Source organism: Rhodamnia argentea, chromosome 3 (genome assembly GCF_020921035.1).
Source record: "Rhodamnia argentea isolate NSW1041297 chromosome 3, ASM2092103v1, whole genome shotgun sequence".
Taxonomy (NCBI): Eukaryota; Viridiplantae; Streptophyta; class Magnoliopsida; order Myrtales; family Myrtaceae; genus Rhodamnia; species Rhodamnia argentea.
In genome coordinates, this window is record NC_063152.1 from 19,156,911 (window position 1) to 19,228,999 (window position 72,089).

Here is a 72,089-nt window from a genome sequence, read left to right on the forward strand (position 1 = left end):
AAAAAGGATTATAAAATACACAGTGACAAATCCTAATCTAGGATCGTAGTATCCTAAGACGTCAGACTTTATATTATATGGCTATTCGGATGCTGACCTTGCAGTTTGTGAGTTAGACAGGAAAAGTACTTTAGGTACAACCCAACTTCTAGATCAATGCTAGTGTCTTGGTTCTCTACTAAACAAAACACCGTGGTGCTATCAACTACGTAAGCCGAGTATGTGGCATTAGGAAGTTACTGTGCTTAAATCCTATGGTTGAAGCAACAATTGAAGAACTCTGGTGTTGAAGCTTCCAACGTGAAAATCAAGTGTGACAACACCGGTGTCATCAACCTTCCAAAGAATCCAGTCACGCACCGACGAGCTAAGCATATTTAAATTAAACATCATTTTATTCGTGATCATGTGCATAATGGTAATATTGATATTCAATTTGTTGATTGAAAGCATCAATTAGCTGACATATTCACAAAACCACTTGAGAAAAATAATTTTGAATATATCGGATAAGAATTGGGTATCACTACTATGTCTGTTAGAGTTGTTCTCTAGATAGGTGAAGTTTGCTTCTTAGCAAATTGCAACATCTGAAAGAAGTAAGGAGATACCAAGTTTCATTTGAAGAAGCTTGATAACTATAAGGACTTCAGAACTAAAAGCATCATCTGAGTGAATACAATAAAGGCTTGATCATTCAAATTTTTAGCGCGTAAGTAATTATTTTTAGCAACAAATAAGGTACGCACCACATCGTTCCTTTTAAATATTCTGCAAAATATTATGACTGATGTGGTTGCCTTATTTACCTTGATTGCCTTGATTGAATATCGGGTTTCCAAAATTAATTCATCATATCTTTTCAAAATATTTTATTTAAGGAATTTGTATCTCAAAATCCCCTAATTTTCAAAGGCAGATTCCAATTTTAGCAATGACAAAATCCTTGCACTAAACTGTCGTCTCTTCTTAAAACACTTCCACTAAAAGGAATCTCTTACTCTTATCACTCGTAGTACTCTCAAATCCATCTTCTCAATAGCACTTTTGCGATTTCACTCTAAAACCCTAAATCACCCAAATCCTCTCCACAATACTCCCATAATCGAAATGGCACCGAAGAATCCGTCAACAACGAAGACACCATCGATTGGTTCCCATCGGTCCGGCCGATCGGAATCGCGAGCCCTAGAGTCTCGAGTGACACCCCGACTCACTATGACCTCACGTAATCGCCCGGGAAAGATAGTGTAGATGAAAGAGTTGAACAAGCACAAAGAATGGTTGCTGGAATGAGGATCGGAGGTCCCCCTAAGGTGGTGGAGAAAACTAAGAAGAACCACCAAGGCTGCATTATAAACATAGTAATCCGAACCCCCGAACGTAATGCTAGTCTTCTTGCTGATAAAAGAATCAAATTAGCTAGGGGTCCGTCGAATGTGATTAAGGGAATGAAGTTGCAAGAAAGATTTGATCATGATATTCTGGAGTTTGTGCATAGAAATGGATTTTTTGATGAAGGGGAATTCTATAAATTTAGTGAGATACTGACTTAGGATGAGATTAGGCAAGCCACTAAGGTGGGAAATGAGTTCCAGAAGGCTAGGTCTTTTGAGAAAGGAAAGGAGAAGGTTGATGAACCTTCAAGAATAGAGGAACAAGAGGTTGTTAGAGCGGAAGGAGAATATCTTGAGAAAGAAACAAACACTATATCTGCTAGTGAGCATCTAAGGGATGATGATGATGAAGCAACCTATGCTCACTTTTAGCCAACTATGATGAAGTTTTTGGCTGAGAAAGGAAAGGCAGATAAAATGTTCGGATATGAGGAACATCGTAAGTACTATGATTCTCCCGATTGCCGAACTTCTATGCCTAATGCATCAGTTGACTTTGATTTCTTCGAAAAGAATGGTTTGCGGATCCTCTACCCTCTTACCGGACTTGAGTTGCAAACATTTTGCTCTTTCAATGCTCCATGCTATCCCGAACTGATTGCGTATTTCTACTCCAACTTTTCATTGATTTCTAGAGATGCCATTCAGTTCTCTTTCCATGAGCAAAACATCATTCCGAGTCTGCAGGACCTTGCAGAAATTCTAAACACCGATCCGTCCACTTTCACCAAAATCCCTATTTCTGATGAAGTTATCCAAATCTGTCTAGGGCAAGCAAGCCTCACGTTGAGCGTTACCACTTCCCTTTGAGAACCATCATTTTGCATAAGGTGGTCATAAATTGCCTTAGGCCGAAAGGATCTTCCAAAACTAATGTTTCTCGTTTTGAAGCCAAAATTATCCGGGCTATCCTAAATGTCAAACCCTTTTCTCTTCCACATCTCATCTTCTTACACATGCGCGTAAGGCTTAGGAAGAACAAGGGACAGTTGCATTATGGATCACTGATCACCAGGACTTTTGAATATTTAGGAATAGTGATCCCACCACAACCGAGATGTGACATTCTGAAATCCGACCCTTTTGAAGTAATGAAATGTCATCGATGTATTTCAGTAAATCTCACTTAGAATTGATCACTCTTGAGTTAACTAAACGAAGAGGAATGACTAATCGGGAAATGGGTACGTGGACCTAAGAACTTGACCATGGATTGACGCTTTGGCCATAAGGGTTGTCGAGGGAAGGTTTAGAACTATTATAGGCCGATCTAAGAACGATTAAGGAACAAATTGCTAGCGTTATATAATTGGATCGCGGGTGATTCCGTTTGACCACAGTATAATTTGTGAACATTCCTAAACCGTTTCATGACGATCGCGTCCTTCGTAACTAATGATCGACCCTCGCAATCACATGACAACCAAGGTCGCCATAGCTTGAGTATGATACGAATCATAAGGTCGATACGTGAACTCCTAAAGAGCCGCCCGTTAGTTTGAGATAAACTGAGTTGCAATCGATTGGGATTAACCATTAAATTGGACTTCGAACTTAGGCATCGGACTTTTAAGGATCACAATATGAATATTTTGGATGTTGCCTCACCAAAGTCAATTAAGTTTACGGTTCGTCCCAAAATGATTAGAAAAGTGAGATATAGATGGAATTAGAAATTACTCTTTAACCCTTGGATTAGAGCTCATTCCTCAAGTTAGATTAAGGGCAAAGTAGTCTTTAGACTTGAGTTGGATTTACAAGATTGCCCCTCTTGTTGTTATTTGCAAGAAGCCAAAAGTTTGAATTATTGATGTGACTCCCTAGACAACTCTCCTTAAAACCCTCAACCACCTAGTCTACTAAGCCCCCTTAAGTCAAAAGCTTAGTCTAAGACAACCCATCACCTCAATCTCTCACTCTTTCTCTTGGCTTTGGGAACAAGCTCTTAAGAAGCAAGAGCTCATTTTCACTCTCCCTCTCCCCTTTCTCACCACCATCTCCTTCTTGTTGCCTTGTCCGTTGGTCACCGGGATGCCTCACCGCCACTACCATCGACCACCCTCCTCCGCAAGAGCACCGTGAGCCTTGAACCGCCGTTCGCGAGCCGTTGAGAGCCCGCAAAGCTAAGCCAAAATAGCTGCTGCCCTACACTGAAACTGTGGACTTGTAGGGTTGTTCTAAGGAGTTTCTTGAGTGGTTTCAAGATAAGAAACTCCATATACCTCACTTAGCATGTTAGACAACTTGTGGAAGAAGTTTGGATTGGAGTAAGAGGATTTAAGTGGCTGACTTCAAGCGTTTTCCTTGGACTGAATCAGCCCTCAAATCTGTTCCAGATCTGGTCGTGAAGTCTTGCCGCCCCTTGGTTGGCTTTTCAAGCTTGAATCTTGTGATAAGTTACTCTTAAACTTAGTTTAGGACTTTAGGTTACTAATGGATGGTTTAGAATTGGATTGGTAGGATTTTAGGATAGTTTTTGTATGAAGCATGTGTGAAACCCGAGAGACCCATTAATCCCGTTTTTCAGCGCGCGTCGAAATTGAAATGGCTCGTTCGAGGTCGTCTGGAGTCCGAATTGAGCCCCGTTTCCTCCCACACGACCATAAGATCATGAGGAACATGATTTTGAGTTTGGATTGCTCAAAAAGAAATTAGAAAGATGTCAGTTTTTCTGAAAGTAGGTCTGGATGTAGAAATCAGTAGGTGGATACCGTCGAGGATGCATGGACGTGGCTAAATTGACTTGCTTGCCCTATATGTGTTTGGTCTTGAGGTGCCCTTGTGGATTGATTACTTATGGTTATTATGTTTGGCTATGGTTTGCCAATGTGAATTGAGCATTTGGAATTGACTAGCTAAGTACCTTGTATTCGGTCATGAGGGATTAAAATGATCGATTGGCTGAATTGATAAATTGCTCCTAGTATGTTTGACCTTATGATGTGGAACATGAATGAATTGATGTGTTTGGGGCATAGTGGACTAACCATGAGATGTTCTTTGTGATTGTGCAATTCATGTTTGCTCGAACAAGTGCTATGGTTAGCTGGCATGGCTTATGTTGTTTAGGTCATGATTGACCTTGAATTCAAGTTTGGCTAAGCAAACGAATTGATTATATATATGTGATCACATAATACCCTGAAGCGTGATACGCGGGGAATTGAATTTATCTTGGGGCGTTAAACACGAGATAATGACTTAATGCGTGTTTACGCGAGTCTTAATATTTATAACGACTTGATGCGTGTTTACGCGAGTCTTAATATTTATAATGACTTGATGCGTGATTACGCGAGTCTTAATGCTTAAAATGGTCTCAAGCGTTATGACGCGGGCACTTGGCAATCCGATATCAATGATTGGTAGGTGATTGAGATATACAATAAGAAACACCCTTTATGGTCTTGTGATTTGTGAAATGTCCAAGTATGAAGCTCGACCTTAAAACTGTAAAGCATGACTTGAATTGCGAACTTCTATCTTATGTTTGTAGTGTGCTTTTGTCGTTTTGCTTGCCGAGCAATTGTCCCTTTGAGTAGAATTACATGTTTTAGGAATTGTCTAGAGGTACTACCGGCCTAGTCTAGGTTTAGGAATAACTTGCTGAGATTTATTCTCACCCCGTCGTGGGATAACAATTTTCGGGTCCCAAATGATGAAGTTCCATGATCACCATGGATTGGCTTTTGAAGATGCCCTTTTGAAGTAGTTGAATCGTTAACTTTATCTGATCGTACTTCTTTTTGTAGTCTTAGAGAGCTGCTTTTATATTTGGGGTTGTGTTCGCCCGTATAGCTTTGTGAGGTTAAACTTCATCTACCTTGTTTTATTAAAAGAAGTTGTATTTCGAGAATTATCCAAGAGTAACTTTTGAAGTCAATTTGACATTTTTAAGAAATGTATGGAGTAAGTTTTAAATCTCTCTTTTACATCCCGAGTCATTGTATTTAATTTTGTTATATGGAGTGTAGTTCTCGCTTCCGCATGTGCTTATCATTTCATGCTTAAGTTCGTTGCCGTTGGATCCCTAGGAAGTTTATAAACTTACGGCCCGTGCGGGGTGTTGGCGTGCTCGTAAGGTTCGGGGCATGACATGAGATCATTGAAAATACCTCAAGGAAGTACTGGTGAAAAAATGATAAGCAAGATGGGCTACATATTTGACAACGGATAAAGGAAAGACAGAAAGAAGAAGGTGATTTTGATAGATCTCCCGGAAATAGCAACAGGGGTACAAGTCACTCAAAGCTTGATTGCTGAAAAATTTGCAGAAGCCTCACCGATAGAACCTTCCTCAGAATCCACTAGAAAGAGGAGGATAAAAATGTTGGCTCACAAGTCTACCAAACCTTGACCAAAGAAGATAAAACTTGCTAAAAGGTTGCTCGAAAGGATCGAGAAAGAGCAAACATCTAATAGCTCTTTGATGGAGCAGCAGGAAAAGGAGAGAGAGAGAGAGAGAGAGAGAGAGAGAGAGAGAGAGAGAGAGAGATTAGCAAGAGAACATGTGGAACCCGTTAAGGATGTCCAAGAAAAGATTGCTGAACCTCTTGAGGTTCAAGAAACCGGAGAAGAGGTGGCGAATAATGAAGAGATGGCAAACCCGTTGATACATAATCGGGAAGAGGAAATATAACAGGTCAATATTTATGAATTCATTCTGAGTGAAGGGGTTGCACCTAGGGAAGCAATATCTGAGGGGGAGGGCACCGCAATGGAAGTTGATACCGCTGGCACAGAAGGTTACTCAAGCAAAACTATCTTAGATGCTCCACAAGATACATTAGATTCATCGTCTAAAAAAACGTGCTAAGACTCGTGGGGAGTCATCAAATGTAGGCACTCAAACCGATGATGACTTGAGTGGAGCCACTAACTTAGAGCTTCTCGGGGAATTGATATAGAAGCAGAGAGAGATGGATGAGAAACCGACTGATATTTGGACTTCTCTATATTTGGACATTGAGGGACTAAAGGTCAGAATAGATTCTAAGGCTGAACAAAGAAAGGAAGATTTTGCAGGCCTCTCAGAGTTTCGGTTGGGCCTTTTGGACAACGTGATCTTGAATTTGAACAAGGATTTAGACCGGAAACTTAGCCAGCTATCCAAATTCGTCCTAGTATAACTTCCTATTAACTAAGCTCCAACAACTTCTACTCCAGCCCCCATCAACATCTATTCCAATTCCAACCCCCAAAGACTAAAAAGACTTTCTCTTTTAGATCAATGTTTTTAAATCTTTTGGTGTTTAGATTTGTATTTGATCGTTTCTTGTTCTTGATATTGAAGTTAATTGCTATGGTTGAAATTCTTGAGCTATTATTGAATATTTATATGGATTTTGTGCTATGATATATTTGCTATCGCCCTTTTGTGCTGATGACGAAAAGGAGGAGAAGATCTATTAACTATTAGGAGACGATCCATAAACTATTACAGGAACAAACGAGGATGATAGTCTTATCGAATTTTCTGTGAGTCTTAAATTTTATAGTGTGAACCACGGGTTCCTAAGTTCATCCAAATCGAACAAACTATGTGATCTGAGAATCACACTTTATATATATATATATGATGAACAGGTTCAGCACTATACAAGTGAACAGCTTTAGCATTGAACATATAAACAAATGAATAGGCTATGTTCAAGCCATCATCCGAGCATGTTGATTAAGTTGAACAGGTTATATGCTCTAAGAACAAGTTCTTAGAGTAATACGTAATAAGTCGTTCTGAGCATCGTAGTACAAGATTTTCCAAAATTACAAGTATTGTGCTTTGAGATACTACACTGCTCAAGTTCATAAATAGTTCACGAAATCTTGTTCTCTGGCTATGAAAAATTTTCTATTTACATGCTTTCGTAATATAAATGCTCTATACTTGTGTGTGTACACAATTTCAAATCACTTTGATACAGGTTTTACAAGTTTTGAGATCGTTCGTGATATCATGAATTCAAATTTTGAATTTTAGAACTCTTTCTTGTTAAAGTACAAAGAATGATCTAATGAACTATCACTTAGCAAGACATTACTTGAGTAACAAAATTATATGTTACTAGCCTCTTTTTATTCAACATTTGATATTACTATGGATGGTTTTGTTTTTATCAAAAAAGGGGAGATTGTTGAGAAAAACTCCTAAATGATTTTGAAGTTGACAAAACAATCCATGCACTCTTGGTTTTGGCATAATGCTGTGAAATGCTTGTTTTGCGGATTGTCCTATGGTGCGGGGATGCATGGGATTGAATCTATCAAAAGATGGCTCGGATGTGATTTTGAGGGACTTAGATACTGTGTGGAGCTCGGACGTTGGAATGATGCTTAAACTCTAAGAAAAGTGTTTTACATGCGGTAACCGTAACTTCAAGAGAAATTCATAAGATGATTTAATTGATATATTATATCATCACAACGGCTAGTAATCGAGTTGGATCGTTCTTGAAGATCCTCGGAGATGAAGATTAATCAAGGATGCGAATTTAAGGAGACAAGCGTAACTTTCCTATTGAAGAAATCCATTTATGGAAATCCATGATCATAATTGTATAGGCGATTTAATCCAACGGGAAAGATTTTCCTTTGGCAATTCTCAACGGTTACGAAATCTTCTTTTAGATACGGTTTCGTCCAAATGGGTAGTTTTGGAGAGCGATCCTCTAGAGGCCTTGCAACGGATAGTTAGAAGTGGAGGAGTATAGAAGACATCTCAAGGTCGAAGAGACAAAAAGTTAGCGTAAAGAGGGAATAGTATTCTAAATTTCAAGATCGAGAGAGCTTCAATTCTTATTTTCTCCTTGATCTATTCACTGTAATTGTAAGAGGTGTACACAAGAATGTGTGGAGTCCCGCGTCTCAAGGGAGATCACTAAGCTGTAACCTCCGAGCGGTTCACTAGTGGAATCCAGCCGATTGGCTGTCCGCATGAAGAAGTAGACGTAGGCTTGAACAAAGGCGAACCACTATAAACCCTCTATGCAGTTTTCTCTATCCCTTGCTCATACTTGCTCATATACTTATACCGAGATAGTCAAACCGCACATCCAACACATATTGTACTATTGTGTGTGATCATCATATGAGGATCAAGCTGCAAGCTTATTAGTTTTAATTCTGCATTGATTCTAAAAAAATAGAGTGTAATCACCTATTCATCTCCCTCTAGGTGATAACGCTAACCACAACGGAAGAAAGGCCGATGCTCTCGCTCATCGAGATGGTCCGTCTCTGTTACTTCTTGTGCAAAAATCATCTGTCTCTATTGCTTTGAATTTGCTATGTTCTGATTCTTGTCGTGATTCTCCTGATTTGGTGATCTCGATCATTTCGTCCATTTGGCTCAGAGTCACTAATTGTTTGTTAATGCTGTTTTTTGATATTAGAATACACATTCATTGGATAAAATGAACACTGTATTCTTTATTGATTTTTATGGGATAAAATGAACATTGTATTCGTTATTGATTCCATTTTTATTAGTACTAGTACCGTAAGGAGACGGTGACGAATGCCTCGTTCAAAATAAGGGCAATTTCAGCTCAAATTAAAATTGCCGTGAAACTCAATAATCAACGAACCTAATCGCATGTTCCTAGCATTTAATTATTATTTTTTATAGAAAAGGGAAGCTTGCGCAACTTCTTTCGACAGAATAAGCGATTTGCTATCCAATCTGAGGAAAAAAAAAAGAATATTAGCTTAAAATCCAGCTTAAAATGAAAACCTTGTCTCGAGACCCAAAAATGCCCAAACATGTGCGTCGTTTTTGAGCGAAACGGCGAGTCCTTGTTCTTCATGCCCTAACCAACACTTTAGGAACGACCCTCTCAAATGCTCAAAAGGCCAAAAACCCTTGTTCACTATCACCAGTCCACTTCGACATGAACACAACCCTCGCTCCACAACCCCTCAGTCTTGCTGGAATTAACCCTTCGCTATTCCTCCCAACCTTGTCGGTGCAGCCCCTCCTCCGCATCTCTTCCTTTCATTCTTCTTCTTCTTTCTCTCTAAGGGACGTGCGTTCCAGATAGCATTGTTTTCTATTCGATTTTCTCGATAAAGTGAAGACTTATGTGTTGGAGTTCCCTTCCGTCAATGCTCTGTTTGTCTGCTCCGGTAAGCTACGTTATACGGACATGCGATTTTGAAAAATTTCGGCGTGTCCGACACGTGTTGACCGACGCGGCTGGATACCGCCGAGCATTCCAGGACATGCGGTCAATGCATGTGCGAGTTCCGATGCGGGATCAACTAAACGGACACGCGGGTGTCTAGAGATAAAGTCAGTTAGAACAGAACTCCCAAATTTTTTATCTAATTTCCTACTTCTCACCCTCTCGCGTCTCGCGTTCTCCCCTCTCCCTCTCGCATATCGGGACTCGCCTCCCTTCTCGGCTCTGTATCGCGATTCGTGACTCGCCTACCCTGACGCCTCGCAGCTCGCCGCCTTGCCTCAGTTCCCCCTCCTCTCTCCGGCCTCAGCTCACCTTCTAGTTCTTGGCTTCTCGCTCACCTCAGGCCCTCAGCCCGCCGCCTCACCTTGTTGCTTGCCTCAGCTCGCATCCCATCCTCGTCAAGGTATCACTGATGTCTCTGTTGCTCCGTACACGAAGAAGAAAGGCCGATGCTCTCGCTTACCGAGATGCTTTGTCTCTGTTACTTCTTGTACGAAAATCGTCTGTCTCTATTGCTCTGAATTTGCTGTGTTCTCATTCTTGTCGTAATTCTCCTGATTTGGTGACCTCGGTCATTTCGTCCATTTGGCTCAGAGTCACTAATTGTTTGTTAATGCTGTTTTCTGATATCAAAATGCACATTCATTGGATAAAATGAACACTATATTCGTTATTGATTTTTATTGGATAAAATGAGCTCTGATAGCAGAATGATATAATACTCTAGTTAATGCTTATTCAACATTGATGGCTGTGTTTGACGTCTATTTGGGGGCCAAAACTAGTATATTGAACATAAATCCATGCTCTAGTACATGTGAAATTTATAGTTCTTGTAATAGCATTTTTTTTTCTCCAAGTTCTATGGATTATTGGAATGAAATGTAGTTGAATTTTTCACATGCATTTCTTATTTGTGTTCTTTATTATAATGTTATTATTATTGAAATCATAAAAATAATAATTTATCATGTATATATAAAAATATACATATAATATACAACGTATCCCAACATGCTAAAATTTTCTATTTTTTGAGAATTCATGTATCGGCATGCTCACGTGTTGTGTCTCGTGTCGGTGTAACATAGCCGGTAACACGGGAATGAAGGTGAGTTTAAATCAATCATTCCCTAGGTTTTTCGCTATTCGTGTTATTCTGTCTCAGCCTATTCGAACAGCGCTTCTCCAAAGGTTACTTCATTCAATTAAATTCTTCCTTAGTTTAAGAGCTGTTTCTATGTCCTTGTGCGAGCAAGTGAACATTTGTTCGATGATGCGGTTTGTTCTGAAATTGGTGTCCTTTGATTTATGCATTTCAGGTTGTTTGAACTGATTTTAACTCTTCTTCTGTTGCAGCATTGGTACAATCGGCACAGATAAAGTTCCTATGATCTCGGCTTACAGATTTTTGTAGTAGAGATTAATCGCAGGCCAACCAGCAATTTCGGCAACCGAACTCGTGGCAGGTTCTTTATTTTGCACGCTCAAGAAGCAATTATTACTTCTATTTGATGCCTCGTTTGCCCCTATTCTCGGTAGTTTTTTGGGTGTTGATGGGGCAAGAATAGTTCGAGTGTGACAAGTTTAATCTGAAATGCATAGTGGCATATCTTTGGTGCTTCATTCTAAGAAGTGCAGTGGAAGAAGGTTCGGCACAGTGCCAATGTAGTGGAGATGCTTTGGGGCAAGGAGGCATTGTACCGTAACGATGATCGTTTCGTTGTATTTGGAACTGATGAGCAAGAGTGAGCATTGAGATCAGGAAAATGGACGGTTTTTTTCTAATTTAATTTTAAAAAAATATTTAAGAATTTTTTTTTAAAATATTTACAATTTTGGGCCTCGCTCGGTAGCTGGGCTACCGAGCAGCTTGTGCCGGGCCCCGCCCCAGCCGCTTGGCAGTTGGGCTGCCGAGTGGATGGGTGTTTTTTTTTGGTTAAATTTGGTTTTTTAAATGTTTTAATTATTTATACTTATAATATTTAGTTTATTTCATATTTTTTTTAACATTGTTTATATTTATTTTATTTATAATTTTTTTGTGAAGCTTATCTTTATAACATAATTAGTAATAATTAATATAAAAAATTATTAAGATCTATAATTAATTAATAATGTTGTAATTATGTAATTAATTAAAAATATTCATAAAATAAAATTGGTAAGATATATGAAATTAAGGAGGATGGGGATCCGGACGTCATTTCGTAAATATTTTTTTTAGAAAATTAAATTGGAAAAAAACCCTTCTTTTGCCCTCTTCTCTACATTTTCATAAATGAAAATTTTTTGTCAGCTTTTGTAGTTTTGTCAGAGTCTCTTGTCACATTCCCTAAGAGTTGCGTTAGGACAAAGGTCGTTGATTGATAAAGTTGAACAATGCACCAACACTCGACTTGTCACGCACCACATGCATGAACCTTCTCCTTGATTCAATATCGTGCAAGGCCGTATGTTCGATTGTGATGCAGTGGAAGTGTTAACCGAAAAAGCTTTCCAAAAAGTAAACCGAATTTGACAGAATGATAACGTAAAAATTGCATAGGGCGGACATCCATTATATAGATAGGACTCCAAAACATATAAATGAATCTAATCTAATCTAATCAAACGGAATCCAAATCAAATATTGCGATTATCTATATTGCTAAGTTTTCTAAAATTAAAAAACTATTCGAAAACCTATCTAAACGACTTCGAAACGCGAAAATCCATCGTACGTTAAAGTAAAGCCGTGTTTATTGATCACAAGACCGTTTCGTTTTAGCCGGTCAAATTTGAGCGCAATCCGAGCTCACCAGCCCCAAATCGGTGAAATCTGCCCGATTTCTAACTATCACGTTCTTTTTAAAAATCACATGCCAATTATTCTATATTAGACTGTCACTGGATAGTTGATTGGCATTATCCAGATTGAATACTTCGTCGGTTCGGTATACATCGCCCAATACCTACTCATCTATGTGATCATACAACCTTACATGATATTGAATTAAGGAGGGGGTTCATGCATAAGGTGTGTGACAAGTCGAGTGTCGGTGCATTGGCCAACTTTATTAGTCGAACGACCTTTGTCCTAATGTGACTCTTGGGGAATATGACGAGAGACTCTAGCAAAACTATAAAAGCCGATAAATTTGTCATTTATGAAATGTAGGGAAAAGGGCAAAAGAAGGGTTTTTTTTTTTTTTCCAATTTAATTTTCTCAAAAAAAAAAAATTTTACGAAATGACATCTGAATCCTCGTCCTCCTTAATTTCATATATCTTACCAATTTTATTTTATGAATATTTTTAATTAATTACATAATTACAACATTATTTATTAATTATAGATCTTAATAATTTTTATATTAATTATTACTAATTATGTTATAAAGATAAGCTTCACAAGAAAAAAAAATATAAAAAAAATATAAAAAATGTTAAAAAAAATACGAAATAAACTAAATATTATAAGTATAAATAATTAAAACATTTTAAAAAATGAAAAAAAAAACCCAGCCGCTTAACAGCCCAACCGCCGAGCGAGTGGAGGGCCCAGCACAAGTCGCTCGATAGCCCAACCGCCGAGCGAGACTCAAAATTGTAAACATTTAAAAAAAAATATAATTTCATAAATAATTTTTTAAAAAAAATTAAATTGGAAAAAAACCGGAAAATGGACTTGATGTGTACGATGCTTTCGTTCAGATGCAGCCTTGCAAGAATAACACTAGAAGTAGGTTGTGGAATGCTGAATCTTTCGTTGAAAGCTGTGTACATCGAGAATCCTTTTTTTTTTTTTTTTTTTTGCTATTGCCGCTATCTTCATCAAATCAGACAATCAGTTTTTGGCATTTCCTTATGATATTTTAATTTTCGTTTGTGTTATTTCACAGCATGTTATCTATCAATTGCCAAGTCTATGCAGGTCACTGTTTAACTTTAGCTTCAAATGACTTTCGTGTTTATATTCATCTCGGAAGTTCAAAATTATTTTTAGTTTGTAATGGATCTGCGTGTTTATTAACCTAATTTGCATACTATGCCTAATGTCCTGTGTTTTGATGTATGATTAGTTGTAATTTGAAAAGCAATATATTTCATTAAAAATTTGATATAGTTTTCTCAATCTATTGACATGCATGAAGTTCTCTATCTTGTTTTCTCTTGCCCTTTGTATTGTCCTGTCCTGCTCTTATGACTATTTTAAAAGCGATTCCATGCCTTGATATTGGCATTCTGTTGGTTTTTAGTTTGTAATGCTTCTTGTTATCACTAGATTAATTAGATGAACAATGTTTACAGTTGTTTAGGGGCGTAAAAAAAAAAAACCCGAGCCAGCTTGGCCCGGCCCAAAAATTAGCTTTATTTTCGGGCCGGGTATTGGTGCTGCTCCTCGTAAGGCTCGGCCCAAAAAAAAAAAGAGTCTACCCCACTGCAGCGTCGATGTCTCCCTCGTCCCTCGTCGGCGTCGATCTCCCCCTCTCCCCTCGTCGGCGTCGAGCTTCGTTCAGCGGAAACTGACGTCGTGCTTGTTGCTCGCGAGCTTCGTTCGGCAGAAACCCTCCCGTGAGCTCCATATCTCTCGCCAAGGTACGCACCGCGCGGTGTTCTTCTGATCCTCCGGTGGGACAAAAGCCATAACCCCGCGAGCTAGAGAGAGAGAGGGACTCAGTAATCTCTGGACTGAAGGGAATCGGCCCCCGCATTAAAGTCACTTTGCCCTCTCGGCATTTGATTAGGAGGGTTGATCCTGATTGGATTGCCCGTAATCTCTCTGTTATTTGCTCGCGTTCCATAGCAAGGACTGGAGCAGGACTTGGAATTCCTTCTTGTCTTCGCATTCTCTTTCTTCTTGGTTTGAGTTCTAGGGTTTGATCTCCCCTTTAGATGTAGTGGGTTGCGCTTGATTATGCTTCATCTGTCCTAGCCTAGGATTGGAGTCGAATGATCTGTTGGTTGTTGTCTGTTGTTTGTGTGTGTTTTTTAGTCGGTACCTGCTCAATCCTTTCCCGTTATTGTTTGTTTGTGCCGTAATGTGGATTGAATTTTGTGCCTTACTTGAATTTTCAGGCGTGAAGCGTAATTAGTTCTGGGAATTTGATTGGAAACTACCGGCTTTCACAAAGTCATTGCGCTGAATAACTGGATCACAGTGTCTGGTAAGTCTGATCCTTATTGTAGTTTTTCTGAGTTGGTATTTCCCCAATCATTGCACAGTTTTGGGGTGTTCCACGTCATTTTAGGCTGTGTAAGACTTGTTGCCTGTTCAATGTGTTTCATGTAGAGAGTACTGTTCAATCGCAGGCCAATGAGCAATTTCGGCAACCCAACTCTTGGCAGGTTCTAGTACTGTTCAATCGCAGGCCAACGAGCAATTTCGGCAACCCAACTCTTGGCAGGTTCTTTACTTTGCACTCTCAAGAAGTTGCCCCTGTTCTGGGTGGTTTTTTGGGAGTTGATGGCGCAATAATAGTTCGAGTGTGATAAGTCTAATCTGAAATGCATAGTGGCATATCTTTGTTGACTCGACGATTTCTCAAGGACTCGCTTGTTACCATCGGGACTAGTGGGAATGTTTTTGGCTCTCATTGTAGTCCTTTGGGTTTGAGAGATGGTGGCTTTCTTTTGTTTCGGTTTTTCTCATTTACTCCAATGCACCGTCGCGGGCCCGATCCGGATGACCCCGCCAATTTGATAAAAGAAGATGGGGTGACTGTTTGTTCACAAATGTGGATCGAGAACTTCAAAGAACCTGATAGAATTGCTACCAATTTGAGTTCTTATCTTAGAAGGTTCGAGTTGTGGGTGCTAGCATATCAGAAGGCCTGCATCGATGAGACCGGTTCCTATGTGGCTAAGAGTTCAATCCAGAGAGCTGAGCTGGAAGGCTTGTTGGCACTGAGAAATGCTGTTCTTGATAATAGGTTTAGATGGGGTTCTAGGTTGGATTTTTTCATTAAGTCACCGAGGGATAAGACAGAGTATCAGTCGTTGTCAAAGAGAAAGATTAAGGCTATCTTGACTACCACACAGCCGACCCCATTTCAGGATAAGATCGTGCAGGAGGTTTTGTTGATGATTTTGGAGCCAATTTATGAAGCCAGGTTTTCACAGAAGTCATTTGCTTTTAGGCCAGGGAGGAATGCGCATACGGTGTTGAGGGTGATCAGGAGGAATTTTGCAGGGTATTTGTGGTATATAAAGGGGGATTTGAGTACCATATTGGATGGGATGAAGGTTGGGTTAGTTATAGGTTCTTTGATGAGGGATGTTAGAGATAAGAAGATCGTTGATTTGGTGAAGGCAGCGTTAATAACACCAGTCATAACGAGTAAGCCTGACGATGGTGAACAGAAGAAAAAGAAGAAGCGGAAGTATCAAAAGAAGAAGGTCTTAGCAGAAGATGAACCGAAGCCTGACCCTTACTGGTTAGATACATTTTTTGGGTTTGCACCCGAGGAGGCAGGGAAGCTTCCTAATTGGGGACATTGTGGAATTCTTAGCCCACTTTTGGCTAATATATGCCTTGATGAGTTGGACCGTTGGATGGAGAGTAAGATAAAAGAATTTTACCATCCATCTAAGAGTGATGTTATATGGAATAGCCCAGAAGGGGAAGTAGAGCACGGGAATACATCTTGGCCAGAGTTTGTTCCGACAAGTGGGCCTGATAAAACTCGGAAGATGGACTATGTGCGATATGGTGGTCACGTTTTGATCGGTGTTCGGGGCCCGAGAGCAGATGCGGCAACATTGAGAAAGCAATTGATAGAATTTTGTGATCACAAATTTATGTTTAAGCTTGACAATGAGAGCCTCCCTATTGAGCACATCACGAAGGGCATAATGTTCCTTGATCATGTCTTGTGCCGGAGGGTTGTTTATCCAACTTTACGTTACACTGCGACTGGGGGAAAGATAATTAGTGAGAAGGGTGTGGGCACCCTTTTGTCAGTCACAGCGAGCTTGAAGCAATGTATCAGGCAGTTCAGGAAGTTGAATTTTCTCAAGGGCGACAGAGATCCTGATCCGCAACCGTGTTTCAGAATGTTCCATGCCACACAGGCTCACACAAATGCGCAAATGAACAAGTTTTTGTCCACAATGGTTGAGTGGTATCGGTATGCTGACAACCGGAAGAAAATTGTGAACTTCTGTTCCTACATAATTAGGGGATCTCTTGCAAAGCTATATGCTGCCAAGTACAAACTCCGTTCGCGAGCTAAGGTGTACAAGATTGGTGCAAGAAATCTGAGTCGTCCATTAAAGGAAAAGAAAGGACAGTCTCCTGACTACCATAATTTGCTGAGGATGGGTCTTGCTGAGTCTATTGATGCTCTACAGTATACCAGAATGTCTCTTGTTCCTGAAACTGATTATTCTCCTTTCCCGTGTAATTGGAGACCTGATCATGAAAAGGCATTGATGGAATACATAAGGCTTGATGACTCAAAGACTTTGGAAGAGCAGAGGAGTTGCATCCGTGAACAAGGTCTTGTGTCCCCTCAGGACTACATTTCAATGCTCGTTTGGAACTACAAGAGGAATTCTGTCCGAATGGATCAGCTGTCCTTGCACAGTAGCACTGACAATGGCATGGAAAATAGACAGTTACTTTTGGGATCGGATCTCAAAAAGAAGGGTGATAATTGCAAAGAAGAGCAAGATGATGAACGACTTTATGTGGCACAAGGGTGAAACATGTTCTTTCTGAAATTTTCCCTGGACGTCTAGCTTTCAATTGAGTAGGAAAAGAGAGATGACTTTTCTGGTAGAGAAACTTAGATAACTTTGCTTCTGCAGTATTGTTGTAAAATGCAAAGTTAAAGGGATGTATTATCTTGTGTAGTCCTACTTATAGGAAATGAAAACTTATGGACCGTGAGATGGGATTGGAGCCACAATGTAATGACCTTGACGTCTAGCTTTCAATAGGATTTGGTTGGTTATGATGTGATTATCATTTCCTAGGACTGGCATATTTACTTTGCTTTTGATGAATGAAAATTGTGATCACGAAGATGATCAATTGAAGCAATGGAAGCTCTTCAGATTTGATTTCAGAGCTGAGTCTGTAAATGCATGATTTCTGCGGGAAAAAGCATATGATGACTTTGAATGGCAGATGGGGAAACATCTTCAAAGTAGCCGGCCAATCCGACAAAGTTGATGATGTCGTCAGCTGCATCATAGATGTCTTTTTGAGTATCATCAAAGAATTGGGTCCAATCAAGCAAAAGGAGCTTGACGAGCTCTTTGTCCTCGATCAACGGCTTTGGGATGAATCCAGAGGATGTTCATTATTTTCTATTTTCACCTTCTTCAGGGACCTCTTCGCTGCTTCCAGAATATGTTGACATGGTTGCGTTGACAAATTTGACGTTCAAAACCTGCAGCGATTGTCCACGGTTCATGTAGTATATACGATTTGGATCTGTGATAGGACTCCATGACTAAAAATGAGTTCAAATGAGCTGGTCTGGACGTTCTCCAATGGGCTCTAGCAACTTAAACGAGCGTGCTTAATGTCTGATTTTCCGTCAACTCTTTTGTTGGCAAGGACTAGGTAATGTAAGATGCTCTGTAAAATGCTTAGTGTAATTGGGTTGGATAGGTAGCAATGAGGTTTTAGGCCTTTCTCAACGATGTTGGAATTATACATTAATGATTGATTATGAGTATTTCAGCCGAATTATAATTCTTATTATAGTGGGACTTGTTGATAAGTAATCTTAGTAAAATAAGGCTCGGTTTGTTTTGCGGGAAATAAATGATCTGGGAAATGTTTTCAAAAAAATAATCGCTTGTATCAACTAGAAAAATTAATAAATAAAGAATATTTTTATTGTTCACGAAAATTTTTAGGCATAAATTTCTATCAAATATGAAACTTTTCTCTATTGGCTAATCATTTCAGGTGACATAGGCAATCATTTTTTGAAAATGTTTTCCAAATCATTTATTTTTCACGAAACAAACAAGATATGCAGTACTGACAGTAGAATGGGAGAACACAGAGGGAGTGGCCGAAATCTCTCTGTGATAGGCTTGGGCTGGATTCCAGAGAAAGAAGGTAAAAGCACCTCAGAAAACCAAGATATTAACAATTACACTCGTCAAAACTTAGGGAGATATTTTATCAGAGCATGTCTTTTCAGCTATTTGCTTGTACTGGCCATCCCCTAAGCAGTTGATGAGCTATACAGCGGTTCCACATTTACCAGATTGGAGTCAGCTGAATCAATCGGCTTAGTTCTACCCCTGTATATCTCATCTTATTAGCAAGTTTCACTACCAAGTTCTCTAAGCCTTGTGTGGGCTTACGTGCTTCTCGACAGGCATATCTTAGGGATTTGCCAATGCCTATATCACATGGACACATTCTACCAACAGCCTCACAGAAGCTTGAATGTGAAAAAGGAGGAATTAAATGAAAATATGTCTCGAAAGTATCATTACTAGCATCATTGGTAGAGCACTTTCTGCTGAGTCTCCATATTCCCCTAGTTACTGGACAACTGGACTATGGATAAACAAAACTATGGAGAATGCACAGCTATATCATACTTTATCGGAGATAGATGACAAAACCAAAAAGCAAAAAGAGAGTGGTAACCTACAATTGGGACATGCATGTTAACCTCAATTAAGCGGAAACTGCTATCAGCTCCAGCAATGCATAAAACTAACGGGTCATCCTTAGCCGCTCGAACAGATAGCCAACCAAGTTCCAGTACGAGGGTTCCAGGAATGCATACTTCTGTGGATATCCTCAAACAAAAGACAAGATTTCTCAAGCCAGAATTTCGCGGACAGCAATCGGCAGAAAAGAGAGGGTCATCAACAGTTTACATGTGAATATACCAGATCATAAACAGTGAAAGTGTCGTCATAATATAGCACAGCAATGCGCCATCGACTCCTGTCTCCAGCGACAACAGGAGAAAATTTTATTCTTCGTATTGCCTCCTCCCTGTGGGTGTTGAACGAGGAGGAATGTCCAGTAGTTATATCCACCATCTGATATTCCCCGACCTATCCCCCATAACCTGAGGGATAAGAAGTTTACTAGAAAGTCAAACTTATAATTTGGGAACGTTGGTTCTTTGTTTCTGAATAACAATCAGCTGTCAAATAAAGACATACGCACAACATGAGGCAAGCGGTAAGCCATCGCTGTGATCAACCCATCGGACGAAACAAAGGAAGATGAAGGCCACTTAGGTCTACAGGCAAGTAAAAGATAGCCCCTTGTGAAACTGACAGTAGACTTTGGCCAAAGTAGATATTAAAGATTTGAAATGATAAGAATGTGATAAAGCGGTAAAGTAATAAATGAGCAGACAACCAGCATATGTTTCAATGGTCTGGAAATTAAGCTTGAAGATTAGTCATAGTAATCATTGCAAATTAGACTGTTCCAGCAGCAGAAAGTTCATGGAGGTGGCAGATTGACTCACACAATCAGCTTAAATACGTGCAAGCTAAAGAGAAATCTAGAGTACGCCTATTAAGCCATAAAATCATCCCAGCACCCCACATGGAGAAAATTCACATCCTCTTGTCCAAAACATCACACATACACACACAGAGATCCAAGTAGTTTTATCCTCACGAATAGCATAACACCCGTCGGGTTGCAGCAATGATGAGCTTAACACCCATGTATTACTGGATACATATAGGTTTACCACGAAATATATAAGTTGACCACTGATCCAATTTGAGTAACTCTACAGCATATACTTCAACAGAAAACCGAAGAGTAACGACAGTAAGTGATTGAGTTCACTAGTTCCTCATATAAAATTATTGATTATAGAGATATAGTAATATAGAGGAGACAAAATTGTTTAAGCACCGATAGAAATAATAATAATGGAAGTCCTAAAACTTGTGTTTCATCACCTTTGTCCTAAAACTAATTTTTAGGTCCTTTAAAACCTAAAACTTGTTGTCATTCTTCGAATTAGTCCTTCCGTTAACTCAATCACCTTCTAATGAACAGAAGTCACAGAACATCTGACCTGATATTTTCTTTTTTTCGTCTTTTTGTCTTGTATTTACAATTACATTGACAATTAAAAATGAACTGAAAGATTGAAAAAAAAAATTAAGAGGAATTTTGAAAAAGGAAATGAAAGGGGAGATTGCAGGAGAGGAAGAGGAAAAGAGGAGGGGGGCCCACCAATGAGGGCTCATGGCCCTTGCCTGGTGGTGGCCACTGCGACACTCGCCATAGTGAGGTGCTCCCCTCTTTTCTAATCATTTTTAACGTCTTTTATTTATTTATTATTTTTGGGTTTCTTTCTGATGTGATGCTGATGCGCCACGTGTGCGAACAATAAAAGAAAAACTAATAAAAAAACACCACATATAGATGTTTCACAAGTGACGGAGTAAATGAAACAAACTACTTCGAAATGTAGCAATAAATTATTTAAATGACCCAAAAATAGTTTTAGGACTAAATTGATAAATCTAATGGTTAGTGACATGCCAATTTCAAAAAAATCTTGTGTGTTATGTGAGTGCGCAGATTGTGGAATCCTACTCTCTCCTACGCGTCCCCATCCCAACTCCCCCCCGAAGGTAGGAATTCGAACCTCTCACCTCTTTCTTTCCAAGTGAAAAGAGTGGCCACTGGGACAAACCCTAGTAGTTAAGAAAATCTTACCTTTGAAGGGCTGTTTATTGGACAAAAAAAAAAAAAAAACAAGAGAGAGCTGTTTATTCAACAAAGATACAACCAAGCAACATCGATGAATTCCATGTACAAGTACGACACATCAGCATACCCGAAGTCGCGGATTCTCCGTCCATGAACCTCAAATACTCCAAGTGCACTATTAACTAAAGCAAATGCAAAACTTTCAGTTGTATCGTCATGAGATGGTCAATGCTTCTGCACATGGAAGTGACTCTCCACTTAAAAAAATACAAATTCGGAAATATTCAGCGGCTACAACAAGGCAGAAACTAGTAGGTTTATCGACAGGAAGATGTAGTAGGAGAAGATATCCCATCTGTTGCTACAGCTACTTGATCTTTGGACAGTAATGGTGATTGCTTGGGCACTTGACTTGGTCTGGTAACTGTTGGAAGAGTCCATTCTAGTACCGTGAATGGAAGGGCTAATGATCTAAGCTACAAAGAGATATAAAGAGTGATAAATATCTAAATCACAGCATTCAATATGGCAAAGCTGTAGGATAGCATCAGAGATTCAGACTTAACATGCTGCAGTCCAAATATGGCTAACTTGATAATTCAGAAAATACGGTACTTTACTAGACCAAAAGCTCGATCACGTTTCTTATTGTGTAAAATGTCATGTCTTCACTTTGACGGGGGTGGCGTGCCAAGGGTTAAATAGTCACAAGGATCATTTCACTTGCTTTCATGATGGTTTGAGAAGCTTCACTAGGACATTAACATCTGGAGATTACAAACAGCTAAAGACTAAAAAGATCTAGTTTTCATCAATGTTTATAGGAAAAGAACCATAAGTAAAGTTAGTAATAACATAACTCAAACAATAGTCTATCGCAAGTCAGTAAAATCATTTCGAGCAAGAAGCGTGCAAAGCATTTCTAATAGGAATGGAGAAGATGTTACAAGCTAACTTACCATGATAGGGATTTTAGTCATAGCCCAGACCTCCACAGGAGCATCACGAAACAAAATAAGAAGTACCTGCAATACGTTGTGATGACACAATTTACTCAAGACACATGAAGGCAAAACAGTAATAAAGCTGTGCTGAAGGTGGAGGAGTCAAATAGAAAGGTACTACCCAGGAAGGAAAATAACAAGTAGGAGTTCTCACTTGATAGTCCCTTATTCTTTAATGTTTATAACCAGCATATCAAAAGTAATTCGTCAGCCAGAACAATGTCGTTACCAAGAGATCCTCTTCCAACTTTCTTTTTGGCAAAGACATGGGCATTTCAATCATGACATAGCGGCGAAGGCGATTGGGTGGATGATTTTCTCTCTTCTTCATGAAGAATTTTCTCTATCCCAATGGTGATAGTTTCCCCTAAAATCTCAATGGCGTAAACCCTAATTTCTTCAATCCCAGCTGTACCTCTCCTTCATGAAGAGTTTTCCATGTCCAATGGTGATAGTTTTCCCTAAAATCCCAATGGCGTAAACCCTAATTTCCCAATCCCAGCATTACCACTTTGAACTCATCCCCTGAACAGCATATCTACACTCTCGTCTCTTCCCCCCCTCCCTCTCTTTCTCCTTTCATTCACAGTCATCTCCAACCCCAACACTCGAACCTCTTTTCCCTTTCTATCACCTTTACCTTCGTTTAAACCCCTCTTCCCCATCCCATAAACTTTTCCGTTGATAGAGCTCCCTTCAATCACTCGCCAGCATTCCACCAAAAACATAATCATGCTTCCCATCCAGGAGAATCGTTTGGTTAACAATCACATCTGAGGCCGGCTGAGGAAGCATAACTACATTAAGCAGTCTACAGTAGATCTACATAAGGCACTAGAATGATTTTCGATATCCTATTCTCTCTTCTTGAGTTGAGGAAGTTCTCCACGTCAGGGTTGTTTTTCTGAGGGCATCGGTAGCTGGGTTCTCGGAGTTGTACCCCTCAGTTTGCTGGGGATAACATGTATTTTGCTGCTGAGGATTCTAGTTCTCTTGAGTCTGTAGCTGGGTTTTAGTAGCTGGCCAGCTCTTCATCCATAAAAACTGCAATAGAAGATGAAAGGGGTTAGTGAGATGATTAAATGGTTTAAATGAAGATTCTGAGTTGGACCTGCCAGGGGTTAGGCACACCCTTGACATTCCAGTCACTGAGAGCCATTGTGGCTTAAGAAAGGCACGTCATAGTGTCTTTGATGGAAACCAAAAACAAAGAGGTTATGGTGGATCGCATTCGGAGACGACTCCAATTCCAGCATTTAAAAATAGTGGAGCCAATGGGTATAGCTGGGGCCTGGCACTTTTTTGGAATGATGAGGTCTCCCTGTGCATCGTAGCTAGTACGGCTGAGATAATTGATGTGACGTGCAAAGATCCAAGCAGCGGGAGACTTATGAGAATCACCTTCCTTCATGCCTCGACTGATTTTCAGGCGAGGCTGCAATTGTGGCAGCAACTCAGGGACATTCAATCCTCCAACCATCTCCCATGGGTTTGTATGGGCGATTTCAATGAGACTTTATACCAGTGGGAGAAAATGGGGAGGAAAGAAGCGGACAACTATAGGCTGGCAGCCTTTCAACATCTTATCAATGACTGATCGTTAATAGATATCGAAAGCAAGGGGTGTGCATTCACATGGTGTAACAATAGGGAAGGGGAAAATCTGGTTAAAGAAAGACTAGACTGAGTCCTCAACGACCTTGAATGGAGAGTGTCGTTCCCAAATGCGAAAGTCTATGTATTACCGGCCATAGATTCAGATCACAGTCCAATTCTCCTATCGCTTTTCCCAAATCGGAAAGCAAGGAGAAAAGAGTTTAAGATGGAAGCTTTCTGGGTAGAAGATGCGGAATATAATGAAATTGTGGCTAAAGCATGGGTGGATCCGAATCTCCAGTAAGGGGTAGTGACAATTAGGCTGGAAAAAGTGACAAAGGCATTATCGACGTGAAAAAGGGACAGCTAGTGGATCTCACAAACAGAAGGTTAGGGGAGGCAAGCAAAGAGGAATCCCAGGCTATTCGGGGGAAAATTGAGACATTATGGAGGTAGGAAGAGATGTACTGGGGTTTGAGACCTCGTGTGAATTGGCTGAAATGGGGAGACAGAAATAGCAAGTTTTTCCATGCAACCACAGTGCAACGTAGGCAGCGAAATAAAATATCTATGCTGAAAATTGATGAATCTACTTGGTGTCGAGACGAAGGTGAACTAAAGAAACATGTGACTGACTTCTACCGTTCGCTCTACACCACTGTAGGAGCAAGAAATTTCCGACTAGTTGTAGATCAATGCCCTTGCACAGTTCAGGAGACGACGAATGAGGCTTTATTGGCAGCGGTAATGATGAAGGAAGTAAAAAATGCCGCCTTTCAAATAGCCCCTACGAAAGCTCCAGGACCCGATGGACTTAAATGTCATTTCTACCAGCACCATTAGGAAATTATCCAACATGATATCTTCCAAATGGTCAAGGATTTCTTTGATTCGGGTACGTTTGACCCAAAACTCAACGAAACACACATTACCCTCATTCCCAAAGTGCCTCACCCAGAAAATATGAGCCAGTATAAACCCAAAAGCCTTTGCAATGCCAGCTATAAAATTATCTCTAAAGTTTTAGCAAACCGACTGAAACATTGGCTACCTGGACTCATTTCTATTGAACAAAGTGCGTTTGTCAGTAGACTTCAAATCCAAGACAACATATTAATAGTCCAAGAAGTCCTACACCAGTTGCAAATCAGAAAGAGGAAGAAAAAGTTTCAGGCGGTGCTGAAACTTGACATGCAAAAGGCCTACGATAGAGTGGAATGGGATTTTTTGGGGGCATGGATGATAAAAATGGGTTTTAGCGAGAAATGGGTGGCCATGATCATGAAATGCATCTCCTAAGTAACGTTCAATGTCAAGTTTAATGGAGAACCCCAGCGACATTTTCAGCCTACTCGAGGTATTAGACAAGGCAATCCACTATCTCCCTACCTTTTTATTATCATGGCTAATGTTATATCCCATCTTATGAACAAAGCCATAGAAGACAGCACCTTAAAAGGAATCAAACTCAATAGTTTCTGTTCGACACTCTCACATTTGCTATTTGCGAATGATACCATCTCTTTCTAGATGGGAAAATCAGCGAATGTCAGAATCTAGCTGGAGTGTTGAACCAATACTATTTCGCGACGGGTTAAACCATAAATTTGAACAAATCGGGGATTTATTTCAGTAGTGGCAGCCCACTAAATCTGCGGAAGAATATGGCGGAAGAACTTAGAGTACCCGCGATAGAAAAGACTGGGAACTATCTAGGCATTCCTTTGGACTGGGGGAAGTCTAAAAGGCAAATGTTTTCCTAAATACTGGCTGGGGTCAACAAGAAATTTGAAGGCTGGAAGGAGAAGCTCATATCTAGAGTGGGGAAGGAAACATTGATAAAAGCTGTAGTATAGGCGATTCCCCATTACGCGATGTCAATATTTAAGATTCCCATGTTCGTATGTAGGGCAATCGACAAAAGGATAATTTCCTTTTGGTGGAAACAGAAGGAATGAAAGGCTGGTATTCACTGGAAGAAATGGGAGGTGCCTAAGCTAAGGAAAAGGGAGGGAGTGTTAAAATATATCTCGAGTTTAAGCCCGAATCTTGCACATCCAAAGCATGTTGGCGTTGGCTTGATATTTTGGTGTTTGACTCCAAAGTGGAATTACCATGGAAGTAAATAAAAAAGTAAATCTGAGTCCAAGATTTGGAGAGATAATTTTTGGAGATTATCTTTCCGAATATCGTGGGGAGTCTTTAGCCACAAATATTGGAAAGTGAACATGGACTAGACATGGCCGGTTCCTCAGAACCGCTGGTTTCGGTTTAGGAATAGGCGGTTCTAGTTTTACGAAAAAGTGGAACCAAGGGTTCCGAGCCGGTTCCAGGTCCAAGGTTGATTCTGGTTCCGTTTTTTAATTTTAATTTTTAAAATAATAAATAATAAAATAAACATAATAAATTATAAATTATAATCAAATTGTACATTGTAATAAAATGTGGGGAAAAGAGAGAGAGAGAGGAGGAACGGGCTTAAACTTAATGAATTATCATTAAGCGCCTATATATCTTCTTGGGGATAGAAGAATCAAAGCCCATATAGTTCTTTTACCTTTGATAACCCCAACTTACCTCATCGTCAATCGTCGCTACCCGTTGTGGTACCCGTGGTGGTGGTATCTCCACAATCCTCACTAAAAAATTTGTGCTCTCGATCCAGCTCTTGGTGTCGAAATCTAGCTTTCGTCCAATCGTCGGCATAAGCTTGAGTTTTCATAGACTCCGGACTTAATCTTGAAGGGCGAGAGTCCAAAACTAATCATCCAGCGCTAAATGCTTGTTCAACTACAACTATTGAAGAAGGGGTTATTAATATCCGACGAGCGATGATGGAGAAATCTGGGTAATTGATTGAGTGACTCTTCCACCACTTTAGGATTTTGAAATCTGTACTATGTTCCGCATCACGAAACTCAAATTTGAGTGGTTAAAATTTTTTCTAATTCAGAAATACTACCTGTTGCCCTTTTTTATTTTTTTTTCTACTATTCAGAATAGTGTACCCTCTACTAAGTGAACTACCAGCTTCGCTTCGTGAGGCAATAAATTGTAAAGATCCACAATCACTTAAATCATATCTACTACAAAATTCTTCATATAATACTACTATAGATTCTTTAACATTTCATTGTATATTTAAAATATATATTGAATCTTCCAAATGTAAACAATCATGATAATACACATTCGGATTATCTAGTAAGCTGTTTAATTTAATATGTGGATAAAAAACAATACCAACTAAATAGACGAGGAATTTTGAAATAATAATGCAACCATTTTTCTCGCATTACTAAAATAGTTCGATCTAATTCAGTATATTTTTCATATTCACTAAAAACACTATTAATATTAACATACTCTATTAAAAATAAATGCGTAGTAGGATAATAAATACCAGATAAAGTATTAGTAGCATCATTAAAAATTTTCAAAAAATCTAAATTTTTTTTTACAAACGTCCCAATGTTGCGGAAGTAAAGTAATTTCGGAAATATTTTACGAAATAAACATACATAATAAATCTTTGTAATCAAAAGTTTGACGAAGCAACTCTTAGGTAGAATTTTAACGAGTCGGAATATCTTTTGAAAACCTTTTGTCATTCTCCCATGTTGTTTACAAAATTTTTCCTATCCTTTCATAAAATGGGCACGACTCCCTAAAAATTTAATTGCACCCTTTATTGGGGCGAGAGAAGTGTTAAGAGTTTGTAAATCATCTTGTACACATAAATTTAAAACATGGCAAACACATCTAATGTGAAAAAATTGTCCGTCGAAAGAGAGTTTGCAAATATTTTCTAATTCGGGAATGGAAGCGGTATTTGCGGCGGCATTATCAAAACCAATTGAAAATACTTTATTTATCAAATTATATTATTCTAAAACTTGCCTAATTATTCTATAAATATTATGTGCCGAATGTTTTTATCAAAAACTTGAAATGCAATAAGTCTTTTTTAAATGGTCCGGTCGTCATCTATCCAATGACATGTGCCACCCATATAAGAATGAATTTGCCAAGGATCATTCCAAATATCGCTACCTAAATACACACGTCCATTGAATTCCGTAAAAAATTTTGCTAAAGATTTTTTTCGTTTTTTATAAAGATGCAAAAGTTCGTGTTTAAGAGTACTTTTTGAAATAGTTGATGCTTGCGGAACCAATGCAGTATTTATCAAATATTTCAAATTAAAATGTTCACCAACAATAAACGAAGCATGATCAAGGGCAACATATTCAGCTAATGTTTGTTTATAAAGTGCATAAGTGTGATGGAATAAATGATGATGATTAGAATTGGCGTACCCGAAAATTTGTTGTTGCGTAGTGTCGATCCCCGTTTGCGTTGGATGTTTTTTCGTCAGATGCCAACGGAATGTTCCATAGCCGTCTCCTTTTGTAAATTTGTATGTTTGCGAACAATATTTACAATTTATATTATATTTGCCTTTGCTTTCATCACATACCTTGTCGAAGTGCGAGTCACAAGTCGATGTACTCTCTTGGCCCTTCCATTTCGGTTCATTTACCGTCGACGTTTCTTTGACACCAGTAAGAGGATGAAGATTTTCTTGTGTTGGGACGTGCTCGACGTTCGGAATGGGAATATCGTTGATATTATCATCGTCGTCTTCCTAACATGCATACTCACGATGATCATATCCAGGAATAGGATACTCGGAATCTCCCATCGCCGTTTTGGCCTTTCTAGTATTTCTGCTTCCACTTGCCATATTTGAGAGAATTGATCGGAAATTCGATTGAGAGAATTGAGGCGGGATTGAGAAAATTGAGTGGATTAAGAGAATGTAGAAGAATTTGAGAGAATTGTTGAGAGGATTTGTGAGAAAAATGAAAGGGAGAGGATAGGAATTTATAGAGAAAAACTAAAAAAAATCAATTTTTTTTAAAAAAAGTGTGGAACGGCCAATTTGACCGTTGCTCTTTGGGGGGTGGGGGGACCCACGGCCGGGGGGGTGGGGTGGGGGGAAAGAGCCACTGGGCTCTTTCCCCACCGGGCCTACCCCCATTTTTTTTAAAAAAATAAATAAACGGGTCGGAACCGGCCTGGAATCGGCGGAACCGTGGGCCCGGTCAACGGGCCGGTTCCGAGCCCCTGTTCCATTTTGGCCATGTCTAACATGGACCATGATTTAGTTAATCTTCTGTTCTCTCTCATCTATATGCATTTCATGTGTTGTAAGAGAAACAAAAGGAAAGTCCATTGATTGACTTTGTTGTCAGAGAAAGCAATATTTGGTTAACTTGGCATACTCATATATATTCGGCTAGAAGTCCCATGAACTATTTAAGTTTGATGTACAGAGGCCGCTTCCTCATGAGCTTTGAATCTTTATAAATTACGTCAAGTATTCATGTGTCAAAGTCGATTAAATTCTTGCGGTAAGAATTTGTGTATAATTCCTTTATGAGATTGAGAGATTATTTTATGAGAAATTGATAGCTAAACACTATGTGGGTTATTTGATGTAATTGGGGCTGGGAAACACTAAGAGTGTTTGAGTCACTTGAGTATGGTTTGTAATCTCCATGTATTGGTTGATTTATAGTGAAATTCATTAGTGTTATTCCCGTGGACGTAGATCTCTATGACCGAACCACGTATATCCGGTGTCCGATTTGTTTTCTTGTTCTATCTACTTTATTGTTCGATCGCTTGTTCCGCGTAATAATTGGTATCAGAGCCAGGTTTGCTTGAGTTGAAGCGAATCGATGGAGATAAAAGAAGTTAAAGTGAAAATCGACAAATTTGAGGGGAAGGACTATGATTTTTGAAAGATGTAGATTGAGGACTATTTCTATCGGATGAAGCCGCACTTGCCCCTATCCGGGGAGAAGACACAGACGATGAAGCAAGCCGATTGGAAATTGCTGGATAGATGAGCGATGATCGTTATTCGGCTGATGTTGGCTTGTAACGTCGCGTTTAATACCATCAAAGAGCAAACCACTACGAGTTTGATGAAAGCCCTATCGGATATGTATGAGAAGCCCTTTACGATCATAAGGTCTATTTGATGCAATGTCCGTTGGGAAAAGTACACTACAAGTGCCATAACCGGTGTACGGCATTCACTTGAGTGCCATAACTTTCAAAATGTTCACCTAAGTGCCATAACTTTCAAAAATCGTTCACTTGAGTGCTATGTCGAAGCAAAATCGTTCACTTGAGTGCTACAATAACTTTTCCGGTGTGCCACGTCATCTTTCGGGCGTCTACACTAACCTTTCCGGAGTGCTACAAGAACTTTTCCAGCCGCCACGTCAACATGGCACTCAAGTGAACGATTTTTAAAAGTTATGGCACTTAAGTGAACGTTTTGAAAGTTATGGCACTCAAGTGAATGCCGTACAAAAGTTATGGCACTTCTAGTGTACTTTTCCCATGTATGTTTAATTTGAATATGGGAGAAAGTGCGTTAGTTGCTAATCATATTAATGAATTCAATGTGATTGTTAGGCAAATGAGTTCAATTGATATTGACTTTGAAGATGAGATATGTAATTTGATTCTATTATCCTTATTGTCTGATAGTTGGAATACTAATGTTATCGCTGTTAGTAATTCCTCTAGATCAATAAGTTTAACGTTTGACGGGATTCGAGATTCAAGATTTAATTATTGGTGAGAATATCCATAGAAAAGAATCTGGTGAATCTTAATAGAGGAAGAACTATTACTCGTGTTAGCATAAATAAAATAAACATAAACAAATGTAGTCGGCCTAGGACCGGTGGTGCTGTATGTTAAAATTGTGGCAAGAGGGAGCATCTTAGAAGGGATTGCCTTAAGCTAAAAAACTAGAAGGCTAAAGGATTAGAGTTGAATCCGTGGTTGATGTTGCAGTTGTAGCTGATAGTAATTGGGATAATGCTGATTTTATCTTGTCTATCACTAAGGATTTGTTTTTTGGCGAATGGATTATGGTTGTTCGCTTTATGCTATACCAAACAAGAACTGGTTTACTACTTATTAGTGCACGGATAGTAGTAAAGTGCAATTAGGGAATGACGCTGAATACGATGTTGTAGGTGTTGGCGATGTGAGAATCAGAATGCATGATGGTATTGTGAGGACATTGACGGGAGTGAGGCATGTTCCAGAGTTGAAAAAAAATCTAATTTCCTTAATTGCACGGGATTTAGCTAGGTGTCGGTATTCCTCGTAATGTGGTATTCTGAAAAATTTCGAGGTGCCTTAATAATAATGAGAGCAATAAAGCACAATGGCCTATATGAGCTTCAAGGTGAGACAGTGATGGATTTCGCCGCGGAGACGTCAAATGTATCTGTTTGAGAGTTTGAATTGTGGCATATGTATTTAGGGAACATTAGCAGGAGGAGCCTATAGGTTCTAAGTGAAAAGAATTTATTATGTGGTTATATTGCTGACAAAATAAATGCATGCAGGTGTTGTGATTTAGATCAATGGCGGAAAATGCAGTTTAGTGCGACTCTCAAAGAAACCATGGAAATTGTATAATTATTTCACTTGGATGTCCGCAGGTTGTCACAGTTTCCTTCAAAGAAGAGTGTCAAATTTATGCTAACGATTATTGATGACTACTCGAGGAAGACCCGAGTGTTTGAATTTATGTACAAGTTTGATGTTATTGTCACGATCGGACAGTTGAGAGCTTTGATCGAAAAAGAGACTAGTAAAACGATTAAGCATGTGCAGATCGATAAAAGCATGGAGTTAAGCTCGGAGCTGTTAAATGAATTTTGCATGAATGAAAGCATAGTAAGACATCACACTAGTGCCAATGAATCACAACATGTTACAGAGTTGATGAGCAGAACATTACTAGAGACGGCCCATAAAATGCTTTCTAATGTTGGTATGGCTAGAAGATTTCTAGCGAATGCGCTTAGTACGGCGAGCTACCCGATAAATAAATCCCCACCAACAGCGATTGGACATCAGACTCTCAAAGAAGAGTAGTCAAGTAACATTGTTGATTATTCTGTTATTAGAATATTTGGTTGTCCATGTTATATTCGAGTTAGTGATGGTAAGCTCAATGGAAGGGCAAGAAAGTGTATATTCCTAGGCTATGCACAAGGTGAACAAGGTTATCATTTGTGGTGCCTGGAATTAATTCATCTATTATCAGCAGAGAAGTTACGTTTGACGAGTCTCCAGTACTTTTGGCTATGAGTAATTATAGCAATGTTCATATGGATCCGAATGGTATTCAGTTTAAGGTAGAGTTGCAACTAGAGACTCCCGAGGTAGCGGGTACTAGCAAAGTAATCGACACGTATAATGCTTGTAGCAAGGTGGAACCCGTGAAGTCAACGATTATGTAATTGTTGATATTAGCAAGGTATGTATTCAGCCTCCCGACAAATATGAATGCAACAAAGGTTTTATTTTATCCTTGGTTGAGGAGGTTATATTAGAAAGTCCTTGTGGTGCAGTTAAAGGTATATGTGTAGTTGGTGTTCTAATGAGGTCTACGACTATAGCGAAGTTCAAGCACGATTTGGACTTAGAAGACGTACGTGGCGGTTGAGTCTAATGGGACCGTGGGAGAGTAGTAGTGAAGTTCGGATTATCAGCGAAATGATTGTGACTTGGCTCAAACATCGAGCTAAGGTGGAGATTGTTAAAATATGTCTCGAGTTTAAGCCCGAATCTTGCATATCCAAAGCATGTTGATGTTGGCTTGATATTTTAGTGCTTGACTCCAAAGTGGAATTAACATGAAAGTAAATGAAAAAGTGAATTGGAGTCCAAGATTTGGAGAGCTAATTTTCAGAGATTATTTTTCCGAATATTAGGGGGAGTCTTTAGCTACTAATCTTGGAAAGTGAACATAGTTCATGATTTTGGTCAATCTTCTATTCTCTCTCACATAAATGTGTTTCATATATTGTAAGAGCAATAAAAGGAAAGTTCATTGATTAACTTTGTTGTCAGAGAAAGCAATATTTGGTTAACTTGGCATAAGCTATATATATATATATATATATATATATATATATATATATATATATTCGGCTAGAAGTCCCGTGCACCGTTTAAGTTGATGTGTAGAGGCCGCTTCCTCGTGAACTTTGAAGCTTGGTATTCATGTGTCAAAGTTGATTAAATTCTTGTGATAAGAATTTGTATATAATTCTTTTATGATAATGAGAGATTATTTTGTGAAAAATTGGGGGCTAAACATTGTGTGGGTTGTTTGATGTAATTGGGACTAGGAAACACCGAGAGTGTTTGAATGACTCAAGTATGGTTTGTAATCTCCATGTATCGCTTGATTCATAGTGGAATTCGTTATTGCTCTTCATAGACGTAAGTTTCTACGACCTAACAACATACATCCGGTGTTCAATTTATTTTCTTATTCTATCTATTTTATTATTCGATCGCTTGTTCCGCGCAACATGGAGATCTTGGATGTAGATACCCTATTACTTTCAATAAAGTCATACCGAGAAAGCAGGCTTGGAGACTAATTCGGTCGCCCTTAGCCTTGTGGAGCCAAATTATCAAAAGGGCTATATTTTTCCAAAGTAAGCTTTTGGAATGCCAGCAAAGGCTCCCAACCCTCATGAGGATGACAAAGCCTATTAATGGGGAGAGATAGTGTGTAACTTTTAACTACATGGACCGTGAGGAATGGGAAATCAATCGTTATTCGAGAAGACAGATGGCTGGCTCGGGGACTTGTTGGAGGGTCGACCAACTAAGGGGATCCCCAAAGAGTTGAAGAGTTAATTGTTCGGGATGAACAGTGCGGGATGAACAAAAACTTAATTCGTTGTTCGACGAGCAGATAGTAGAGAAAATTATAGCAATCCCACTTAGCACTACCCCAAAAGAAAATGATTTGGTATGGATTGGAAACAAAAAGGCAAATACAAGGTCAGAGAAGCCTACAACAGCATGCATCGGCTAGAACAACTACGTAACCCCAACTAGGTCTCTTCCTCCTATCATATTCCCAAATTACGGTGGTAGAACATCCGGAATCTCAATACCATGCCAAAAAATAAAATTTGCATATGAAGTGTGTAATAGAACAGTTACCAACCCGCGAGAACCCGTACAAAAGAAATATGGTGCTCGGCCCTCTCTGCCCGGTATATCGTCAATTTCCGGAAACTATAGAGCACGTTTTGTTCTTGTGTGACCGGACAAAGGCGGTGTGATTAACTACTTAACTCTGTGGTTAGATTAACTACTACAAATTTTGACATCTAGACATGGAATCTCAAGAATAGACAAATGGGTTCTCGATGTTATGGTTCAAAGAAATTGCTACCTTCAGGTGAGCTAATTGCTACGGTAATTTCAAAAATTTGGCTGGCTTGTAACGGCGTTGTCTTCAAGCAACGAAGAACGGATCCGAGCTTGCTTGTCGACGGAGCATGTGCCTTAAACAAGAACTTTAAGCATTGGAACCCAAAATCAAGCAAACGAGAAGGGCGAAGAGGAAACTCACCCGATTTGTGGATTCCCCCAAAAAACGGAGCGTTGAAGTTCAACATTAACGAATCGGTAGTTGAAGGGGAGAAGGAAGGAGCTATCATCGGTATATGTCGAAACTCAGCCAAAGAGTGATCACGAATTATGCTGAGAAAGTGGTCATAACAGCTACACTTGAAGTGGAAGCCCTAGCTCGTCGATCTATATTAAAGTACTTGGAAACAGGTAGTGATCTTTGTTGTTCCAACTAGATTTAACACCTAGAGGGGGTGAATAGGTGTTTGTAATCAAACTTCGATAAATAATGCGGAATTTCAAATTTTCAAGTTTGATAGAGGCACAAGTAATTGTAGAATCACGCAATGCTTCTACCGGATAGTAAATAGATGCAAGTAGAGAGTAGAAATCAATGTACAAGAGATTATAGTGGTTCGACTTTTAGAAAGCCTACGTCCATTCTCCCACGCTAATAGTCTACTAGTTGGATTCCACTGAGTAATCAAATAAGAGATTACATAAAGATGAGATTGTTTGATCACTAGCTCTTCCAACAGAAGTAAGCTCTGCCTCTATCAAGGCTATATCACTCTTCACACTTAACTCCGTGTATCACCTCTTACAAGATTTCTGATCAATGCTCAAGTAGACAAATAAAGTGAAGCTCTCTTTAAGTAAAGACAATGAATTCTTGATCTCTCTCACTAGTTATCGAACTTGATGCTCTTTATAGTTCTCGTCTTCCATGCTTCCCGCTTGCATAGAATCTTCGAGGATCAATCACCAAAAACCAGCCATTGGTTGATTGATAAAGATCATTAGTCGTTGAGATGAGATGAGATAAATCAGAATCTTGAGAAGATTCATTCGCCCATACAAACAAATCTTAGGAACCTTAAACAAAGCCTCTAAATAAGGTAAGTGACTAACGGGTTGATTGTCAATCAATCAAGATTTCTCATGAAAAATAATAAGAATATCTTTGTGATTGTTTAGACAATCAATATAACTTAGATACGAAATTCAAACTAGATTATTGAACATTAGTGGGGAAATTAAATTTGTTAAGATAAGCAAAAAAAAACTCATGTCAAAGGATACCAAGTGATGGCACTTTAGTTACTGACTTACCGAATGAAAAGGAGCAGGCATTATGGCAACAAGTCCTTAAAATCTCAAAAGTAAAAGGAGTCAAAACAGCTCTTACAAGTCATCATCTCACATCAATGTTTCCTCCTCCTCCTCCTTTTTTTTTGACTTGAAAAGTCACGTCAAAAAATTTTCCCGAGAAGAAACTTTCATAAAGAAGGCGGTGGACAATATGGAAGTGGGGGAGTTGTTCAAAGAACATTCACTTTTTTTATAAAAGAGAAGGTGAAAATATATAACTTAATGGTAACCCATCCAACATGGAGACTATTTTTTCAATACATACAAAGCATTCCCACATAGCAATTTTTGCCACAAGAGAGTCACGGGAATATCTCGGGTTATCAAGTTATGTTTCTAATATATCGATGCTACACAAGACTAAACGATACTCTCTTCCAACATCTAATCTTCTTTCACAAATATAAGATAGACTATCCGCTACAACACATGCATTATAAACCAAAGGTAGAACCAGAGAGAGCAATGCAAAAGAAAAAGAGTTCTCACTTGGTTTGGCTCGGTGGCTCGTTGGCTCGTTGGCTCATTGGCTCGGTGGCTCATTGGCTCGGTGACCGGTAGAAAACTTTAGTCGATATGTCTACATCTCGAGAAAATCGCATATAGTGAATCATACCATTCGGATAAATATGCAAGGTTGGCTGATGTACACAAGCAAAGATAATACATATATTCAGTGAGAGCCCAAACTATCTGTATCTTAAAACTGGTAGTATCCACTCTAGTATTCGACAACGCCATCAAGACGAGAACTATGCCATAAATCGGGTAAGAAAAAAGATCGCCCCACCCTTGTATAACTGTGATGAAGAAATTCAGCAAGTCAACAGATGGAAGGGAAGAGAAAGCAAAAGTACGTAGTATGTGCAAGTTACCCTTAAAGAAAGTAATTTATACGAACCGAAGGCGAAATTACATTTTAAATGGAGAGGCTCTAAGGACTTCATTCAGAGCTTGTATTACCACTCTAGGAAAATCTCAATTGACCGCCCCATATATGTTGCTAAGGAAAATCAATGATAGCGGCCTGCCGTATTTTCACCGAGAATCTGCATGATGCCTCCAAATTAAAAGATGAAGAATGGTAGAATGCTCAATTAGTGCCAAAACAATAAGGTAGGTTTACCTTTATGCATCCTCCTCTACATCCGGTTCAACGACCATAAGAAATTCCGTTTCTACGAAAATGAGTGATCCTAGTGTAAAGATATTCGTTTCTCCATCATAGAACAACATCTTTCCACCGAAAGATGGCTGGTTGGGAAGATCCGTTGATATCTTTCTCTTCATTTCCCAGGAATCAACCTCGGGATAAATTGTCACCTAAATATTAACATGATATTTATTAGTAAAACAACAATGAATCCCGGATGTAAAACACAAAAAAAGGCAACATACAAAGCCCTATATGTTATCTGACTAATATTGTAAGAGCTTCCAAATAGATTTCTAAAGTTGATTTACCACGTTACTCCATCAGTAAAAACAATGAAAAAAAGAAAGAAGAAAGAAGAACAAAAAGAAAGAACAAAAAAGCAAAACAACTTCACTAAAATCTACACATACATATGCTACCAAAACCGACACACGACGATGTGAGCAAGAAAAATTAAGGAAGAGATGCATTGCATTACCTGGTAATGGTGTCTTCTATTCTCTTTATCTGTTTCTTTTCCCTCTTTAACCGCAATTTGCACTAGGAAATGATTGGCACTTCCGTAGCCAGGCCTCCGCAGCTGCGATGAACATTTCATTTCCGGCGGCTGCGAAGGAGGAGGAGTGGCTGTAGCCGCAGCAGGAACTACGTAGCTCCTACTACCGCCGCCACTTCCACGCCTATGAAACGGTCACGGCGAGGCTGAACTAGAAGTAGCAACGTCATTACAAAGGTCCAATTGCCTTCCCTCGAAGGATAGTGGCGGCCACTGCCACCACAGAGAGGTAACAACCGAGCCGATCATACCAGCAGAGGAGTAGGGTATCTAATAGGGAGGATTGAGGCGGCGCAGAAACGCTCGTGGGTGGAGGCGTATGGGCAACTGGAGGTGGGAATGGCATCGATGGCAGCAGTGGAGGAAGAGTAGCATCCATAGGACCATAGCGGCCTCTGCCACCACGGAGAGGTAACGACGAACCGATCGTATTGGTGGAGGAGAAGGGGTACCCAACAAAGAGCGTAGCATGGTCAAGGCGACAAGGAAATGCCTGTAGATGGAGACACGGGGGTAGCCGAAGGCTAGAACGGCACTGGGAAAGTGCCTCCGGTAGCTCGACCACCTCCCTAGTGGTAGTGACCGTGGCGGTTGCGCAAGGGGCAAGCGCCATGGATCCCTCGCCGCAACCAGCCGGCTCACCACTAAGGAGGTGGCCGGGCTGCCAGAGGCACTTTCTCGGTGCCATTATGGCCTTTGGCTGCCCTTACGCCTCCACCCATGGCTATTTTCCCTCCGCCTCGACCACGGAGAGGTAACAATGGAACCGATCGTATCGGCGGGGAAGTAGGGGTACCTAATAGGGGGCGTAACTCGATCGAGGAAAATATGTAATATGCACTAATAATTATGATCTATCACAGTACAATACTCCAATCCAAATATAATGCTTTTATTATTGAAATCTTACTAGTAAATTAGAACTTATAAATTTATCACTTATCTTATCTTTTCTTAAGTTAACCAAATTATGTGGATTATAGACAAAATTATTTTCATTTTGATTTTCACATCGGTGAACTCTTTTAAATGAATTCGGATACGTTTAAAAGAAAGGATCTCCACATGTAAAAGAAAATAATTAATGGAAAATTGCACGTGCATTTTACGTTCAATTTTCTTGTCATGCATTTTCATTCGAAATCATTGAAGCATAATCTATCGGGTGCATGTAAGAAACAGAAGCTCTAGGTAAGGGAGTGGTTTAACACATGCCATTGAATAGTAGAAACAACCAAATCACAAACATTTGAATTAATCGTAAATTAAGTCAAAGAACATGAAATTAAAGGGAAATCATTGTAAAGAATATTACAAGAATTTAGGACAGTAATCATGACATTTTTTTGCTCGGACTATCGCTACTTATGTAATTGATTGTGCCTATTTCCTCTAAAATACGAATTTAGGCTAACGTTTTCCAAAGCACTATCATAATGGATTTGGGACATAGCTAGGTGAATTACTCGGACTTCCTCCTTCCAATGGAGTACTCCCACGGTCTCCTATGCACGCTAAGAGTCTAGCCGTGAAGCACATCGGCACCCTCTTGCCTATTAGAGTCAATGAGCAAAGGATGAGCAACTTGATGTGATCATGCCTTGTGAGAATGTCAGTATGTGCGATACCTGTCATTAGACTACCACCTACATTAGTTCTCACAAGACTACTATCTACATTAGTTCTTTGGGTTACTTTGCCTATATGGCTATCAATGGTCTATCGGGGAATTAGTTCTGGAAGTGGATTCTACTTCTCTTCATGACATCCGATCGACGTTACAATTAAGTCGTGAACCTTACAAGTTCTCGATACTTTCCGGATTGACTTGATGTGGTGATCCGGAGGTTGTTTGCAAGTTAACTATGCTTTTAAAGGTAAGTTGTGATGTTTCAGAGAGAAAAATATGTAATATGTACTAATAATTATGATCTATCACAGTACAATACTCCAAATATAATGTTTTTATTATTGAAATCTTACAAGTAAACCATAACTTACAAATTTATCACTTATCTTTTCTTTTCTTAAGTTAATCAAATTGTATGGATTATAGACAAAATTATTTTCATTTTAATTTTCACATTGGTGAACTCTTTTAAGTGAATTTGGATACATTTAAAATAATGGATATCCAAACGTAAAAAAATCATAATAAATGGAAAATTGCACATGTATTTTACGTGCAATTTTCTATGCCTTGCATTTTCATTCCAAATCATTGAAGCATAATCCATCTGGTGCATGTAAGAAACAGAAGTTCTAGGTAAGACAGTGGTTTATGACATGCCATTGAATAGTAGAAACAACCAAATCACAAACATTTGAATTAATCGTAAATTAAGTCAAAGAACGTGAAATTAAAGGGAAACCATTGTTAAGAACATTGCAATAATTTCGGACAGTAATCATGACATCTTTTTGCTCGGACTATCGGTACTTATGTAATTGATCGTGCCTATTTCCTCTAAAATACGAATTTAGGATAATGTTTTCCAAAGCACTATCATAGTGGATTTCGGACATAGCTAGGCGAATTACTCGGACTTCCTCCTTCCAATGGAGTACTCCCATAGTCTCCTATGCACGCTAAGAGTCTAGTTGAGAAGCACATCGGCACCCTCTTGCCTATCAGAGTCAATGAGCAAAGGATGAGCAACCTGATGTAATCGTGCATTGTGAGAATATCGGTATGTGTAATACATGTCATTAGACTACCACCTAGATCAGTTCTCACAAGACTACTATCTACATTAGTTCTTTGGGTTACTTCGCCTATATGGCTATCAATGGTCTATCGGGGAATTAGTTCTAGAAGTGGATTCTACTTCTCTTCATTACATCTAGTTGACGTTATAAGTAAGTTGTGAACCTTACAAGTTACTCATACTTTCTGGATTGACTTGATGCGGTGATCCGAAGGTTGTTTGCAAGTTAACTATGCTTTTAAAGGTAAGTTGTGATGTTTCGTAGAGAAAAATATGTAATATGTACTAATAATTATGATCTATCACAGTACAATACTCCAAATATAATGTTTTTATTATTGAAATCTTACTAGTAAACCAGAACTTAGAAATTTATCACTTATCTTTTGTTTTCTTAAGTTAATTAAATTATGTGGATTATAGACAAAATTATTTTCACTTTGATTTTCACATCGGTGAACTCTTTTAAATGAATTCGGATACATTTAAAATAAAGGATCTCTAAACATAAAAGAAAATAATAAATGAAAAATTGCACATGCATTTTACGTGCAATTTTCTCTGCCTTGCATTTTCATTCCAAATTATTGAAGCATAATCTATATGGTGCATGTAAGAAACATAAGCTCTAGGTAAGACAGTGGTTGAAGATATGTCATTGAATAGTGCAAACAACCAAATCACAAACTTTTGAATTAATCATAAAATAAGTCAAAGCACATGAAATTAATGGAAAACCATTGTAAAGAGCATTGCAAGAATTTAGAACAATAATCATGACAATTGTTTGCTCGGACTATCGGTACCTATGTAATTGATGATGCCCATTTCCTCTAAAATTGGACTTTTGGCTAACGTTTTCCAAAGCACTATCATATTGGATTTCAAACATTGCTAGGCGGATTACTCGGACTTCCTCCTTCCAATGGTGGACTCCCACAGTCTCCTATGCACGCTAAGAGTCTAGCCGAGAAGCACATCGACACCCGCTTACCTTTCGTAGTCGGTGAGCAAAGAATGAGCAACCTGATGCAATCATGCCTTGCGGGAATGTCGGTATGCGTGATACCTATCATTAGACTACTACCTACATCAATTCTCACAAGACGACTATCTACATTAGTTCTTTGGGTTACTTCGCCTATATGGCTATCAATGGTCTCTCGTAGAATTAGTTCCGGAAGAGGATTCTACTTCTCTTTATCACATCCCGTTGACGTTACAAGTAAGCTGTGCACCTTACAAGTTGCTCATACTTTTGGGATTGACTTGGTGCGGTGATCCGGAGGTTGTTTGCAAGTTAACTATGCTTTTAAAGGTAAGTTCTAATGTTTGAGAGAGGAAAATATGTAATATGCACTAATAATTATGATTTATCACAATACAGTACTCCAAATGTAATGCTTTTATTTTTGAAATCTTACTAGTAAATTAGAACTTATAAATTTATCACTTATCTTTTCTTTTCTTAAGTTAATCAAATTATGTGGATTATAGACAAAATTATTTTCATTTTGATTTTCACATCGGTGAACTCTTTTAAATGAATTCGGATACATTTAAAATAAAGGATCTCCAAACGGAAAAAAAAAATAATAAATGGAAAATTGCATGTGCATTTTACGGGCAATTTTCTATGCCTTGCATTTTCATTCCAAATCATTGAAGCATAATCTATATGGTGCATGTAAGAAACAGAAGCTCTAGGTAAGGCGGTGGTTTAAGATATGCCATTGAATAGTAGAAACAACCAAATCACAAACATTTGAATTAATCATAAAATAAGTCAAAGCACGTGAAGTTAAAAGAAAACCATTTTAAAGAGCATTGCAAGAATTTAGGACAATAATCATGACATTTTTTGTCTTAGACTATCGGTACCTATGTAATTGATCATGCTCATTTCCTCTAAAATAGGACTTTAGGCTAACGTTTTCCAAAGCACTATCATATTGGATTTCAAACATTGCTAGGCCTTGCAGACATGGGTCGAAGACTATAACCAAAAACTTTCTAAACATCCGAAACTAAGACAAGCCCAACCTGAACTCGGTTTATAATTTTTTTTTTTTTTTTTTGGTTCTTGCTCTATAGCTCGGTTCGGTTCGGTTCATTGCCCTCTCCAAACCAAAACTTCCAACTTGTAACCATGTCACTCTCAGCCACCTACAGGCCTCCGCCATTGGCCACCATCTGTCATCGGAACACCACGATCGCCGGCAATTTCTACTCCACACATCCTCCGGATCGCTTAAAACATATTATATGCCTCCGAATCGAAAAGGGCCTTTGCTCCCGGAGCTTGAGGCGATTCTTGAGGGAGAGATTTTCAGTGGGAGACTCTGCAGGAGACGGGGGTAACGATGACTTGGTTGGAGGAGCAGAGGCTCAAGCTTTAAGCTCTCAACACAAGTCAAGAAGTAAGGCTTTCTTGAACCCACCCGCACCATCTTTCGTGGTGTTTAAATCCAAATAACGGATCTTGAGTGATCACAAAAAGGGGAAGTGTTCATATTATTGTAGTGCCAAGCTCTTTTGCTCTCTCTCATGGTGATTCATGCCAACTTTATCTTCAAATCGGGGACTAAATGACAATGCATGATGCCAATGTAATAGTTTTCCTTGCCCTATCAAAACTATTCGTTCTTGCACAGTTTCTTGTTTAGTTATACATTTGCAGGATCAACTTGAAACTTCTACATAGAACCAAAGATAAATAAATAATCTAAGATGAGATTTTCATTACAACAATCAATGTAAGATGTCTTACCTCCGGTGAGAAGGTACAGTGAACTAGGCCCTCTGCGAACCCCTCTCTGTCTCTCTCTATCTCAATTTTTGGTTGTAAGCTTTGTTCATCAACCCCAACCTCAATGGGGTTAATAAATAGCATTATACTACTTCAACTTGCAATGAAATTTAATTTCAAAATATCTTCTTCTTCATTTTGACCGATTGTCAACTCGAACTTAATAGCAAAAACAATTTCACGCTTCCAATTGTGAAGTTTTATACATTAGTGTGTGTATATATATAACAGCTCGGAGTGAATGTTTCTAGAATAAGAAGAACGATGACTAGGTAATTTTTAGGCATGATTTGACAATAAAAAGCCTACTTTGGGAAATGATTTTGATAGATATCCATTTGAGGAATTATCTTTTGTAGAGGTATCGGCTTTGGAGAAAAAATATAATGGAAAAAAGTCAAGACAGTTGTTAAAATAAGGATGAAATGTCCAAAAAAAATCCCTTTTCTAATTGATTAATTAGATATCCTAATACTTTAACACGAATATCTCATTGTCAAAATCTCTAGGGTTTAGCCGGATATTTGTCGGAGTACTAATATTATGACTTCCGAGGAAGCGTTTTTTCTTTCTTTCTTTCTTTCCTTTGTTAAAGGGTGCAGCAGTAAATAATTCCTGAAACATTTTGATATTGTTCCATCAAAAAACAAAAAACAAAAAAACTTGTTCCAATCAATCTCAGATCTGTTCCATTCCACTTAAGGTTTATCGCCGTCATTATTCCAATCAATCTCAGTCCTGTTCCATTCCATTTAAGGTTTATTGCCGTCATTTAGATTTATGAAATTTGCATTCCTTTACTGCAAATTTATTTGTGTTTGTCTTATGGTATCTTATTCAATTATCGGTGTGTTTAAATTTTGTTGGTTGGGTACTCTTGTATGATCATCCAAATTCCCTTTTTTTTTTTTACGGGGATTCGTAGGTATTGCGACCCATAATATTTTTATCTCGTTTACTAACTTTGAACTCTCCATTCATAAATAGCCCGAGTGAGATTCATTAGTTGTCAAGGGGGTGGTGGCCGACACTCTCGGGATGCTGTCATGAATGGCGGTCAACCCCGCATTATCTTTCGGCTACTTCATATATAGGAACTCGCCTAGACAGACCAATTTACATCTCTATCTGTTTCTTTTTTTGGCCACAAGCTGAACCGCAATCAAGCTGAACACATGACTGTTTGGTTCTCGTTGTTTAAGCATTTCCCTTGGTTCGATTTGTAAGGCAAAGCAAGCATCACCCCCGGGAACTGTGCTCATTATACTCGCAGGGAGATTTCAAGGGAAAGAGGGTTGTGTTTCTGAATCGGCTTTCCTCTCTCCGGATTGCTCCTTTGACTACTGGTTAGCACCGTATCCTCCCCAGCTTTCGTGTTTGATGTAAATTTTGTGTCCCGCCATTGAGGCATTAGGAGTCCTGCTATAAGATCCTCTGCTCTTCGATGCCACCAACATATAGCGGTTTAGAGTGAAACTCTATGGCATTATATTTGCTAACGGCGACCGAACTACACATTTAACGATTCGGGTATTTTGAATGAAATGCAATCGTGCGAGTTAATTTGTCGAGTACGATTTTCAAAAAAGATTCGGTAAGACCCGCCGTGACCACTTCTCAAGTCTCTCTGCCCTCGCTCTCCTTCTAGCCCGGCTCTCCGTCCCTCTCCTCTACTCCATTCCCTCTCCCCGACCTTCCAAAAACCCAAAGTTTGACCTCGATCCAGACAAAAACCACATTGTTCGATTCACCAGCAAGACTTCTAAGAAAAGGGATTTGAAGAAGAAGAAGAGGGGAAATGGCTTGATTTTGTTCGAATTAGGGTTTAAATTTGAGGCGAATAATGGTAACTCGGAGTCCCCGCAAGCCACGCGGGTCGGATAAAACGATGAAGTATTGCCATAGTCGGAAAGATCCTGTGACAATGGACCACCCCATGGATCTTGTGAGTCCACATTCATGGAAGAATCTGGTTGATTTCTCTGGTATTCTTCAAGGGCTTGAAATGTGCTGAGATGTGTACTGGGTCTATCCCATGAACAACTAGCTAAGTATAGCCAAACTTCTAGAGGGATGACTTTGTTTGATTGACACAAAATCCTTTGAAGTTACTTATGTTCATAAGAAAGCTCTGTGATTGATTTTGAAAAAGTCCGGTGAATCCGAGATCTCTATTCAGGGAGGGTCGACTTGAAAGTTGAGGTGTCGACTTGAGCTGCATCTGTTCGCCCGCCTCCTATTGGTTTGTAAAATACCAAAGATCGTGGAAGATCACCCAGTGTGTCTTCCCGGTTCTGGTCTTCTAACTCTTCATTGCATTTTAAACAGACTATTCCATGCTTGGAGGGGCTGGAACCCCGTGAGGATGTCTTTCTGGTTCTGGTCATGAGTTACGTAGTCTCCAAAAAGGGCTTGAGATAAAACCCCGATGATTTTATCTATTGGAAATTCTATGACAACATGATAAAGATTAAACATGTACCAGAACATCCATTTAAGTTCTTCTAAAAATGCTTCATCCGGAGACCAGCGAAGAGGTCGAATAAAGGGATATTCATGGTTTAGTCCTAGTTTTAACATTAAACCACCATAATCTTGAAAGATATGATAAGGATAATGCCAAAGCTGGAGATGGAGATTTGCGGTGAATTGATTGTGTCCGATCAAATCAAGGACATCGGGAGGATATTGATGGGAAGGCCATTGGTGTTCTCTCATATTAACTATACAAAAGTCTTGTCCGAGACCTATTTTCATACATACACGTTAATAGAGGAGGTAGGTTCCTTGGGTCCGGAGAAGAAGTCCGCAAGGACATTTTTCTTTCCTAAAATGTGTTTAGCATCAAATGAGTATTTTGAAAATCATTCGGCCCATCTAAAAAGCTGTGGGTGAGGAATTTGTTTCTGTTTGAATTTCAACATTTGAGAGAAGGAGGATATATCCATTTCCACAGAAAATGATGACCAATGAAATGGAATTCAAACTTTTTGATGCCGTATTTTACTGCCAAAATTTCTTTAAAAGTGGAATAATAATACATTTATGCATTGCTGAATCGACCACTTTTGTAAGCACAAATCTTTCGCTTACCATCAAGTTCCTCAAGGAGAATTGCTGCCCAATATTTGTCACCGACATCAGTCTGCAGAATTCTTTTACCTATGGAAGGAATTTTCAAGGGAGGTAGATGCTGGAGGATCTCCTTGAGATATTTAACAATCTTGGTCTGTTTTGGTCCCCAAGGTGGTGCATTTTTCTTTAGCATCTTTTGGAGTGGATGCAATACTTTCGAAACTTTAGGCACAAAGTCTCTTAGGTAATTAACAATACCAAGAAAGGCTTGCACTTGATTGATTGTGAGATCACTGTCTGGGAACTTTTGCAAGTTTTCTACAACATGGGGTCCTAGGCGGTAAGTTCCTTCTTTGAGATGCATGCCGAGAAATTCTATCTCTTTTTGGGCGATAATCATTTTTTTCTGGGAAAGCATGATGCCATGTTTTTTGACAATCTTAACAAACTGGGTGAGTAGTTGGCAATGAGATTTTTCATCAGCTGAATAAAGAAGGATGTCATCAATATAAATGTCAGCATTTGACGGTATGGACTAGAAGATCTTGCATGTGGCTTTTTGAAATAGTGAAGGGGCTGTTTTGAGTCCAAAAGAAAGGACTTTTCACTGGTAGTGCTGGGTCGAAATACAAAACCCGATTTTGGGCCTATCTTCGGGGTTAATACCCAATTGCCAAAATCCCGCTTTGAGGCCAAATTTGGTGTAAATTCTAGCTTGGACCAAACTGGAGAATAAAAAAATTTTGTGTGGTAGAAGAAATTTATCATCTTGAAGAAACTAGTTCAAGGGCTGATAATTTATAACTAATCTAAGTTTGCCACGATTTTGTTCAACCCTCTTGTTAACATATAAAGCTTCACATACCCATTGTGAATCTGATGGCTCAATGAGTCCTTGCGAGAGTAACTCAGAGCCTACTTTCAGCCTTTAAAGTTGTACTCCAAATTAGAGGAGCTCCTCAAACTCCTAATTCTTTGATTGCAACTCTTCATTATCAAATGATTTACCGGGTTCAAAATCATGCTATAAATCCGAACCTCCCTAATTCGGATGAAACTTTGATAATTTCTATTGATCATGACCAAACCTCTTGTGTCCATGTATCTAGACAGATCCCTAGAGATCAACTTGTTAAACTACTTCTTGACATTTGGGTAACAAACTACGAAAAGCTTCACCAGAATTCTCGGCTTGTTTAGTTTTTTGAACCCCAGTTTACCAAGAAAAAAGATGGTACTGTCACCATCAAATTTGCCAAAGAAAAAGAAGATTCTCCTTCTTCATTTCCCTCTTTTCCGACCATTCTATGCTTTTACCTCATGTCCAACGGAATTAGTCGGCATGGAGTACCTAGACTCAAAAGAATTTGTCCAGTCCTTTGATTTAAATGGTCAACCTATATACCATTATAAGGACCCTTCGAGACATTGTTTTTGGGATATCGATTGTATATGTCCCTCTTGCACAGGTTATGAAGAAGAAGACAGGTCTTCTTCCAAAAGAAAGAAGAAGAGAAAAAACTCCTTGTACCGGAGGTACCTTGATGGTGATCCTCTTGTCTAACCTCTTGGTGAAGACGGTGGAAGATAGCGATATATGGTTCAATATGGTACACCCGAACCTCCTCAAATTGCAGTATCATCACCTTGTGTTCCGGATGAATAACTTCCTCCACCCTCGCCACCAAAGAAACCAGTTACTTCTCCTTTTTACAAGCCAATTCAGAAATGAGTCAAGAAAAACCCATCTTGTTCGATTGATCTTCCAAAGCCTTATACATGTGCTCCTAAAACAGATCCACCCCTGTTACGCCAAGCATCCGTATGTTTCAGCCTGAAGATTTTCCTCCACTTCAGCCAGTAAGAAATGAATCCAGTTCTTCAAATCTTCGGTTTCCTCCGTTGGAGAAATTTTCAGACCCTCAGCAAAAATACTACCATACTCCTAAAATATCAGCTCCTCATGATGTTGATGCACATGGTAGAAGAAGAGGCTCAACTCCAGCAGAAATTGTTTTAAACTGGCAAACCGAAAATGATTTGGCTCAAAATGTTGCACTTGACAAATTCTCCACCCAAGTTGAACGGGTAGATTAGTGCACCACACTGATCAAGAAGATGCTTGAAGATTTTCAAAAAAGACTTTATACGCTTGAAACCTATCAGATTCCTCACCATTACTTAGAGGACCGGACTCCCGAAATCGAGAAGCTAAAGCAGCAAATTCAGCTTCTTGAAGAACAGAAGGCACGCCTTAAATGACATCCACCTGGTTTTTCTCCACAAAGTCCATTTTTCTCGGAATTCTTCCCATCTCGAATTATTGCAAAATCTCCAGCTACTTTGGCTTTTTCAAGATCATCTTCCTCTTTTGCAGCCACTCTTACATCCGCACCACCCTCTCCTAAGACCAATGTTTTGGCTCTTGGAGTAAAATTGCAAGAAATTGAAAAGGAAACAAAAGAGAAAATCTCCTTCTCTGACTCCTTCAGCACCTCCAAAACACAAAGAATCACCTCCTAATTCTCCCAAGCCACAAACTCATTCTTATATGGTGTCTAATCCCCTGGAAAGTTTCTTGAGGCAGCAAATTCCTTCTATCTCTACCATCAATTTGGCTGATCCTCAAGAGTCATCTGACTTTGATTCGATTTCAAAATCTTTAAATACTGATCTTCCTTCTTTTGCCTCATTTGATACTTCTCCTGACAAGATTCAGCCAGATTCTGAAATAATGATGGTTGATCCCACGGAACCAAAAGAAGAAGACATTGAGCCTCGAGTAACCATGCCCTAAAAAAACTAGCCTTCATCAACTTCTAGAACTTTATTTACCTTTGATGATCTTCCTTATCACAAATGGCCCGATAGACTCCAGGAGTTTCATGCATGGATGATGACTAGAAATCTAAGGGAGCATAGTACTTAAGAAGTGCTCCTTGACTTTACTAGTAGGCTTACATGAACATTGAGAGATTGGTGGAATTCAGCCTCCGAGCACGATCAAATATCTCTCCTAATGATGAATTTTAACCAAGCCATCCATGTTGTCCATACCTACTTCATTGGCCTACACGAAAACACCAAAAAACTCAAAAAGAAAGAGTTTTTTGAGCAGAGATGTTGCTCTACTTCCAAAAAAAGACCTTGATCGTCACTTTCGTGAGATGATCAAACTCTTTTATCTCCTTGGAGCAGATGTAAACCTTAAACTTGTATTCATAGCCTCCATTCCCAAAGAAATTGCTGATGAAGCAGAAAAAGTATTACAAACCCGCAATAAGCCCGTTGCAGAAGCCATCATGGGTGAAATTCAGCAAGCGATCCATCTTGCTATTAAAGAAACTTGCCGGAGGAAAAAAAATTTCCAGCAATTCCTTCGTGAAAATCGCAATCCGGATAGGAATTGTGACAAATCATATTTGAAGATTAAGTGCTCGAGAGACTATAATGATCTAGCTTGTGTGGGTCATAAGAAGAAAACCCACTTCAAGAAGGTTTCTTTTGGGAAAAGAAGAAAAAGGCAAAGGATATAAGGGAAATGGAAATTCCTACACAAAAAATCTCGTTCCTACGTAACGAGAGGGAAATGCAAGTCGGACAGGTGCTACATTTGTAACAAAAAAGGACATTTTGCAAAAAAAATGTCATCGGGCAAAACACCTGGGAAGCTATATGATTCGGAAGATCTCGACGACTATGGGAATCTCCATTAGTGATGAAGACATTGAGTCGATCGTTTCGGTTGAAGATGAACCTTCATCTAAAACCCTCTATGCCATCAAAGCATATTCCTCTGATTCTGAATCTGATGATACCCCAGGAGACATCTTTGCCATTTTTCCCAACTTTGTTTCATACTCTTTCCATATCAAACCCTCTATATTTCATTCACCCTATATCCCAGTCCAAATCTTTCCTCCTAACCAGAAAAATCTCATTCAAGTGATTGCTCTCATAGACACTAGAGCTGCTACATCTCTCATGGACATCAAGGTCCTCCTAGAAGAATTTTGGATACCCTATATCGGGTATTTCGGTTACGCTTCTGATAACACTTTCACTACAAAGGTTCGTAGCAAACCAATTACTCTTCAAATTTTTCCCCAGCGCTCAATCACTACAAAAATCCTTGGTTATCCTTCCCATGATAAAGATCTCATCATCGGTTGGGACATTTTGGCCTAACTTCCACAACTCAAAATTGTGTCCGATGGAATTCAATTCAAATATAATTTTAAAGAGTTCGTAGATATTCAACAGCTCTTTATTATTTAGCCTGAAATCCTCGATCCAATTACCCAGTCCCTCATATCTTGTTGTGCAAACTCTCATTCCTAGTTTTTCCAAAATTGTTCTCATCCTTTCTGGACAAATCCAGACTTCTTTGTTCATCTTCCATTTAAGAACAATGAAAATATGAACCCCCAACAAAAGCCAGTCATTCTAGAATGAATCCTGGTTATCTTGCTCTTACTCAAAAGGAATGCTCCGAGTTAGTCTCGCAAGGACTCACTAAGCCATGAGATTCACAATGGGTGTGTGAAGCTTTCTATGATAACAAAAGAGCTGAACAAAATCGTGGGAAACTCAGATTAGTCATAAATTATCAACCCTTGAACCAGTTTCTTCAAGATAATAAATTTCCTCTGCCACACAAAAATTCTCTGTTCTCCAGTCTTGCCCAAGCCATAATTTACTCCAAATTTGACCTCAAAGCAAGATTTTAGCAATTGGGTATTAACCTAGAAAACAGGCCAAAAATCGGGTTTTGTATTCCGAACCAGCACTACCGGTGGAAAGTCCTTCCTTTTGGACTAAAAATAGCCCCTTCACTTTTTCAAAAAGCCATGTTCAAGATCTTCCAGCCCATACCGCCAAATGCCCGGATTTACATTGATGACATCCTTCTTTATTCGGCTGATGAAAAATCTCATTGCCAATTTCTCACCTAGTTTGCTAAGATTGTCAAAAACGCATGGCATCATGCTTTCGCAGAAAAAAATTATTATAGCCCGGAAAGAGATAGAATTTCTCGGCATGCATCTCAATGGAGGAACTTATTACCTAGGACCCATGTTGTAAAAGACTTGCAAAAGTTCCTAGACGGTGATCTCACAATCAATCGAGTGCAAGCTTTTCTTGGTATTGTTAATTATCTAAGAAATTTTGTGCCTAAAGTTTCGAAGGTATTGCATCCATTCCAAAAGATGCTAAAGAAAAATGCACCACCTTGGGGACCAAAACAAAGCAAAACTGTTAAATATCTCAAGGAGACCCTCCAGCATCTACCTCCCCTGCAAATTCCTTCCACGGGTAAAAGAATTCCGGAGACTAATGCCGATGACAAATATTGGGCAGCAATTCTCCTTGAGGAACTTGATGGTCAGCGAAAGATTTGTGCTTACAAAAGAGGTCGATTCAACAATGCGTAAATGCATTATCATTCCACTTTTAAAGAAATTTTGACAGTAAAATACGGCATCAAAAAGTTCGAATTCCATCTCATTAGTCATCATTTTCTTGTTGAAATGGATATATCCTCCTTCCCCCATATGTTGAAATTCAAACAGAAGCAAATTCCTTACCCATAGTTTTTGAGATGGGCCAAATGGTTTTCAAAATACTCTTTTGATGCTAAATACATTTCAGGGAAAAAAAAATGTCCTTGCAGACTTCTTCTCCGGACCCAAGGAACCTACCTTCTCTATTAACTTGCACGTAAGAAAACGGGTTTGGGATAGTGCTTTTTGTATAGTTAATATGAGAGAACACCAATGGCCTTCCCAGCAATAGGAGACAGGCGAACAAAAGCAGCACAAGTCGGCACCACAACTTTCGAGCCGGACCTTCTTGAACAAAGAGCTCAGATTCACCGGACTTTTTCAAAATCAATCACAGAGCTTCCTTATGAATATAAGGAACTTCAAAGGATTTTGTGTCAATCAAACAAAGTCATCCCTCTAGAAGTTTGGCCATACTCGACTAGTTGTTCATGGGACAAATCCAGTACACATTCCAAGACATTTCAAGCCCTTGAAGAATACCAGAGAAATCAACAAAATTCTTCCATGAATGTGGACTCACAAGATCCATGGGGTGATCCACTATCATAGGATCCTTATAACTTTCGATAGCCAGCCATACCCAGTCAATATTTTCCATCCAGTTCAACGGATATTCCGTCCGGCTCAAGCGGTATTCCTGATGACCTTGAAACCGACAGGCAGATATCCGAGTATGAAGAAGCTCAATTATTGAAAGCATACAAATAGCAAAAAGATGGCCCAGACAGCTCAAATAGCGATGATGCAAATTATTATCCCTTATGATGAAATGTCGCTCTCATCCTACTCGGTCTCTTTATCATGTACGTACTATGTGTTGCAATAATTGACCACTTGTGGTCAAAAGATTGTCAAGTGGTTGTCGGTCGGTTGTCGCAATTATGGGTTTTTTAAAGTCGTATCCATTAGTGCTCCACTAAGAAGGATCTCAATTATTGAGCATCCGATGTGAAGGAGTGTTGTCTTATGTAAGAACGCCTATAAAAGGCCCCCTCATGTAATGTGTTCCGCAGAGCTTGCTAAGTTTAACGCTCCCCTTTAGAAATATTAGTGTGATTCCCAAAACCATGAGCCATCACATTCTCTTCTCTTCCCTTCGAGCAACATTTCAAGAGTTTGAATCCTTTTGTTAATTTAGCAGTACAATTGGTTTAATATGCTCTCCACTTGCCACTTATATGGATCCTGCGGATCAGAAAATTTCTGATATTTTATCGATGAGTTCTAAGAATGCATCCGGAAGCTTAAAGGCGATCCCCCGTTATCGGCTAAGGAGCCACGGGTTTGGGGATAGCATACCTGCTTCGGATCTGTTCTTGGTCCACCTCTATTTTGGTATCATGATCAAAGAAAGGCGTTTGATAACGGGATAAAATTTCTATGAAAAATTATTGATCATAACCAATGCATTTTATTCAAGAAAAGTTAAATGCAAATACCGACGGGTTATCATGCAAGTCGGAAGACTAATCCTACCAATCACATTCAATAAAATAAATGCACAATCAAATACACAAATAAAGCACATCAATACAAATCAAGACTTCCCTAATATAGTTATAAGGGCTTAGAGAATGTGTTATTAGAGTTCATGGGTGATTTGGGAGAAATTGGAGACAATTTGCTAAGAAGGGCAAAATCGTCGGTTTGGAAAACTCGGTGGTCAAAAAATCCAAAATAGGTCTTGGCCGGATGATTGTAGTCATTTCCTATTTTTTGGGATTTTTTTGAAATTTTCAAAATTTTCAGATTTTTTAATGATTTTTTAATATTTTTACTTTTTTAATGATTTTTTTAATAGCTCACGAATTTTTTCTGAATTTTTTATTACTTTTGGAAATTTTTATGAATTTTTTATACTTTTTAATGAATTTTTAAATTTTTTTTATTTAAATTTTTATTATTAAAATATTTTCCGGACCAGGTCAACTCGGCCCGCACCCCTCTCAAGAGAGAGAGAGAGAGATTTCCCTATAAACAGAAGAAAATATAAGGAGGGAGGACTCAAAAGGAAAAAAATAGCTTCTGATGGTGAGAAGTAAGTTTTTTTACTTCTCAAAAGTGCTGCAAAAATCACTTCTAAAGTAAAAAGTTGTCTCAGAAGTAGAAATTTAAAATTGTGAACCAAACGAATTTCTACTTTAAAAGTTGCGTTACTAAATAGATTTACGTTCTAGAAGCATTTCTGAAATAGAAATTCTGCTTCAGAAATGTTATTATGCTTGCCCAAGGTTCCAAATACTGGACCATAGTTGTCGAGGTGGTTGGTAAGAGGATGTAGCAATGTCGCTCTCTGGTGGTTTGCTTGCTGGGAGGATCGATTTGTACTCACTTTTGACTGAAAACGAACCACTCCTGCTGCCTGTCCATATCAATTTGTCGCTGGTTGGAACAGAATAAACTGGAATGGCCATGATACTATTCACAATCTACTCATTGAAAAGGGACTCCAGCTTTTGGACGTCCCATAAATGGTTTTCTTTGTCGATAAGTTCCTCGACACGCTTTGGGTCAACTCGGTTGAGTGAGCCCCTCCCCATGACCATGAGCTTCGCCAGCGAAGAGGAGGAAGAAGAATGAAAGTGAGAGAAGAGAGAGAAAAAGTAACGGTAGCGGAGTCCGAAGAAATGGAATAGTGTGGGACCCACTTTTTATTGGGACTTGTTTTCAGTTTTTTCTTTTTTAGCTTTTTCGGTTCAGGTGTCACAGTTTGAATTGTAAAGGAGCACAGCACAGGAGAGTGGCGTACCGAGAGTACCTAATATTTTCTCATATTCTTGCTTCGTTCAATAAACTTGTAAGCGTCACATCACATGAAATAGACCAATTAAGATTAACTAATGCTGACAGCTTGGAGACAAATCAGACAGCTTAGATAAGTCCACAACATTGAGTTGACCAAACAATCATTTTAAGCATATTATTATATTCCGACCAAAAAAAAAGAACAAATTATTATACTGTAAGGAGGAAAAAAATACAAAAAGAAAAAGGTTAAAGTTAAAAAGAGCTAGTGTCAAAGTGCCCTCTCCTGTCTGCACGGAGTATCTGTTTGCAAGACTTTACCGAGAAAAATGTAAAACCTTGGACAGTATAATTGAACATAAAGCCTAAGATATCATTTTAATAGCAACTCACTTATCATAGTAATTATAGTTAGTTTATCATAATAACTTCATTTAAAATCTTGAATTCATCTTGCATCACTGATATTTGCTTTCATGATCGAAGACGGGCAGTGTATGATTCAACATTGCATTATAAGACTTACATTGAGAATATTCTTTCGGGGTTTCCAATTTGCTAGGTTCAATCGAAGCAATTTAATGTAATATACAAACACGACTTGCCCTAGATAATGAGCCAACCTAATTTGCTAAACCAAAATATTCGTCCAGTTAGAGGTCAAACCATAACGTAATCATTTCACATGCCTCCTAATCTTTAATTAAAAGCTTTGGTCCTATATCCGAAATTAAACTAAACTACTATTTCTGCAACGAGGGGTTAAATTGCAGACTTTCTACCATTCCGAGGTAGCATTTGGAAATAGGGAAAAAGTCAAAAAGAGCGCTCCAATTTAGCTTTCCCAAAAGAAAGTGAAGGTGGTTAAGATGCAAACATCACTGAGACTTGATGATTTCTTCACCAGATTAGAGATCCCATCTACAAAATCTGGAAATTGGCTGGCAAAGAGCTTAAACTCCCAAGAATTTCTCTCTCGCCCAAGTAAACTTTTCTCTGCCAAATTACCTCCTTCCCTGCCTCTTTTGTCCTACTTGCAATTCCATGTCCTTAATTGGAGAGTTCTTTTGCCGGTGCACGTGGTAGAACAACATACATTAACATCAACATCACCTTAATCCCAAACTAATTAGAATCGGCAGTCGATGAACCCAAAAATAAATAAAATAAAAGCAAGACCAATTGAGAGAAAAGAAATAATTATATAAAAATAAAAATATATAAATACACTGCACAATTGAATTGAACAGGGTGGCACCTTTCGATTGGATGCATCTTCAATTTAATTTCTGGAAAATGATTAAAAGGGCCTTGGATCAGCCAATCATTAATCGAGCTGGAGACAGCAAGCTCTTGAGCAATCTTCATCTAATTAATATTTCATGCTAGTGTTGTCACGAAAGCATTGGTACAACTCAGTCTTGATTGTGGGTCATCGGTTGTTGGCCTTGAACATCAGGACGGCGGAGGAATCATGGTACCACCGAGAGCCATGAGACACAGATTCACGTTGATGATAGCTATATGCGCTGGTCATACATTGAAGGGTCCGCAAGAGCTAGCATTCAGAAAACAAGAAGCAATGCCCACCACTATACAAGTTCAACACCTCAGAGATTTAAGAAGAAGAAAAGGCTTAGAGGAACTAAGTCATAGTGAGAACAGAGGAGAGAAGAACAGGGAAACTACAAAAATACGACACTTAGACCGCTGTCCACTCACCTACTGTACAAGAACGAGCGAAAGAATACGACCCTATTGTTTCTTCGGTATGGTATCAATATCAATGAATTCACCGGTTACCCTGGGAGAGACAAGGGGAAGAGAAAAGGATGAGAAAAACTAGAACAAGATTGCGGTCATTGCAGCTCGTTAGATACGTATGCGACCGACAATTAGACCACAGACAATACAGCCCATATGCTCTAGCCAGCTGGCTTGACTAATGAGCAGGGCACGATCAACCTTTTAAACCAAGAACAGCACATAAATCCTATGTTGATCACCACAGTTGAGCAAATAAAGTCAAGTCATAAGACTATTGTCTGCATAGTCTGTTTAAGAAAGAGTAAAGCCATGGACTTGAATCAGAGACCTACAAATCCTTGGCGACCCACAGACCCGCGTAAAACACCAAGCTATGCATACCCTCCCATAAATTTGGCAAAAGTATTTGACATCTGACAACCCCGCAATACTGAACATGTCCCGCATAGATGCCAAAAACATGTATTACACCGATATTAGACAAGCTGTTCAACCAGTTGCAACGACCGAAGCACCAGTGGCCACTTGACCATCAGTGCTTCCATTTTTCATACACCGGAAAACAGACTACAAGACACTACAAAAGAGAAAATAGAAAACACTAACCTGTTGTAATTTAAAAAGGCATCGCCGATGGTCCCCGCAACCTTGTTCCTCACTTTCCGTACACAAACCTACAAGAATAGAAAGAAATTGAGACAGGTTTGCCCACATAAAATGTCCCAATGCCGACGATCAAGTAATGCAGAAAGCATTTTTACCTGTACTTGATCAACAGGTCCAGCCTCTGGATCACGATTTCGATGTATGACTATCCCATTATCGCATTTGTTTATAAAATGCGCACTCCCACTAATATCGTAAAGGTTAGGCGGCTCCCCAACCCAGTTGTGCAACTGTTTTGAAGAGTGAATTTAGAATTGACAATAGAGACATAATTAACCATGCCAAGGCTAAAAAGACCAACCTGTCTGGGATGCGCTACGAACCACACATGGCAGGAATGATGCTGAGCAAAACGCCTGATCAACGTAAGCATCTGACTCACATACTCTGTTTCAGTCCTGCATTGGATCCATACATATGACATCTAATTATTAAAATAACATAAATACTCTCAAATGGTATGTGGTAAAAGGATTTGACAGTATCCCCAAGATTATATCACTAAACACGGATGGAATGAAATGTTAATTTGCATAGAAACTGCTACTTTACACAACGTAATCTTCGAAATTGGTGATTTTATGATGAATGGGTTTTGCTTTGGCAGCACCGCATCACCGTTTTTTCAGTTTCTTTCCTTTGTCAGAGAGAAACCGAGGAATACGAACAGATAGAGGGTATGCAGCCAGCAATACATGACAGACCGCCAATAGCAGAATCGCCAGTTCAATATGGACATTTAGAGCAGTTGCATACAATAAATACATTCAAGTCATGAGTCATAAGACGCACTGGCTAGACGGGCGCTGGTGGTCAAGCTCGTTGTAAGGATCAATTACCAGTCCCCGCACCCCATGTCTTAGAACTGCAGACTTGGCAAGATCAAGCACCCACTTTATACTTGGAAGTGAGTCATCCTCACACCTGTTCAATAGCCAGAACAGCAAAACATATTATTTACTTTCCATTTCCAGGAAAAGCCTGCAGCATCAACACTTTTAAGTCTATCAGAATCCATCAATATTTATTTCAACTTAAGATTTGCTTAGTCAAATATCTAAACAATATAACTACTATTTGCAAGCGATCTTTTAGACTATTCTGACCGAAAGTGACCTCAGAATAATTTTCCAACGTCTACATACACTAAAATTAGATATATCACGAACATCTGTCAAGCCCTAACAGTAACAAAGAGACTTTCTCATCCGGCCACATTAGCCTGAAAATCATGTTAATAATTCATGAATTAAAATTCATGTCTCCTGACTCTTCTTAGACAACCACAGTCATCAATTCTCTATTCAATTATTGGGCACAAAATTTACATGACACAGCAAATCATCTAGCTTGTAACTTTCCAGAAATTTTTTGACTTGTAGCATGTCGGAATAAGATTTTTCGTAAAAACAAGTTCTCTCAAAGCTACTATTTGATCCCAAGCAGCAGAATTACTGATACGAGAAACTTCAGAGCAAGAACATATACAAGTAAACCCCAAGAATTCGTAAGCCTACACAGCTTCACACTTCAAAAATATGTTGAATGTTAATAGAATTATTTTGTTCCCATAAGCCATAATCAAGAATTTTTTTTGTATGCTATCTCTGTCCACCTCTCATCCTTAATAGAAATATACTGCAAGATGACAAGGAGGTGGAAGGTAAAATGAACCAATATGGGGAGCAGCATTTCCATTGTATTTGTTGGTGCCTCCTTGATACGAAAGAAATGACCGGTATATGCATGCCAACTTAAGGTGAAAGGACGATTACAGCAGCAGCTAAGCCAGGGACAAGAAAATCTAGGAATTCAAGCAGTGGCATATCCCTGGTACAAGCTGGATCTTTAAGGCCCTTTTTTGCCCCTTTCATTTGAAAATTACAGATTTAAGGCCCTTTTTGGCCCCTTTCATTTGAAATTACAGATTCTCCATGGTGAACTGTAACCTATTAACATATGAAGAAAAACTATACAACTGTCGAAAACAGCATCCTGCCAGCAAGGACTGCACGTAGCACTGAGAACACTGAAATCTGGAAATGCTGAACTGCGGTAACTCCATATGCAAATCAAAATTCATTTACCAAGCAAGACAGGCACAATTTCGATACCCACATAATATTCCTTAGGAAAAGAAACGGTTAAAATGCACCATTCTCCATATATATCTACACCCCATAACACAGCAGTGTTTTTTTAATGCACCGCATCACCCTTAAATTAAAATATGCTAACACTCAATTTGCTTTACATGACTTTGCCACAAAAAAAAAAAAAAAAATTGGATTTGAGTTTCTTACCTTATGAGATAAAATGTATCACTCAACCATCGCTTTCCTCGCTCAAAGTCTTCAATAGCCATTCGTTCAGCAGGTTCCCCGTATCTGTAATTTCCAAAAGTTACCAATTACTTTACTAAATAGAGTTTGAGATGATTGACTTAAGACATACAATTTCCTACAGGACAATTAGTTACACAAACAAGACAGAATAAGGCAACAAACCTGAACAGTTGAAAATATGAGGGGCGAGAAATGCTTATTTGCAAACAATACATAACTTGAAACCCAATTATGACTAATAAAGTTTTGAACCTTATATAAAGTGAGAACCTACTATAGGTAACAAGGGGTCAGAAACAGAACCTACAGCACGCGATCAGAAGAACCCTAGCATCATATCAACAGATACTCTGGTTTTAACAATCACACATGATGGCCAGCATGGCTGATCAACGAGGTGCTAATACTGTTGTGGATACTTATTTACGAGAAAACTAAAACAACAGTAACAGCAGGAACACCTACAAAGGCTGCAGAGACTGTAGGGCCTCTACATCCTCCAAGAACTCTTGCGGAGGCGCTAAAATTTTCTATTTGTCATTACCAATGACTTTAATGTGGAAATGTTCTCAATCATCAAGCTACCAATATCATATTTTTTCCTAGTTTGTTGAAAATATGAACAACTTGGGGGAACTATTCCTGCTAAAAACCCTTATACAGCCATATTTGTTCTAACTACCAACATTTTGTGAGATTGTTCTAACAACTTATGCTCTTGAAGAACTTCAGCGACTTTAATAGAGCATTTGACAAAATGTTATGTGCACACAGATGATTAAAGGTGAAGCAATTGAGAGTTGCTTCTCAAAAAACAATCAGTCGATAGTTTGGCAACTTCCGCAACCGCAGCATTTACATCTAATAAATAATATTACTTAATTGAGTAGAACCAGATATACCAGGATATTGCCTGTGTAATGAATCTTTCTCCAAAGGCATGAATAAGATTGGGTAGGTTGTAGCATGTGGGGCCAAAATTTAAAAAAATAAATAAATAAATAACAAATGAAAGCAAAGTGCAATAAAGAAACAAGCAAACAAGGTCTGCCCTGGGGTCCACGTCCTTCTAGTTAACCATCTTGATGTCAACTTCACCATCAAGAAGAGGGCTACAATTTGGTCTACTAGACAAATTGAGAGCAACAATCTATTAGAGTAAACAAGCTGCAATAGCAACTTAATCTACAGACAAAGTCGCGGCACCACAAACAATGAAATAGCTGCTAGACTAGTGTCACAGTCTGGAGGTTTTCAAGCTCTAAGGGCCACGAACCATCCAAGAAGAACGGACATCTCTCTTGGGTTCTCTAGAATATTTCTAGGGGGGCAATATTGTAAATGTACCCTATTCTAAAGAGTTCCTTGTAATCTGATTGGTCGATAGGGAGGTGCACTCTCATTGGTAGATAGGGAGGTGAAATCTCCACCATTAGATCGAGAATTGATCAACTATTGTAATCGAGGGAATCTTTGTATATATAGGGGTCCCGTCCCCTCTCACTCATATCATCTCACAAGTTAATAGAATCCAGAGCTTCTCTCTCTAGAGTTTCTCCCTCTATGATTCTTATGAGTGTGTGGGAAAAGCTGACTTGGGAATTCATTCCTAAGGCCGCATGGGTAAGGTAACGCTAGATTCTGCCACTAATCAATCTCTCTCTCCCTCCCCATCAAGAATAGGGCTGCAATATGGTCTACTAGGCCAAATCAATACATCAAATTGAGGCAACAATCTATTAAAGTAAACAAGCTGCAATAGCAACTTAATCTACAGACTAAGTCGCGGTGGCACAAACAATGAAATAACTGCTAGACTAGTGTCACAATCCGGAGGTTTTCAAGCTCTAAGGACCACGAACCATCCAAGAAGAATGGACATCTCTCTTGAGTTCTCTAGAATATTTCTAGGGGGGCAATATTGTAATTGTACCCTATTCTAGAGAGTTCCTTGTAATCTGGTTGGTTGATAGGGGTTGCACTCTGATTGGTAGATAGGTAGGTGCAATCTCCGCCATAGATCGAGAATTGATCAACTACTGTAATCGAGGGAGTCTTTGTATATATAGGGTCCCCTCCCCTCTCACTTGTATCATCTCACAAATTAATAGAATCCAGAGCTTCTCTCTCTAGATTTTCTACCTCTACAATTCCTGTGAGTGTGTGGGAAAAGCTGACTTGGGAATTCATTCATAAGGCCACATGGGTAAGGGAATGCTAGACTTTGCCAATAATCAATCAATCTCTGTGTGTGTGTGGTTGTAGAGGGGCGGGGGGGGCGTGGGGGGTAAGGGAATGCTAGACTTTGCCAATAATCAATCAATCTCTGTGTGTGTGTGGTTGTAGAGAGGGGGGGGTAAGGGAATGCTAGACTTTGCCAATAATCAATCAATCTGTGTGTGTGTGTGGTTGTAGAGGGGCGCGGGGGGGGGTGGTGGGGTGGGGGGGGGGGGTTGCACATGCAGGAACAAACACACACAAAGGCAGGCACAATGTAGGTCTATGGTTGATTTCACCATTTGAATTTCACTAATTGATGACTGGCAATGGATTTGCACCATCTGCAAATCAATGACAACAATCCACAATCCATTCAGTAAAACTTTTAAACCATCTGATATTTCAACCTTGTATCCAGTGATATTCTGAAGATGTCATAGCTATAACAGTTTTGCCAGAATATGGTGACAACAATAGACCTACTCCGTGGAGTGTTAGCAAGTACTCCTATTAGTTTCTTTCTGTATGATTAGATAGCGAGACATAGAAAATACATGTTCTTGTGGGTAAATTGGTTTCTTAGAGAGTGAACTCAAATTTCTAGAAATTCGAGTTTTAAAGGACATGATAGGATTGGAGTGAGCTTAGGTTTCTAATGTACAATTACAACACAACCAGTGCAGCAAAAGCTACAGCAAAGCTGAATGGGCTCACAAAGCTTTTTCATGTATTCACAAAGCAAACCATTCTCACATTGTCCAAATACAATGAAAAAGTAAGTTCCACCATGATAGGCCATGTTACAGGCAGATGATAGACCATGTAAATAAAATGAACCCAGCGTGACAAATATAGCCAGAAGAATTCCTCAAAACTTACTTTGAATCAAAAAATGGCTTTTTGATGTGTTTCTCTAAAAGTTTCCTCGCGTGCTCACGAACCTACAGAATAGTAAAACTTAATAGATATCAAGAGTACTGCATCAAATGGGCAGCTTGCAGAAAAAGAACCAATGTAAGTGCAACAAGAATCATTTAAACATGAATATATTACGGATTAATGCAATGATGCTTCCTGAAGCACTATAACCTACAATAGAAAAACCAAAAAATACTCAGCCACATTTGACAGATTACCAAGCAAATATCTAAGGACACGCAAGCCTTCAAAGCAATGAGCTTTATTAAATTATCTCCAGTTATCTCCAGAAACCTATGTAAGGCAATGATGCTTAGTCACTCATTCTTGGGATCAGGAATATTTTGGATGAATTTGCCTTCCCAGACAGTACTGTTGAAGGAACAGTTGACAAGTGTACATTCTTGAGTAAGATTGTGATAAGATCTTACCCTGTTTTCCATTGAACAAAGCGCAAATTTCCAGCCAACACTCTCATTTATATTGCATAAAAGAGCATCAATCCATTCGCTCTTCCCAGAATTAGGGACCCCAGTTACAATAGTCAACTCTCCGGGTACAACCTGACCAAAATAGTAAAGGAGAGGAATCAGTCCAAACTGAAACAAAGTTCTTCAAAAGAGTCTATATGAGATTGTTTCAGAATGTGAAAATAATGTATAGCTTAAATTATTATGAAAAAAGATACTGATCATAAGAGATGCAGTTGTCTCTTACTAAAACCCATCTCAAAGGAGATGAGATATTTTAATCAGAAACAAAGAAGTAAGGTTTTCCATTACAAAGGAAATGTGATGCAAAGGTCAAAACAACAGGCTGTAACAGGACCAATTACAGAAAAGCTACGCAACTTCGGTAGTGATGCATACGTCACTAAAGCACAAGAAGTATATTTTAGTAGGGCACAAATTTACCGCTACTGGTGAAACATATAGGAAAATGTATTCTAGTTGTACTGGAATACCACATGATGAATATAGTAAATTAAATCAGCAGCATCTCAGTCAAATAGGCCAGCAGCAAGTTCACTCTGATCAGTTATTTGTTTGGTTATCTACACTCTTTTTCTCTCGCCTACAACTGGTATGTTTGCTAAATCTCTCCTTTATCACATATGGTCAACATTGGATGTGCCAAACGCAATGCACCATGGCTATCATTTGTGGTTTTGTAAGATCCACTTCTATAATATCAGCATTATTTCCGCGGCTGGCAGTTTAGGAGACACCTTATGAGGGATAAGTGAGAAAGGACACATGAAGCTGCTCTTGATGAGAAAAGTACTGGGACCTCTTCATACAAAAAATTATCGCCAATCTAACTAAGTAAACACTATTTTGCAGCTATGTGGACATCTGCTGTTTAGCCATTATGTGAACCAGTCAAAGGACGGCTACCCGGTTCCACAAAAAAAAAAAAAAAAAAGGATGGCCACCAAAATAATCATTCCTGTCAAACCTTACAAAATGATCCGGATCAATAAGGATGTCAACAGAAAGCATCAGAGCATATTTGTAGGTACACATGAGAACCAATAACTTTGAAAGACTAATCTCCACAGCTTTGCACTTAAATAGAGGATTCACTTTCTTTCTCTTTCCCTATGGGCGGTGGTACAGACAGTACTTCCATTGTTTGAATAAGAATCAAAAACAGAAAATGATTCCACTAATGATATCAAAAACTAAATGAATGCTAACCAGATAAACTGCTAAGGAAGATTACGCATTTATCACAGGCAGAGAATTTGTGAAATTGACCGTCATAACCACCCAAAATGTGCAAGGAAATAAAAAACCAGGAAGGAGAGTGGAGAATATCAAATCCTAATACTTACATTGTATAAGTGATTTAAAGACTTCCACCCCGTCGAAACACCAAACTCATAACCTAAAGTCCGATGATAATAAGCATTTATTTCATCAAAAAAGTCTTTAAAGGTGAACAGTCCACGTATAGGGTATAACTCTGCATTATCAATTACTTCCCGTAGAACACCTGATCCCACATACATGAGCACCTGCAAAAATAGTAAATACTATTCAGCTGGCAAATAATTCTTCATGGAGAAAAAGAGTTTGAGAGGTCATCAGCTGGCAAATAATTCTTCATGGAGAAAAAGAGTTTGAGAGGTCAATAAGATTCTTCTTGCTGTATCTTAATGCTCTGTTTTGAGGGCAAGATGGTGCAAATGCAATATTACACAATTGTAACTAGAAGACCATGGGTCTGAGTCGTGGAACCAGCCTATTGACATAAAAAAGAAGGGGAAAGCTGCATAGATTAGATCCAACCCTTGGATGTCGTGAAGCCTCATGTAAAAGGAGCACCCTTTCAATAAAGCAACATGTTGCCATTCATAATGGAAACAGGGTTATTAATAAGCTGGTTGTTGATTGTAGAAAAGTTAGTTACATACAATATAGTTGTGTACAATTGAAAGTCAAAGCCCATTTTATTTGATCATATGCTGTGTACACTGTTGAGTCCTTTATTTGATCAATTGACTTGATGCCCACTCTCATCAAATTAAATGCCCTAAGAGATGTAGTTAGAAGATGCCACATGTGATGTCAAATACGAAAGTCAAAATTATGATGTGCTCTGCCAAACAATAGATGTGCAAAATCTCCCAACTAGGCCAGACATTGATGCATCCACCAAAGTTAGGGAGAGTGCCACAAGATAGACCGATCTCAAATTATTGACCATATTAAGCAGAGAGTACAGCCAAGTTGGTCAATATCCATCAGGATCCTTCCCTTCATCCTATTTTTCATACTTCAAAGGACGCCCTGACATGTGCAAAAGAAAAAGGGACTAGGTAAAAACTGGAGACAGCAAATTTTCATTCTACCTTCTAGTTTTAGCTCAATAAGCTGGTGTTTGACTCCAAACAGAAAATGTCTTCTTTTTTGCTTTCTACTTTTGTGGAAATAATAGATAAGTTATGAATCAGCAACAGGATTGGGGAGCCTCCCCCGCCCCTCAGAAAAAAGCAGCCTCTTTATTGGCTCTGTCACGTTTCTCCCCATGTGGAAAATTAAGATAAGTGACAACTGATTAGATTTAAATATTTTTGTTACCAACTTTGTGTGTGACTGCATATATATCTTGCTGAATAACCCCAATAAAATGGATGTAGCAGTGGCTTGCTGAGTTGGTTGAATAAAGAACACAAAGGAGGTTCAGCCCTAATTGGTAGAAAAAAAAATGTGTATCTTACTGAATTTAAACGTATACCTCATTTGCATCCTTGAAGTATTCACTGTCATTCTTCTTAGGCCATTTGACTCGCCAACATCTGTCATATGCAAGATAAGGGTTTAAGTGTATCTATAACACTTTATCAGCAAAAAAGGAGAACACAATTGGGCACTGCATAAACCTTTCTCTTCCAAGGCGGCGTGCAAGCTCTTCAGCCAAAGCTTGACCAGGTTTATCCCCATCAGTGGCAAGAATAATACGTGATGCCTGAGAAAAGATTTATGCGATTCAATATAGTAAAGAACGTAACTTTCCATGGCAAAGGTTAAACTAGAACGAGCTCATCACTACCAACCTCCTTAAGGTAGTCTTTGCAGTTCCACAAGTATTGATACTTAATGTCCTAGCTTTACAAATGCCAAAAGCATCAGTGAAGATTTTATCATACAAAAGAATAATGAAATAGGGCAGAAAGAAATTTCTTAAGAGATGAAGGTTGACATATAGATGCTTTAGTTCTGTATAATTTAACACCAAAAATATGCCTTTCTTGAGTGCATAAGCAGCTGAAAAAAAATAGCCAATCTGACCAATATATGAGGAGCTCCAAATGTGATAGGCATCTAGCCAAGTATCAAAAAGAAAGTGATGCACATCATCAGGACAAACAACATAGTTCGTTAATTTGCAGAGACCTAGCACAAGAGTACCCTGGACAATCAACAACGTTTGTCAATTTTGCGGGACCTCATAGAGAGAATTCATAGGTGTCCTGTGATAACATCAGAAACAAAGGAAGAAAATCCTCATGATGAATTTCCAAAATAACTTTGATACAGCCAGCACTGTTCAGTGCGGATTAGTAATTTATTTACCAAATACAACGACAATCATGATGCCAAATTTAAATGTATGGAACTGCTCAACTAAAAGTATCAAACAGTCAATCAAGTGGCAAGATCAATGACTTGATTGACTGTCTGAGAGCCAAGCCAAAGAATTCGATTGACAACCATAACTAGGTATTATGACATGACTGTGTGAGCAACAACCATAATCAGGCTTGTCCAACCCCATAGAATAGCCAAGCATAAAAATTTTGGCAAGCCCGACCTAAGTCCGCCTAAAGTAGACAATGACCTCATACAAGGGTACTAGGTCAGAAGCAAAATATTCTTTCGCTTCCCTTCACATTATTCCTTAGTAATTGCAATCTCTTGGCATTACCTTAGTTTGGCCACATGTTCATAGATTTTTTAATTGGCTTCGACAAGTACAATAACACAATTAATTGGGCAAAAAATTATATTTATTTCCTCCAGAGTTTCAGAGGGTAAATGGGTATCTTTTCTCACAATTCAAACAGCCAGTCAAAGGGTAGTTTGAGCAGTTTCAAGATCATAAGCTGTATTTCTGGCCATAAGATGATTCCTTCATAAGGATGGAATTAAGATAATTCTTTCAAGATCTTCAGTATAGTTTATTCCAGAAAAAAGAGAATTAAAAGACCCTGGATAGTAGAGAGAGGCTCTTTTCATTTATTTTAAGAGCCTACAGAACTTGTTCAGAGCAGGAAAAAAAGACGATTTTGATTATAGTTCAAGAAATTAAGGTGCAAAAATATTCTAAACAAAGTTAATCAGTTCCACGCTCATGCAAAGTGTAAACCCCTTCTAGATCTCAAATCTTCAAAAGTAAACACAGACCTGCCCTTCAGGTGGCAAATCTTTATCAGAAGCTGACGGAGGCGCACCATCAGGAACAGACACACAGTTGCGGAAGCCAGCTTCTTCCATTGCAAGCTTGTCCATCTCACCTTCAACCTAGAAAATAAGTTTTTCGTACCAATTTATCCTAGTTTTTCAATGCAGGACGAATCTTGTCGGACAGAAAAGTGTACATACAATGATGATCTCGCTTTTTCCTTTGATATCATCCAGCCCGTAAAAGATTTTCTCTGTATTAGCTTCCTGAAACAAAAGATGAAAAGAACAGAACGACTAATTAATATGAAATTTTTTAGAACAAGATCTGTATTTTGAGAAACTGCAGAATCAAATCTATATTTTTTTTGGACAAACAGGATCAAATACTCTCTACTCAGCAAGAAATGATGGTCAACAACTTCTCTTCTTTTGTATTTTCGCTGATTGGCAAAAGCCGTAAAGAACCTTCAGAGAAGAGGAGTCTTCTATTTTGTAAATAGTGAAAATAGGTTTAAAATCTTACATTTTTTGCTATAGAGGTCGATAAGATTTGATACACATTGTAAATGCATTGATGGACATTGTAGATGCTTTATCACGTAAATGAGCTCTTTTTTATTGCTTATTGCTCCTCTCCTACCTCTTTTTGCAATAAATTGGCGCCTAATAGTTATCTTTTTGCATGCATATTCAGTAAAAAGAGGGAAAAAGAAAAAAATCTCTCTAGTCAGAATCTAAAGCAAGGAGTGGAAAATATTATTATGTAGATAGAACTGGCTCAGCTCTATACACGCAATTAGCAAGGTTCTAGAAGGATGACATTATATAAACATAAAAGGTCCCTTCGGACCATCTATGAAATTACAAAACTCAACCTGCCAAAATTTTTTCTTCACGTCCCGATACTTGCAACTAACAAGCTTTCCTTCGCGCCGATAAGTAAATGCAATAACAATCTGCCAACAAGATTATTCAAACACAATCACGAGGAGAAAAAAAGGAAAGAAAAGAATGACCATTGTCCATTATCAAAACTCAAAATAAAGCAAAACTGCAAACAGAGTTATTGGTCTTATTATTCACTGGATGCCATCAGTAAAAGCTTCATGCTTACTCCTATCCTTGTCCAGATAACGATGAATCATTTCATGACAAATCTAGACTTTTAAGTTCAGCTTTCTGAAATTAGTGTAAATATCAAACACAGGATCATTAATAGTAGAGTCATCCATTACAAGAATCAGAATTTCAGAGACCAGAGCCTCAAGCAGTAAAAATTTAAGTAATCATCATATTTTTTTTTTTAGGTCAAAAAGTAATCATCATACTAGAAGCCTTAAAATTTGACATTCTCCAAAATAAGGAAAAAACCTGATTCTCGCATTTTTTCTGCATGACTGCATTTCTCCTCAATGTCTCGGCAGAGATCAGTCGTTCCGCAAAGTAGGCAACTAACTGCAAAAGGTAGCATAAATCAAATCAATCGTGCAAGATAACGCAACTAAGAAGCAATATTCCACAACGTAATCCAAAATGAGAGTGGATGCCAAAAAGACAGTTTTGACTTAAACAAGTGTAGTTACTCTTTAAATTGGAAATTGCCTAATAGCACCAATCAGAAGTGAAAAGCATCCGCATCAAGTTTATAACTTTGAATTTGTGATTCAAAGAAAAGTGCCGAGATAGGACCCTGAAGATGAAAATCATTCTCTCAAATGAAACATCACAGTGACTGTTATGCTTGCAAGAGACCACACAGGACAAGTGAGATGCTAAATAATAAAACTCTCCCACTAATTTCCACATTGTTTTCTCATTTTTTGGTGAGACAAGCACTTCCACACAAAGCAACATCACGGTATTACTTTCCTCTTCAAAAAACAACTAGTGCCAATAAATGCCTCTATGTGTCAGCCATGGCAATAGCTGAGAATTGTAAAGGAAGAGCACGAGGAGCAAAAGCCTCAATGGATTAACCTCAACCAAGGAAACTACAAGACTCAAGTGCAAAGAAAAATCAAAGCAATTAGTCAAAGTGGAGGGAAAAAAAAGGATGTAGACAAATGGCAATTAACCTTGCATTCACCTATCTGTTATATAAGCCAAAAATCTTAGATACAGCAATTTACTACTCCAAACTATCAGAAAATTTTGTGGCAGGATACCCTACTGGCATTGACCTCCACAAGGCAGAAAGCAACTGTTTTGGAGTCATCAAATTGCAATAACATGAATGGGGACAGAATCATAAGCATTTTCTGTTAGATCTAAAAAAACTTTGGAAGTTTAGGTTGCAGAATAAAGGAAGAAATTTTCCCTTACACCTGGCATCGACATTTATGCACAGAATCAGTCAGTACAAAGGGCTAATAACGGAAGACCGAGTGGACTTGAAATTGAAACTTCAGAGATAGGGAACGCAGAGAACATAACAACCTCATTGCAGAGTGGCTCCAACTCCAAACTCTCCTCCGTGATTTCCCTGATACTCTTGACTTTGCTTGTTTGGTTAGAGGTTGTGTATGAAGACCTAGGTTTCGCAGCTGCCTGCAACCAAGGGGTACAGTAGGCTAAAAGCTCTGGGTAGACACAACTTGGAACAACCAATAAAACAAGAATGTGTCTTACTCGTGTACTGCCTTTCCATCCACATGTTCCCCTGAAACATGTCCACACAGCAGAACCCCTATAGAATGAAAAGCATACAATTTATTTTACTCAACTGAATAAAACAGATATACCTACACCAAAGCATCACCTACATACCCATCAGGGCTGATGTATATAGATAAGCTTCTTTCCATTGAACGGCCCCCTTTGCACTAGTACAAAAGAGACAATTATCCAAAAAGATACAGAAATTAGTAGAAAGCACCCACTAAATGGAATGACATGGAATACATAGACAAAGACGGGAAAAAAAAGAAGTTTGTGAAGTTCAAAGTACTTACCATGGGACAAAGCAGGCTATGGTGCTGGCCCGGGAGACATGTTTGCATATCGATACCCAGTTCTTCCAGTCTCATTTTCAAAACCTTAAATGGAGTCTCTATCCCTCTCCCTACTGGCCCCTCTAATTGAACTGAGGGAGCAAAAAAAATCACATAGTATCATACACAAATTCAAGTACACTCTGTCCTTAATCCACCTAAACTCAGCCACGATCAAATGCAGAAATTAAATATATGTGTCCCAGATGAACTCACCCCAGCAACGTAAACAAAAACACCTAACCCAATGCCACTCACTCAAACACTTGAAGAATCTCCCACTAGCTGTACCATAAAACATTTCCCAACTAACAAACTAGAAGAACATCATTCTCGACCCACGAAGACTGAATCCACCCAAAATTAACAGTACCTGGTCTGGGAATACTCGAATGATCCCTGTGCGGCACCCCATTAGCTTTGAGGCAAGAAGGGTTTATCCGGGAACCAGTCCTCGAATGGACGCAAGAGAAGTGGAGTCCATACGCACCACGGAAGCGAACCCGAGACGAAGAAGAAGAAGAAGAAGAAGGGACGGGTGGCAGAGGAAAAGGCCTTGCTCTCAGCAGCAAGTGCTTGCAGCCCATGAGAGCGACAACGTTGTAGGACAAGAGAGAGGCTATGTAGACTGGCCTGAGGGGAGAGTGAGGCAGAAGAAGGGGCATGTCGGTGCCGACGTCGGAGGATTTTATGGTCAGTCGGTCTCCTTCTCCGAGAAGGCGGTGGTGATGTTCATTTCGTTTCTTGCACAATCACAGCAGGGTTGGCCCAAGGGGGACGCGGGAGAAGAGTGGCCAGTGACGGAGAGTGCCGAGCGGAGTAGGGGTTTAAGAGGAGGAAGAAGACCACTTTCGGGTTTCTACTTTTCTCGGGTCTTGGTTTGACCCGCATTCTGAAATCTTTTTCAACTTTTCACCTTTTTTTTTTTTACACATAATTTGATATTTAATAGAATTCTTGCGGCTCTCCTATTTGATTTCTATTTTACTTTATCAATGTAGTTATGGTCACAGGCCGAGAACCGATGGTTTTGATACATGAATCGGCATTTCCAATTACAATTTAGGGGGAACCGAGCCTTTAAGTGGCAATTCCGATTCCAGTTTTGAACCAACGGTTTTGAGCCATGTTCTGGTTCAAAATCGAAAATGGAACATCCGATTTCAATTAGTGTTTTTGAGTTTAAAAATTAAATTGTAATGAATTTTTAATAAAATTGTAATCAAATTATCAAATAATGAATTATGAAATAAAAGAAAATAATGAAATATGAAATTAAGAAATAATGAATTATCAAATACAAATTATAATCAAATTATAAATTGTAATCAAATTTGGGAGGAAAAAAGGAAGAGAGAGGGGACTTGAATTTAATAAATTATCATTAAACATCTACATATCTTCTTAGGATAAAAGAATCAAAATCAATGTAGTTCTCTTACCTTTGATAACCCCATATTTACCTCATCCTTAATCGTCGCTACCCTGTCCGGTTCCGGTACCGGTCCCGATGGTATCTCCGTCATCAAAAAATTTGGCTTCATTATTGCGAGCTATCTCTTGTTGTTTATATTAAGCCTTTGTCCAATCATCAACACAAGCTTGAGCCTTCACGTAATCGGGAGCTAATCTTGAACGTCGTTCATCCAAAATATTTCTTCCGGAGCTAAATGTTTGTTCTAACGTAATCGTCGAACAAGAGGTTGCTAAAATTTATTTTACAATTAGAGCAAGAATTGGGTATTGGGTGGAATACCTCTTCTACCAATTCAATATTATGAAATCTGTGCTGCTTTCAGATTCATCAAACTCAAAAGAAACGGATTGATAGCTATTTATTTCCTTTTTTTTTCTTTTTTTTTTTTTTTTGTTAGAAAGATAGTGTCATTCCATAACATTAAGGGTTCAAACAAGAGAGGCCCAAGGAGGGTGCATCAAACCAAAGAAGGTCCTAGAGGGATTGGGGCGGGGAATAAAGTCAAAGAATTTGAAACCCTATTGGAGCGGTACAATTTCGCAAGCCAGTCGGCCACCTGATTTGCACTTCTTAAGTAATGGGCCACCGTGATTTCATGATGCTGGGCTAGGAGTATTTAGGCCTCACGGATTAAAGGCTTCAGCTTCCCAAATAATAGCTTCCAACCCTTCCACCGCACGGACGAGAAAGTAGTTG

General features: G+C 38.9%; 2 protein-coding genes and 2 long non-coding RNA genes across 6 annotated transcripts; 1 reads left to right on the top strand and 3 right to left on the bottom strand.

The window, feature by feature from the left end:
- The first annotated feature begins 10,913 nt into the window (after positions 1–10,913).
- On the top strand, positions 10,914–17,430 carry LOC115754334 (nuclear intron maturase 2, mitochondrial). Of its 2 annotated transcripts, XM_048276429.1 has the most exons (3): positions 10,914–11,101; positions 13,338–13,339; positions 14,996–17,430. In XM_048276429.1, exon 3 carries the CDS (start codon positions 15,070–15,072, stop codon positions 17,266–17,268), a length of 2,199 nt encoding a protein of 732 aa, XP_048132386.1. In that variant the 5' UTR covers positions 10,914–11,101; positions 13,338–13,339; positions 14,996–15,069; the 3' UTR covers positions 17,269–17,430. The 2 variants fall into 2 exon arrangements, with proteins under 2 accessions (XP_048132386.1, XP_030549185.1); XM_030693325.2 differs by lacking the exons at positions 10,914–11,101; positions 13,338–13,339 and adding an exon at positions 14,561–14,816.
- A 2,120-nt stretch (positions 17,431–19,550) lies between these two features.
- On the bottom strand, positions 19,551–21,465 carry LOC125314424. The gene is made up of 3 exons (XR_007197919.1): positions 21,369–21,465; positions 19,721–19,796; positions 19,551–19,619 (listed from the first exon to the last, which is right to left on the bottom strand). It is a non-coding gene; the product is annotated as an uncharacterized LOC125314424 (long non-coding RNA).
- A 1,471-nt stretch (positions 21,466–22,936) lies between these two features.
- LOC125314437 lies at positions 22,937–34,549 on the bottom strand. Its single transcript, XR_007197932.1, has 2 exons — positions 34,331–34,549; positions 22,937–23,289 (listed from the first exon to the last, which is right to left on the bottom strand). It is a non-coding gene; the product is annotated as an uncharacterized LOC125314437 (long non-coding RNA).
- A 20,827-nt stretch (positions 34,550–55,376) lies between these two features.
- On the bottom strand, positions 55,377–70,727 carry LOC115754337 (twinkle homolog protein, chloroplastic/mitochondrial). Of its 2 annotated transcripts, XM_030693332.2 has the most exons (22): positions 70,290–70,727; positions 69,878–70,008; positions 69,693–69,748; positions 69,555–69,612; positions 69,363–69,473; positions 68,298–68,381; positions 67,802–67,882; positions 67,125–67,190; positions 66,927–67,043; positions 65,576–65,623; positions 65,402–65,487; positions 65,257–65,317; positions 63,851–64,033; positions 62,445–62,576; positions 61,975–62,036; positions 58,834–58,917; positions 57,323–57,454; positions 56,832–56,928; positions 56,626–56,760; positions 56,471–56,538; positions 55,820–55,901; positions 55,377–55,626 (listed from the first exon to the last, which is right to left on the bottom strand). In XM_030693332.2, the coding sequence occupies exons 1-21, from the start codon at positions 70,579–70,581 to the stop codon at positions 55,853–55,855; spliced, it is 2,133 nt and encodes a 710-aa protein (XP_030549192.1). In that variant the 5' UTR covers positions 70,582–70,727; the 3' UTR covers positions 55,377–55,626; positions 55,820–55,852. The 2 variants fall into 2 exon arrangements, with proteins under 2 accessions (XP_030549192.1, XP_030549191.1); XM_030693331.2 differs by having other exon boundaries at positions 55,377–55,901.
- Positions 70,728–72,089: the final 1,362 nt, after the last annotated feature.

What these genes read in the sequence shown, in the direction of transcription:
- LOC115754337 (XM_030693332.2), bottom strand. Translation starts at nt 70,581, where the DNA reads ATGCCCCTTCTTCTGCCTCACTCTCCCCTCAGGCCAGTCTACATAGCC. An exon ending in GAAAAAGCGAGATCATCATT is followed by an intron (nt 67,044 to 67,124) that starts GTATGTACACTT and finishes CTTATTTTCTAG; the next exon opens with GTTGAAGGTGAGATGGACAA. An exon ending in GCCTTTTTAAATTACAACAG is followed by an intron (nt 55,902 to 56,470) that starts GTTAGTGTTTTC and finishes TGTCTCTCCCAG; the next exon opens with GGTAACCGGTGAATTCATTG.
- LOC115754334 (XM_048276429.1), top strand. Translation starts at nt 15,070, where the DNA reads ATGCATAGTGGCATATCTTTGTTGACTCGACGATTTCTCAAGGACTCG.